The sequence below is a fragment of the Strix aluco genome, chromosome 4, assembly GCF_031877795.1.
Source record: "Strix aluco isolate bStrAlu1 chromosome 4, bStrAlu1.hap1, whole genome shotgun sequence".
Taxonomy (NCBI): Eukaryota; Metazoa; Chordata; class Aves; order Strigiformes; family Strigidae; genus Strix; species Strix aluco.
In genome coordinates this window covers 9216752-9288417 of record NC_133934.1, presented here as the reverse complement: position 1 = coordinate 9288417, position 71666 = coordinate 9216752, and the positions used below count along the sequence as shown (strand labels likewise).

At 45.8% G+C, this 71666-nt stretch overlaps 1 protein-coding gene across 5 annotated transcripts; it reads right to left on the bottom strand.

The window, feature by feature from the left end:
* Positions 1–12671: 12671 nt before the first annotated feature.
* On the bottom strand, positions 12672–70527 carry FGFR3 (fibroblast growth factor receptor 3). 5 transcript variants are annotated; one of them, XM_074821925.1, is made up of 17 exons: positions 69959–70527; positions 47880–48143; positions 43431–43484; positions 37234–37403; positions 32534–32657; positions 31927–32117; positions 28128–28278; positions 24099–24292; positions 23092–23237; positions 22879–23000; positions 21538–21648; positions 21154–21344; positions 19696–19818; positions 17959–18029; positions 16401–16538; positions 15841–15946; positions 12672–15755 (listed from the first exon to the last, which is right to left on the bottom strand). In XM_074821925.1, exons 1-17 carry the CDS (start codon positions 70131–70133, stop codon positions 15591–15593), a joined length of 2496 nt encoding a protein of 831 aa, XP_074678026.1. In that variant the 5' UTR covers positions 70134–70527; the 3' UTR covers positions 12672–15590. The 5 variants fall into 5 exon arrangements, with proteins under 5 accessions (XP_074678026.1, XP_074678027.1, XP_074678028.1 ...); XM_074821926.1 differs by having other exon boundaries at positions 23092–23240; positions 24105–24292; XM_074821927.1 differs by having other exon boundaries at positions 24105–24292.
* Positions 70528–71666: the final 1139 nt, after the last annotated feature.

The window sequence follows — 71666 nt, the reverse complement described above, 5'->3', positions numbered from 1 at the left end:
AAGGAGCAGAGTCTGATGGAAACCAGGGTGCCTCCAGGTCTGGGGAAATGCACAGAGAGGAGGGCCATGCTTGTGAAGGCAGCTGTGGTGAGTGCATGGACTCAGACTGATCTGGTGTCCAAGAAGGCTTTTGTTGTGGGTATGCCTTGCTAGTTAGCTGGAAACCAACTTCCAAGAGCTCCCCAGACAACCTAGAGCTCCCAGCAATGCCCAATTCCATACTTTGAACTTTGCTGGGAGTGTGCAGAGCTCCTGCTGATGCCACTGGCATGGTGCTCTAGTGCTTGTTCCTGTAAGCTGCCATGGCGTAGGACTGCCCCTTCTATGAGGGGTCATATGTACGTCAACACCCACCTACTGGGGTGGGTGTTGACATACATATAACCTCAGAAAGACTTTGATTTATTCAGTGACCACCGAAACTGTTTCCTTTGCTATGGCTTGTCTGTTGTGGGAGACTGCCTTGTGTTGGAAAGTATAATATCTGACATGCCTTAACTAGCATCATGTTAAATGCTGCTTTGCCCAGCTGTCCTTGCTGCTGCCAAAGGCAAAGTAATATTGAATATTGTGGTGGTGTTGATCTAATCATGCTAACGAAATATTTTCTAAGATGAACTTTTCCACTGTAGACATAATCTGTAGTTCCAGACAAATAAAAAGTACATAACTGATTAATCTCTCGTTGGTGTCTGAGCTCATTATAGTTATAATCACCAGCCACTTTTAGAGAACTTTGTTAGAGAGGAGAGCATTCACCCATTTGTCTCAACAACATTGTTAGTGGGAGCAGTAAGGGAATTTAGAGAAAAACTTGCAGGTGGGATGCAAGCATTAAGAAGGTGGTGAAGGCCATTGTGGCCATAAAGTTAGGAGCTGAGAAATGTATGCTCAGCCTCTCATTCCTTGCTTTTCCTGGCCTATCCTTATGCAATGCATACAATTCTAAGAGATTTGGTAAATCTTCTGGCTTGAGTCAGGAAAGTGGGTTTTGAAGATTATTTCGCCAAACTCTTTCCCTAACCAAGGCCAACATGGGTGCAAGGGCCCCTACATGCATTTGCAGCCTGTACCTGGATGGCAGTTACCAGCTGGTCATCCCAGCTCACAGCTGAAATTCCAGTTTTACCATTCTGGTACCAGGGAAACCAGAGAGAGCCATGGATAACCAGTCATTGAATCTTACAGGGGAATTACGCGATTTATGGATGTTATTAAACATGGCAGAGATGGAGCTGGAACCAGGTTCAAACAACTCAGCAACAGTTGTTCAGCATTAACTTTGTCCTACCAGCCAAAATCAGCACATGGCTGCTTATGAGAACCACTTCTGAGAGTCACAGGGGAAAAGTGTGACTGATAAGATGCATGGCTTTGCAGGTGATTTAATAGGGTTTCCCTGCATGCAGAGCTGTTTCAGGGCGGTCGTCGTGATCGCAAAAGGATTTTCACGAGACAGTCTGGAATTTGAGGGAGAAATGCCCTCGCTCAGCTTCTGGCAGCCACCCAGAGCATTTTAGGAGCTGAAGATGATGAAACAGTTAGTGAGGCAGTCCGGCAAGATCTGAGATACCGACATCACTTATGCATGGATGTACTAATTGGTAGGAGACTGGAGGCAAATTTAAATAAAAACGCAATGCACAATTATGAGAGATTAAATCAGGTTGGATTAATTGAAACTGCAGGAGAGAAGGAAAGAAGAGCACTGCTGCAGCTTGAACAGGTTTTACAGAAACTTTGTCCACCAAACCTCTCTGACACGGAGCATCCAACCAGAGGCAACTCTTGAGTAACGAGCTGGCTTGAAGGTAGCTCCTACACATGATCCCTTTTGTTTAACACTCGGACCAGTTGGGTAACTCTGCAAAGTGCTAATTAAAGGGGTTTACTGAAATGTAATTAGAAGGGTCTAGAGGCCAGAGCTGGGCCTTTTGGGTGCTGGAGGGTCTATGCTCTTCGGCGCTGTCTGCAGCCTGGTTTTCTATCTCAGCCCCTGCCAGAGCAGCCGTTTGGAGGGCAGGGGTTGGGTGCCATGCATTTGTGCACTGCCCAATGCCATGAGATCTCAGTCTTGTGGTACTTAAAAAAACCAGTGAGACTAAAACCGAGAAGCCCAGAAAAGGTTTTCTACCCATGTTTGCTCAGACAGAGACTGTTTTTTGCATCCTGATGACAAAAACACACAGAAACTGCAAACTCAAAATGAAGCTCCAAAGAAGAGAGCTGGGTCATCTGAAAGAAGAAGTTCTAGCAACAAATCCAGCACAACTAGCCACAAAATATTAAAGTATTACTCATTTGCTTTCATATGGCTGAAGATCAAGTGTGAAGCACAGGCGTGACTGAAATATGAGCTCTCACAGAGGTTTTAGTGGCCAGTCATCACCACACATCTAAAAGGCTGTTCTACTCCAGGCAATGCCAGTGTTAGAACAAAGGAAAGGGGGGTAAGTGCAGTCAAAATGGAACCATTAGCTAGTTTTGCAAAAGTTACAGATATTTTCATGTCTGAAAATTGCCTTTTAAAAAAAAAATATATAATTTTACACTATCTTAAATGTGAGTGAAAAGCAGAGTTTGTTATATTTGCTTCCTTTCTTTGAAACCTCAGATGCTGGGGTCATGATATTAAATGTTTAGATTTTATAGCTGTGAAGAAAAGCTGTAAATGGCCCTTGGAAATTATCCTTCAAATTAAGCAATAAGAAGTCAAATAAAAGGAGCTCCAACTGGTGACTTAGATTGAAAAGTAATAAGAATTAACAGTCCTGCTTCTTTGGACTGGAATTGCAAATGTGGGGGGTCTATTAGTATAGAAAACTGCTATAAACCCCATACCCTGCATTTGTCCAGCACAGCACAGTGTCTTCTTCCATGCCCACCAGAGCAGGACTCTTGCTCTTCCATGCAAATTCAGTCAGGTATGGATCACCACCAGGGAGCTAAGGACAGAGAGTTGTCCTAGTTGGCCAGAAACCAGCCCCAAATTCACAGCCCATTTCACAGAAACCAAGGTGGAAGCATAGGTAGAAATCCATTCCCCGGTCTCTCACTGAGCATGGATTCACATGAGGGGAGTGTGGTTTCCAGGGTGCTGTACAGCCACCCAGTCACTTAGTCCAGTAGTGACCTGGGTAAATGACCATAAACACTTTTTGAAGCATATTATGGAGAGGGAATGGCAGGTATTTCACCTTAGCTGGCTTAGTTAAACTTCTTTCCTTTTGCAAACGGGTTTCCTAAAGTACAGGAGTACTAGTTTGCTCCTCTTCATTCTGCAGTGAGAATAATTTATGAGGAACTCACTTTCCCTCCCGTTAAATACTTTTTCTTAGCATGTCAAGCGTGTACATTGCTGCTGGCAAAAAACAACCAGACCTGTAGAAAGAGAAATTTCTGAGGAATGTGTGGGGTGTTTGGGTGGAGCATAAATGAGCAGATGTTCCCACAGAACAACAGGGTTTTATGGTGAACGAGCAGAGGTAAAGCCCTGGCTCCAGGGCAGCTGAATGCGTTAGGCGTACTCCAGCATAAGAGTCACAGATGCAGAAGGACTGCAGGAAAAATAACTGCTGGGATGTGCCCGAACCGTTGAAATGCTGCACATGAGGGTTTCCTGCTGAGGGAGCTGGTTGGGGTGGTTGTACATGGGATTACTGGATAATCTATGTCCAGTTTGTAGCCTCCCTCAAATTATAGTGTTTGGCTTTCTGAAGCAAACAGCGAGTAATGTGAGGTTTAATGTCAGGCAGAAAATTGTCTGTAAGAAGAAAAGATGAGAAGTTTCAAACCTGAGCATTTGAAGATGAGCCAGCTAAATCCATGTTAGTTGGCAATAGTAAAATGCCATTTTTTTGGCTTGTAATTCTTATATTTTTTAAGGGAGTGGACAGAAAATATGAAATACCCCTGCCACCTCACCCAGGCAAGGTTGAGGAGCCCAGAAGCTAATCACTGCATGCCAGTGTGATCCCCGTGCCGCAGGTCCTAGGTCTACTGCTGCAAAGTGTTTCATGTGCAGTCAGATAGTTAACGAAAGTATTGCTTTAGTTTGCACCATATTGGGAGCCTGTGCTCTCAGCCCTTGTGAAAATACGTGTCTTAGCTTCAGTGTCTGTGAACTGTGGTAATTAGCTGGAGAAACTCATCTATCAAGTTTGGCAGCTTTGGCACCATCCTAAGAGATTACACAAGAGATCTGAAAAGCCCCTCTTGTGCCCACACTTGTCACTGGACCCTGTCTACTTCTGTGTACCTGGGAGACATGCCACCAACTCACCCCATTCCTTGAGCTTGCATTGGTCTTGCTCGACTAAATTTGCAAAAGTCTTTCTTGCTTCAACACCTTTAAGATGTGAAAATAGAGACGTTGATGATTGATAATTTATTTAGCTGTTTAAGTTCCTACTTTCTGCACATTAGATGTCCCACCTAAAATCTGCTTCATTGGTGTCTGAACTTCAAGGTACCTAAGACGAATGGCGTGGGTTATGTTCCTTGAGTGTTACCGAGAGCTTGGTGATATCTGATTTCCGCTGTCTTGGTTGTATCTTGCTCATGCATGGATTCTGCAGAGAAATTTGACAAACGTGCAGCCAGACTAAATTGAGATGTTTCGCCTCATCTGATATTTAATGCGAACCATTGACTCCTTTGAGGCTGGAATTAAGTATTAGGTTTCAGTCACTGTAATTAGCGGTCGTTTGAAATGATAGTTAAATTCCTTTTCTGAGCCAAACAAATCACTCAGACATTGAGGAAAGAAACATAAACAAAGGTCAGATCAGCGTTAGATTTGATCATTTGGAATTATACGCAAAATAATCTGGAAAGTTTGGAAGGCACAGGGACATGGAAGATCTGTCCCTTTGCAGCCACAGATTCTCATTTCTCAAAGGGAAAAAAAACCCCTCTCATCAGAAACCATGGGACTGTGCTTGCCCTGGCTGTCTTGCACAGCTGAATGCTGACAGATGATGCGGACTTCGTAAAGGAGTATCTGCAGAACCATTTTCAGGTGCTCCTGCATTTGCAGGAAGGGGCAGTTGGCTTGATATGTGTCAGCTATGAGAAGCATGCTAGATCAAGAACCGCAAAACATCTAATTACTGAGTGAGTATGAAAAATCAGGTACTGCAGTGCAGACACAGCTTCCCTAGGAGATGCGGAATAGGAAAGGCTGGTCCTGTGATGCGCTGTGTGCACTGCTGCACAGGCAGTGAAGGACACTCAGCTCCTCAGTGCCCACCTGCAGAGCAGGCAAGAGCTAAAATCAGTGGTGACAGTTTTAGACTCTTATTTGGATGCCGGCATCCAGACTGAAACACTTTGCGGTCAGCTAAGTGGCAGTCTTATTTTAGGCATAATTCTCTGCTGCTGAGAGTGTGAAGTGTCCCCTGCACCAAGGCTCATGCAGACCTGGAGGTCGAGGACAAAGCATGGGGCCATAAGGATGGTGAGATCTCAAATTGAAGTGTTGGTGCTTTTCCCCTGACAGGATAACCACAGGCTGACTTGTCACTGAACAGCCCCAACTATGGTGTATTTCACAGATCTTGCCGATTGCATGAAGTTATATCAATGTGCAAAACCACCATTGCCAACACTTAAATACTGGGAGGCAACATTACAGCTGAGCATTCAACCCTAACGCTGCATTGCTTGACTGCTTCATTTCTCAACTTTAATGTTGCATAAACAACTGTTTTTCTGCCCTGTTCTACATGCTCACACATGCACAGAGGCTTTACTTCTCCAGTCCCTCCCACACAAGCAAACCTCCCCTGGCTTTGCTGGAGATTTTGCCTAACTGAAATGATGACCTTTTACATGGCTTCTTAAGATTGATTTCAATGATGAGGATGAGTGTCTCCTTTTTGGAGAGCAGCCCACTTTCCTTGGACTCATACTGCTTTTACGTACTTTCCTGTTCATAAAATCTATGTGGTACACTGATCTGGACAAGGCAAGTATGAGTTAGTACCACCTACATGAGGACTGTGGCACATTCAGAAAAATTAACTAGCTTTTGGTCAGCCAACCAAAATGATTTTGGATTTTGTAACCTCAGAACCACCCCTTTTGCCAATAATTTCTTGCCCTTTCTCTACCTTGTAAAAATTTCTTAAATTCTATATTTAAGTACAAGGCTGATGGAAAAGTCATGACTTTCTGTGCCAACATAGCGTTGTAATGTTGTAATGAATACAGCACTTACCTTTCTGTTTGCTGAATATCCAATAACAGCCTTGCTTTAGCAAACCTAATTCCTGAAAATGTAATTAAAATCACCCTCAAAGAGTGAAAGCTGATAGTTGGGCCTTGCGTGAAATGACTTGGTATCCAAAGGCTCCCACTGTCTCGGGTTTCTTAACTCCCATTTAGTGTTTAAAAGGAGAAAAAAATATGATCGTCACAAATAAATAACAATTTGGAAGAAAAATGAAATGTGGTGCACATATCTGCTATGGTCTGAGACCTTTTCAATGAAAAATCTCATCACGAGCTAATTAGAGGGGGCATAAGAGGAGGTGGAAGAGGTGTATCCAAAATGTGTCATCCCATCTGAGACTTCCTCCAGTTCCAGGCAGAATTATGATCTTAGTAGTAAATGTCAATAAAGCTGGTAAGCAATATTAAAACCACTCATTTTCCTTGAATATTTACCTAATAGCAGAACTCTTCATAAGCCAAAATTGTAGCTAGCAAACATATAGATATAACTATATTTTAATAACTATGTATTTGTTAACTAGCAGAAAAAAACACTTGCAGAGAAAAGGGGAGTGATGCCCATCTGTCACAGCTCCAGGTACACCAGGCTGCCCTCTCCACAGACATTGATCTTAGCGGAAACACTGTATTTTTTTTGCTATTATTGGGCTGTAGGAGATCCAGAGCTTGGTCAGCTCCACTCACCCACCATAAACATCTTTGCTCAGCCTGTACAAGGAGAGCTGGAAGCTCCTTTGCCTTCCTCACTTACAGACTGGGACCCTCACCCCTGTCTGGATCTTGGTGTTTGTTTAGCCTCACAACGTGTGTTGCATTTATCATCTGCATTTTTTTATCTAGAAGTCACTGTGCAGCTCAGGAGCCACGTATGATGGTTCCAGACCTTGGTGGCTGCCTTGCCAGATGAAAGTCCCTGGTCATCAGGGTATATTGCACAGCCTCTTCTTGTCTCTCCTGGGCTATTTGGAAGGTGATAGTACCTGCAAAGGCATTACCTAATTTTCAGGCATTTCTGTCATTTCTCCAGTTGGAGTATGAATATTTCCTTGGGTCGTTTGTGAAGGGCTGATTGGCAGATGGTTTTTATTATTTGGGTGTTTATACACCCCAGGCTGAGGTGATGAGCGTTATTCTAAGGAATGACTTTTTTGAAGAGGGAGACTCTGCAGGGTTTCATTAAGATGGTCCAATACTGGATTTTCCTGGTGTTCCCCAAGAGTTTGGCCATAAATGCCTTTGGGAGGTATTTGCCGAAGTTTTTCATGTGCAGGCCATAAACCTCCAACAGAAGCGTTAGGTAGGAATGTATATACTGATGAGGGCGTTTCCACAAACACATTTTACAATGCCCAGATCAATCAGTGCTCCTCCATCTCTTATGTAGGTTAGAGTTGGCTGCATGTTTCTGTCCAAGGAAAAATAATCATCAGAAATCTGAATTACTTGTATAACAAGAGCTCTTGAGATGTCATTCAGACCGCCACGATTTTGAAATTCTCATGTGCAAGCTGTAAATGAGTGCCTCTTTCTAACAGCAGCACATTCCCAATGTGTGACCTCATAAGTACCTAGAAAGGTATTGCATCTTTCTTAAGAAACCATCTGGCAGCTTGGTCCTTTCCCTCCTCTTATGAAGATGACTTAGCTTTTGCCACCCATGTGCCCGTCTCTGCTCTTCTCCTTTGGTTTCCATATTACCCTCACCAGCCAAACATCTTCAGTGCCTTTCTGCTGATGTTTTCAGCAGTGCCTATTCAGCTGTTCCCTAAGGGGTCAAGGTCCATGGTCATGTAGTTCTGCCGTAGTTCCCTCGACTGGACCAGGCAATGTGCAGCGGAGGCCAGACTGCTGTCTGCTAAGGCAAGGCAAACTCCTCACTGGCATCAAATGAGAGAAGACATCCCTAGGAGACTGTATTAGGCAAAAACTTAAGACTGGCAGAGAACTAGGAGTCCTCTGAAGACTGAATCAATTAGACACATTCAGGAGCTGATTGTGTCCGGCTGCTCAGCCCTTATGGTGGTGCACAGTGAAGCTGAGGTGGGCGTCATCGATGTAATGTCAGCACTTGAGTGCATGTTCTTCCCATGTGGAAGATGTTTATGTTTCACTCCAGGACAGGAAGATGATTGTTTTGAGACTCTGTAATGGAGGTGTGCAATGAGCCCCTATCAGTGCTCATTGAGTTTATTTATCCCGAATGGCCTCAAGCTCCATCACCTGTGAGTCTGACACCTGCTACAGGACAGAAATGGCTGAGGGAGCTAAATGCTGCAGGGAGGCACAAGAGAATGAAACCAGATCTCTCTCTCCTGAAATAATAAGAGATTACCTGTCAGTACTACTAAAGCAGGTTTAATTCCAGGGTCTCCTTGAAAACAACTTCTGCAAAGTCTAGCTAATTTTTACTTTGGGAGAAAATTGTATTTGTCTGCCTCCTCCATATTACTGTTGTGGAACTGGAAAAATCGACATTGACTGGCTGGAACCAATAAATGGGTTTTCTGCCTTGCTGAGCAGACTAAATAAGTGTCTGATGGAAGGTCGACACAAAGAGTAATTTCCTGAACGTGTTATTTGCTATATCAGGAAAAATGATACCTGTGGTGCGACCCAGGAAAGACATGAAATAATTCCTCTTGAATTTGGTTCACGTTTTTTTTGGTAGGACCAGAGCTATCTCACAGAGCAAACACGGTGGCCCCTGGGAGAGTGGCAAGCTGCTGGCTGGGTCCTGGTTGTTCGGGCAGCCCTTTCAGGTGCGTGTCAGCATGTCAGGAGCACACGACAGCACTTTGCCACAGAGCCTCATGCTATGTCTTGCGCAGGCTGTGATCACTTTGTGTTTGCAAAGTTACTCTCCAAAGTGGCAACTTCAGTGAGAGCTTGTAGGAATTTGGGTTTTTTGCCCAGCTCTACCATGCTGGCAGAGTCTTCAAGGGATGTGCTACATTTTATATTGCCTTTCTCAGCCTTGATTTTCTGCCATCAATACTTCTAGTTTTGCTCTTCTCCTGTCAAGAGGTCTTGAGTCAAAAAGTAACAAGTTTCACCACCCCTGCTTGCAACCTGCTCTTTAATACAGTCTCTAACATCTGAAGTCTCTGATTACCTTAATATCCATGTTGACTTTGGCTCAGGACAGACCCAAATGCAGTGTCTACCTTTGATGTAAGGCAGTGGTACCACCTTCCATCCCTGTCTTAGTCTAGCATGCCTCGAGAGCATGCAGGGGGTGTTAAGGCAGCCCCAGAGACAAGTGTGCATGGCATTTAGCTAAAGGCCAGTAATAAAAGCTAGACAGCATATGTTATCACTGGAGGGGCCGTGTGTTGATTATCCATGATGTTATCTTGTTCTGCCCCGCATCAGTTTTAGTGTGTGCTGCCTGTTTTTCTGGCCAAATGTGTAGGGAACGCATGGAGGTACCTAACTTGGCTGGTGCCAAGCTTCTCCTTGCTTTCACTGCTTGAGTTTGATGCCCAATGACTATTTGAATGTAGCCCTTTGTTGTAAGATGAACCTGACTCTGACCCTTCCCCTTGCTCACCCTTCCCAGCTGGGGTCCTTCCTCCTTGATGGCAAAGCCAGTTTAGTCTGCACTGGTGAGGAACCTGGAGCAAGCCAGCGCTGGTGAGTGATGCCTGAAGACTTTGGTCTTTAGCAGAACCATTCCTGGGCCAATCCCACTCACACATTTGGTGAGATCTCTTTCTTTTGCTTGCATACTTTCCTTTCCCATCCCCTGCTTCTGCATGTTGCCAGACACCCTCAGAAGGGACTGGGACAGGTGCAATGGTTATGGTCCAGTCTTTGGTGGGCACCAGCCAGGAGACCTGATCACAGAGTGGAATCTGTGTGGGCACAAATGTCCCCGCAGAGCTCAGAGCCAACTGTATCACCGCCTGCTAGGACACTGATTTCTTTCCTGGTTTTAGGTAATAATCCTGTTGGGGAAGGGCATGATGCTTCTGCTTGACATGTTACCTACACCCAAGATGCTGTTTGTGAAAAACACCATGATGGTGATGAAACAGAGAAACTACATCAGAGGCATGATAAAGTGAAACCATGCTTAGAGCTAGTGTGGCCTAGAACGTGGAGGAAGAAAAGCATACAGGCAAGAATGACAAATCCCTTCCCTGTCTCTTGGTGAGCCCATGGTCCTGGGCCATGAAGCCCTAGAAAGCACTTCATGTCCTGGCATCTCCTCTGGCCATTCCCTCATGTCATCCCATTGCTAGGAGCTCTGAGGCGTTGAGCAGATCCATCATTCACCGTTTATATTCCTTTTTCATGTCAACAGAACTCATGTCTCCATATTCTGTTTCTGGAGGTTATGTAGCCTCTGGGAGGGATGAACTGGCTTGGAGGAGTCCACCAGCAGGAGACACCTCCTTCAAGAGTTTTAAATGGCACTGGCCACCAGGAAACTTTGCTATTTTAATTCTAGTTGCCATCACTTACTGACACCTGCAGGGCTTCAGCCTTGCCTTCCTTTTGCCAAATCCTCCCTGTCTCACCATGGAGCCATGACCAATGGGCACACATTAAAAAAAAAAAAAAAAAAAAAATCACAATTTTATAATTTGTTTGAATGTTGCTATGAAACAGGTCGTGAGGGCTGGTGCAAGGCCCTATTTGTGTAGTCACCCACTGAGGAAAAAAGACATTTTTTTCTGCTTTGAAAAATATCTCTTTCATGTGGAAAGGGCATATGGTTTGGGTGGAAGGCTGCAGCCACCGAAGGGGAGGATGTGCTGCGGTGGGATGTTCACTCAGTGACCCACCCAGCTGAGCACCTTTGCAAATGTTCCTTAAGATTGTTTTGCACATTGCTCAATGCATATCACACGCTGCAGCCAAATATTCATCCTCAGCTAAGAACTGGCTGCATTGTAGGGCAATTAAAGTAAAATATTCCCCCTCCTCCCTAACCCACAAGCAAACACTGCTGTGGGTGAAGGTCAGCAGAGGAAGGATGACATCATGAAACCCAAGAGGGAAAGCAAACATCACGCCAGCTCCATGAGTGGGTCAGCAACTGTGCCGGGACAGAGACTTGCCTCTTTGAGATTTTGACTTCTGTGCTCTCTATGTGCTTGGAGGACTTGTTTTTGGGCAGCTATAAAACACGGGTATGCTACACACCACTGCTAACTGCCGAATGATCCATCCCTCTCCTGCTTTTCAAGTCCTGGTGGCAAATGGTGCACAACATCCTCACCACCCTGCTACGATGAAGCCATTTGCATGGGAGCCAGCTAAAGCCTGTTTAGCTGCACTTCAACTGCAACCCTGGATGGCCAGGGATCATCCCTTGGCCCACGACGCTCCTGGGGCAGGGTGCAGGGCTGGCCATCAAAGTGTGTCCTTAAAGCATGGAAACAACCCATTCTAGGTAGCAAGACATCTCCTCCCACAATGCAGTGCATCTTAGTAGTGCTAAAAGAATGTTTTTTTCTTACAATGACAAGGAAATGACCTAAAACCCATGTAATTGGGTCTTTTTTTTTTTTTCCCTCAATTCAACTAGGATGCAACAGTGGTGGTGGCAGTCCCAGTGCTGCAGGCATAACCTGCTCAGATGCAGGCCCTCCCGTGCCCATGTCTACAAATGCCTGCTACTGTAGGCAGGTTACGGGTAGGTAGATAAACTTGCATGCAAAAGTTGAGGTGTCTGGGATGCAGTTCAACAGGATCACTTGTAGAACTCCGTTAATACTATATGGAAGTGCTGGTAGGATTGACCCACTCTCTCCCAAGCTGAAACATCCCCCTGCATTGGCTGCTACCAGCAAAGCAAGGATTTACTGAGCTCCCTTGCTCACCCCCACCAAAGCCAAAGCCAAACTTGGGGTCCCCTTGCTCCCTGGGAGATGGGCAGAATGAAGTCCCTCGTGCTCATCCCACTGGGTGCCCGCTCTGGAAACATCCATCTTCCCCCCTTCCGAGTGGTGGGGAAGGTCCTCTTGTGGCCCTTGCATCTCCACCAGCATCTGCAGGGCTGAATGCAACGTCACGAGTGCCACCACGACCACACTGGGAGACGTCCTGGTCTGGATGAAATCCGTAACAGAGGTTTAATGAGCAATTCCTGCCCTTGTGCTACTGCTATATGCTTAATCTGGTATGAGAGCAGGGGTTAAATACCTCTATACCTGCATGCACACAATGGCTTGTGTGGATCTAAATATACCCACTAACAAAGAAATAATACTGTCTTTAAACCAAAATTGTTATAAATTTATTATGAATATAAAACCTGTGCTGGCCAGGACTCACAAAGCAGCACTGTGAAAAATAAACCCTCCTAGCACTACAAATCCCAGAGCCTAGAAGACTTGATTTTGCAAAGGGCTCTCGCAACTGGGAATAAACCCCCAAATTTAACAACATTTTTTTTTTTTTTCCGTAGAAGTAAGTTTGCCATGTTAACAAAAGTAGAATAGTTTTATTTAGTGTTCATCTCACACCTTCGACAGCTGCAGCTGTCAGGCACAGAAATACAGTATTAAAATAAACTGAACAGAGTTGCTCATTGAAAAAATCACGCTATGCAAACCTGTGGATTGTAACATCAACAGTATAAAATGTAACAAAATTGGAATTTTTAATTTTTTTAAGCTTTTCAAGATAATAGTCCAGGCTATAAAACTATATAAGCATTGAATAAGAAATGTTAAAGTCAACAAGTCTACAACAGATACATCTTGTAAAAACTCAATAAATTATATATATATTTATAATATCTAGTAACATTTGAAATCATGCACAGTTTTGTACATTTTCTCTTTTCAGTACAGGAAAACTCAACGCTTCGAGTACTTGGAATGTACACAATTAGCAGACATTTGTAAGAAAATACCAAAAAAATCTTTTTTATTCCAACAAAACAAAACAAAAATCTATAGAAATCTACCTTCTCAAACTTCCATTGAAGTAACCTCAAACTATAAATTATTTATTTTAGGATAAGGATTTTGTGGCTCTAAGAAGAAAAAAAAAATCTTAAAATGAGATGCTGTCATCCTGTTATTCTGAAACATTGATATGTAATATGCACCAGAGAAAAATGGAAAGAAAGAATTTAGGACGCAATTTGCCTTGCCTCTTCGTGGTAGTAAATAAAGTGTTCTGGACAAAAAAAAACCCCACCCACAAAAAACTCCCAGCCCAAATCTCCCCCCTTGTCAGCTTGATCCACGCTAAAATTCCTTAGTTCACTCCTGTGCTTTTAAACAGCTATCTGACATCGAGGAACAAAACAGCACAGCACTTTAAACACAGAAAATCAGGCATCACTGGCATTTTCCAACATGTTAGATGCAAAAGAAATACACAGTCATTGCACCTCTCCTGCAAAGTGTCACTCCTCTTGCTATTTTGCTCACATAGCATTTCTGAAGCCCAAAATACAACGGTACTGGCAAAGGGGGAAAAAAAATATTACCCCGCATCATCCAAAGTCAACATTTTGCTTTGCTGCATACTTGTTATTAAATCGACCACAATGAATACCTTCATTTGAAAATAGAAAAATAAACACCCACGCCCCCTTAATGCACAGTGGTTAAACTGATGGAAGAATTCTTGGCCCTGTTTTTCTGAAATACGTAAAAATCATCTCTCTGCTGCTATTTGTTTGGTTTTAACCACTGCTGATGTATTGAAAAATAAACTTACCTTTGCTCACTGCAATCCAGGATAAACTAATATTTTTTTAATGAATACATATATATATATTTATAACATTAAATGTAATTTGTTAAAGGACTGTACATCTATACATTCTTTCAATATTTCCCATAAACACAAAACAAAAACTTGATTAATATATTTTTTCTCCATTTTTAATAAGTTAAAAAAACCCACCCTTAAGCTCGGTGAAATTTAAAAGTTTACAGTAACGCTACGCTATTTAAACCAATGAACAGATATGTTAATGTCTATAAATAACTTTACAAATATACATGTTAAGGTACAATTTTTAAAACAAAACTGTGAAGATATAAAACAAACAAAAAAAATCTTCTCTTTTGCCCAGATCAGTATATCCTAGATTGCAATGCTCGTATTTTGAGACTCTCTCTCAGTACTGCTTTATGTTGCATTAGTATTATACATTCTTTTTTTTTTTAATATATTTATTTATATATATACAGGATATATTTATAGATATATACACAGATTCTCTGGAATAAACCTTTTTGATATAAGTTAAAGGCTCTTGCCTACAGGTACCCGTAACTTCTTTCTCCGAGTCACTGCACATAGATGGGGCCAAACCGCTGGCGTCGAGGGGGGGATGGAGGAGTTGCTCCCCTCCCACTCACCCTTGGCAAGCAAAACTATGCAAACCCCAAAAAGTGAGATTTTCTTCCCCAAAACAGCTGTTCCCAAAGGTCGGGATGTGGCTTGAGATGCTGCGTGGGCACCCAGGACCCAGGTCTCCCGCTGCTCTTGGATGGGTGACGCTCTCCTCCCCGGGGACCCCCACGGCCACCACCAGGTCTCTGCCCGTCCCTGGGGTCTGCTCCCGCCTTGACACGGTCCCATCGCTCCCAGCCCAGTGCAAGGGCCGGCGGCCGCCGAGCCCGGCCAAAGCGCTGCCATTTCAGATGACTTGACTGTCTATTTTTATCAATTTTTTTTTTTCCTTTCTCCATGACAATTTGCATTTTACTTAATTTTTTATCTTCTTCCAAAAAGGATTCCTTCTATGTAGCTGGGTAGTACGATCATGAAGCTATAAAAACGACGACAACAAAAATATAGATATTTTTATAAATATATGAATCCCTGCAGGCAACGTGGCTTTTCAGCTCCACCAAAAAGGTTCATGTACAGATTGCATAAGCAAAGAATTTCTACATTCTTTACACTTTTTTGTTTGTGTTTTTTTTTGTAAAAAAGTAAGATTTTTTTTCCTCTTCTTCGTATTGCAGGCACAGAACGGCTACTCTGGCACTCGAAACGCAAGCGCGGAGGCTGGGAGGTCAGCACCTCCCAGGTTCAACATTCTGCTTAGTGAAAAAAAGACCCCAAAAAATGAAAAATAAACCAAAAAAAATCATAATGATAAATCATCTTGGCAAGAGATTAGTTCCTTCAGGCCAAACAGTGCTACTTGACTTTTTATACAGCAAACGGGAAAAAAAATAACAAAAAAAAAAAAAGTATTTTTTTTTTTTACCCTGAACAGCTTGACAACAACACAAATCTCTGGGCACCACCACGCAGTTCCACTGGAAGATCCTTCACTACGGTTTCGTCCTCGGCGCCCCACATTCACACCTCTGTGGGCATGCTGCCCGCCCATCCATCTGTTTGTCTGTCCACCCGGGGGGTCCTCACGTCCGGATGACACCGTTGCAGGGGGGGTGCTTGGGCAGGCAGGGCTCATCGGGCAGCAGGTCATGTGCAAAGACCGAGTCGTCCCCTGAGGAGCAGGTGCTGTGGGTGTCCTGGCCGGCCGGTGAGTACTGCTCGAAGGGCACCGAGAGGTCCAGGTACTCCTGCCAGGGCGACAGACCCATCAATGCTGGGTGCCCCCCACAGGGACCGAGCGACCCCTCCCCATGCCCATGTCACCACACTCACGTCGGTGGACGTCACGGTGAGGACCCTGTCCAGGTCTTCCACCAGCTGCTTGAAGGTGGGCCGCTGCGAGGGGACGGCGTGCCAGCACTCCCGCATGATCATGTACCTGCATGAGGAGAGAGGGGACTGTCACCCATGGTGGGACTAAGTGGCGCCTGCCTGCCTGCCCACCCATCCCCAAATTGCCTAGAGAACAGCTATGGCCAACGCAACTTCAGCCACGGTGGCCCTGGCCTGTGGCCAGCTGGGGGGAGGAGGAGGAGGGTTTTGTGGAGCCATGCTCCTTGTTACTGATCATCTCATGCGTGTCCACACTCTCAAAGCAGGAGGAGGACCTGTCCTAACGATGACCCACCAGAGCTACACCCCCAACCGAGGGCAGGTGCGTTAAGTCGTGGGCTGAGCTGAAATGAGTTGGGGTGGGTTAGCCTACCTGGAGATGGCCCACACAGTCTCTCAGTGGGATGCCCCAACAGCCCAAACCACTACCTGGAGTGGTATTTGGCTGCAGAGGGAAGGAGCAGCAGGGCGAGGTTGTCACCCCACCCCCACATACTCACAGATCATGGGTGCAGTTTGCGGGTTTGTCCATCCGATGGCCTTCCTTCAAGAGTTTGAAGAGTTCCTCAACGGGAATTCCTGGGTACGGAGACCCTCCCAAAGTGAAGATCTCCCATAGTAGCACTCCAAAAGACCAGCTGGAAACCAAAGAAAGATCTTTAAAATTCAATGAGTTTTTTTCCAAGCCCCCCCTTATATCCCCTCCCCCCAGCTTGGCTTTATTTCTGTGCAGCCATGCATAGCTAACAAAGTCATCAATAGCATGACTAATTGCCTAGGCCATTTTTACTAGTTACTTGGAGATCTCTGCTGATCCAACTCAATAGCAAAGAAATCCCAGGCACCAAGTCTGAAATTGAAATGAGCATTTAATCAGATAGGTGACAGCCCATCTATCACCCCCAGCTCTTTGTTAGGTCTTCCACCAGCTCCACTGAATGGAACAAATCAAATTATTCATGCACAGCTTCACTGAATTGCAGGCTTGGAACCACAGGCCACTAATTGTGCAAGCTGATACCAAAACTTGCTTGTTACAACACTCATTTCACTGGCCAAGCTCGGAGAAAAATACCCCAACAAAAATCAGCGGAGCACTACTGTTACACACTCCAGTCCCGCAGCTGTGCTCTGGTTAAAAGTCCTCTTTTTCAAAAATATCTTTTGCCTTCTTCATTTTCTTTTGAAAAACAGAGATTATCTGTCTCTGTTTCTCTTTCACGCATGCTCGCTTTCCCGGTCTCTAGCTTTGATTTATCTGTCATGCCTGCTGCAGCATTACCTAAGCATGGAAACTATGATTTAAGATCAATAAAAGCCAAAGTATGTGAAAAATACAGAAATAGAAAGATTCATTTGTCCAATTGCAAGCGATGAGCCTTGAGGAGCAGGCAGGCTGGCTGCTGAATTATTGTAAAAATGCCATTATCAACCAAATACTGAAATAAAAAAGCCAGTGTGCATGCTGAGCTACATCAGCCTTGCGAAGTTCAGGCATGATACAGATTTATATGTAACGTGGGCTCTGCTGTTTGCTTACCATGCAGAGGTACCAAAATGGACAAGACAGGATTAGGAAAAATAAAGGCAAATAAATGAAGTGGCCAAATTAATTCAAGAATATATTTGTGGAATATTCTCTGATCGACTCTACCAACAGCGGAAGAATATTTCAAGCTCATCCCATGCACTCCACTGAAGCGTAACTGTCTGGGGCAAAGCATGGAGGAAGCCAAGGGTAATTTTTTTTGCATGAATTTTTTTGACTTCAGGATTAATCTTCTCATCTATAACCTGGACAATAAATACTTGCACGCCTTCCAGTAATTTCTCAGCAGCTCACTAGACATCCTCGGATGAAAGCAGTTAAATAACGGTTAAAATAAAGCCACGTGTGCAAAGCTGCAGCTTGGAATAGATTCATTTGCTTTTGCATCCCCGGGCGCCCCAGCGGTGAATGAGCCCTGCTTGTGCTCAGCAATACATTTGCCTTTAAGATACTATAGGTGTTGATTTCCCTGTCATTTTACTTTTTTAAAAAAGTGTGGGTATGCTTACACATCGCTCTGGTGAGTATAGACCCGGTCAAACAAGGCTTCTGGAGCCATCCATTTCACAGGCAGCCGACCCTGTAATTAGGAAGACAATGGGAACATCCCATCAGCATATTCCCCCAGCCACAACGGCACCATCTGAATCTTCTTTTCTAATCCAGTTTGAAACATTTTCATTAACAACCACATCTGCCTTCCCAGTCACTGGGCAAAGCAGTAGTGGCCACATATAAACAGATTAGAGCATTTGATCCCTGGATCTTCGCTGACAAGCTTTGCAGTAAATGCTCTCTGTAGAGGACTGTATTTCACTGCCAAGGCAGGTTTAACGTATCAGCGCATCTAAATCTTTGCATGGGAACAGCATCCATTGCTCACAAACGCAGCGAGCTCTGCAGCAGAGCACGGGACAACACTTTCTGTCTCTGGTTGGAAGAAGCAGTTTGACTCCAAGTCCAAACCCGGTTTACACTGAACTTGAAGGGAAACTTTCAAGAGTGAAGGCAAGGGCCAGATCCTCTAAAAAACAAATCCTGATCCTGCTGGAGGCTAAAGGAGGAAGCCTGATTGCAGGTTTCCAGAGGAACATCCTACATTAGGGTCACAAACGTGGGCTGTCACATATGAGAAATATAAGATTAGAAAGACTAATCATAATTCTTTTGGGCTTAGTTTGGCCCCTGGAGGGAGGGAGAAAGGACTGTTTTGTGTTTGAGGCATAATATGGCTATGGGAGGGCTTTGTCGTCTTCTGACCCACTGTCTCACTGGAGGAGACAACCAGAGATGGGACACAGGCAGGATGCACAAATGGGATTACGCTCTCAGCTGTCCAATGCAGCCCAAACAGGGAAAGTCTATCTGATGTACAATTAAAATTCCTAGTAATATTTATTAATTTATGATTAAGAAATCCTGGCAATTAAGAGAGATTTCTGATATGAAATTGGAAAGGATCACTATGATCATGGTAGGCTTTGTAGGACTGCCTGGACATTTGACCCCTTGCAATTGCAAGAGCCTCAGGTTCTCCCATAACCTCAACCTCTTCCACTGCCACCTTCACACCATGTTGTATAGTTGTGGCTTTTGCTTTTTTGCTGAAGAGCACTTGTGACGTGCTTTGTTCTCTGCAGCATCACAGTGATGGGGAGGATGTCTCATGGACTGCTCAGAGCTCAACATCTGCTGCAGGGCTTTGAACCATGACACAGGTTGTCTCTCTAGCCATTAGTTCCTAAATAAATCTGTACAGAAAATATAAAGGGCTCCCGGACTCAGCCCTTGGCTGGGACCATCTTCTCACCCTTGGCAGAGGAGTCAAGGAGCTCAGTTGTAAAAAAGGTAGCTCCAGGAATACAAAAAGTGACATTCCTCTGTCAAGGGTGGGACCAAAGGTTGGCTCCTTGGGAACTTTATGAACGGTAGTGCAGCAGATTGGAAAGGGCTCCATTCCCCTTTGGTAAAACCTTTGGTTTCTCTTAGTCTAAAGCCTCCTGGCCAGAGCTGACACCTCACAACCAGCTGCTAGCAGCAGCAGCATCTGTCAGGAAGAAAACAGATGGTGGGTAGACTCCTGGGACCACACTATCTACAGTCCCTCACTAGCTGAGGCCACTGGCAGATTTCTTCTTCCTAAGCCCCTCTAGAAAGGGAGATGTGGGACAAGGGTCACTTATGCAGGGGTGGCTGAATTCCCTGCCAGAAGGAGAACTGCATGTGCTTGGCAGCTCTATACTTACATTGGTGGTTTTCTTGTAGTAGTCGATGTTGTGAACATCTCTGGCGAGGCCAAAATCAGCTATTTTCATCACATTGTCTTCAGTGACTAACACGTTCCTGGCTGCCAAGTCGCGATGAATGCACTGTGAAAGGTGAGCAAGTCAATAAATAAGGGCTTGTTAGCTGCTCGCGCCTGGAACCAACAGCACCGTGCGGTTTATGAGCTGCTGTTTCATTGACTCCCAAGCTAATAAAGCTGCGGGCACTGCTTAACTCCTCGCTTTCTGTGTCACTGCCCCATGATGCATGCTTGGTGGGAGCCACCTCTTAGCAACACCAAATCATCAGCCTCAGCGCTGACACAGCCACGTGTCTTTTCTCTCCAAAAGGGATGCACAGATGAGAAAGCTAACACTCCTCTTCTGTGGGTGCCTACTGGGATGTGAAGCTGTCTTTCTGCCCTGCTTCCTCCAGGAAGAGTAGTGCAGGCTGAAGTTTGAAGGAGAAAAATCCTCAAATTAAGACATTCCCAATACATCCAAAGTACATCATAGCTGTTAGCTGAGAAAGAAGCTAAATTAGCCTGCACTGTGCAGAAGGGGAGTTTAAAGCCACCATGAACTGTCTGCCCTGAACTGCAGTCACAGGATGAACACATCTGACATCTGAAGCTGAACTTCCTCTTGCCATAGAGCTCCCTGCCCGCAAAAAGAGGTCACACCAGCTGGGGCACAGCTTCGTGAACCCAAAGCCTGAGTCTCCACTTGCTGATGGCATGGTAAATCAGGACTCAACCCAGGGTATGATGTAAGGAAACGCAGCAGCCGTCTCAGTGCCAGCAAAGTGGTCCCCAGGGAGCATCCTGGGCACGGTCATTCATTGAGCCAAATCCACTGCCAGCGCTGCTCCCACCAAGCCTACGTGTGCTGGTCACAGCCACGAACATGTGTGCTACACCCAGGATCTCAGCTTCCTTGTGGGTGCTCTCCATCTTTACCAATCTCAGAGGGGAGATGGCGGAGACAGAGGTGCACTCAGCTTCTGACTGTTGTCCAACGTAACGTCTCCCAGAGCGGAAGCTCACAACCTGGCGTGACGCTCCCCCAACCACTGCTGCCCAAGCCTCAGGATCGTACATCTGAAAGCCAGTTACCTCTGTGAGTGGTAGAGGTTGAATCAGTGAGGACAGGCACCAAGGTCTGGGTTGCTTGTGCTTTTATACGCATTGTGAGGATGCTAACGGGCCTGCAGGCGACAGCTGCACAGTTCATGGATGCAACCAGCATACAGAAACTTTGGCATAAGAATGAAGCCTCCAGCAAAAAACCCAAGACACTTCATATGGAAAAATCTGTTCTCTAAAGGGAGAAGCCTGCAATCCTTTGCCTGAGGTTGTCCTACACACACACAGAGCACTACATGCCTTTGAACACGTGGGTCTGACTGACGCTTCTACCAAATGAGGTTTCTCAACTCACTTTCTGAGATGCCAAGTACTCCATGCCCCGGGCCACCTGGTAGGCACAGGAAACCAGGTCTTTAAAGGTCAACTGCTCCTCGGGCAGCTTGCAGGTGTCGAAGGAATAGTCCATGCCAGGTGGGCGACGTGCCCTGAGGTATTCCCGCAAGTTCCCTTTTGACGCATATTCCACCAACACGTAGAGTGGTCCTGCAAGCAAGAGCACATCAGCATCCAGTGGAGGAACAGATAACCACCGAAATTTCATCTGGGACATTTTGGGCAGCCAGTGAGTAACTACAGAGTAGGGACAGTCACACTTGAGCCTCTCACGGCCCTGCAGTGGACAGTCACACTTGAGCCTCTCACGGCCCTGCAGTCACAGGGCTGCTTTGCCACTTACCATCCTGTGTGCAGGCACCGAGGAGGTTAATAATGTTTTTATGCTTCCCAATCATTTTCATCATTTCCATCTCAGAGACCAGGTCGGAAAGGTCCTTGTCTGTGGCATCATCTGGAGAAAGCAAGAGAGGAAAGCAAAAAAATGTCAGGAAAAAATTAAGTGTTTTGTGAAGTAGTTAATACAACTGCTGTGTAGCCATGCGGGGCTTGGATAGGGAAACAGTACTCAAAATATGGCAGTGTTTGTTTTTATTCTACTTTGGGAAGAAGAATCAAAATAAAACCAAAAAAACCTATCATCTCAAAACAAAGAGAGTATTTGTTCAAGAAGAAAAAACAAATAGATGGAGAGAAATGTTCATATGGAAATCAATAAAACCATTCCTCTTCTGTTTCATCCTGGTAAGTGTTAAAGAAAAAAAGTCAGTTTTGGTACCAAGCACCATTTTCCATTTCTGATTGTTTTCCTCCCTCATCTCCAGGGCCAAAGAGTTAAGGATGGGGGAAAGTCAAAGCTGGGAGAGAGACGTAGAGGAAGGAATGTATTTTTTGCATGGAAAGCTTTCTAAAAAAGTAGAAAAATGGGGGAAAATCTCCCCAGATGAATGTTTTGGTTTGGAAAGATGGAAATGTTCCTGCTTCCAAAAACAACTTCAGAAGGGACTGAAGGAAACGTACATTAAACAAATCCTTTTCTGATAAGAAATATTATTTTTTTAAAGATGTCACTCCAAGCAACCTCAGCCCTGGGCTGCTCACTGTTGGAGCATCTGCCCTCTTGCTCCAGCTGAACTCTTCAGAGTGATTTTTACTGTGTTGTCTGTGGTTACTGTGCACAGGGGAAGGATGGAAAACAGAGACTCATCTGGAGGTGCCCACTGACTCCCCCGTATTTGGCCTCCCTTTAACCTCTCAGGAGTTTGGGATCAAGTTTCTTCAACAAAGAAACTCCTCAAGGAGTTTGTCAACTGAATTTCTGTGAACTCCGCCTGAGCTTGTTGCATAAGCTTTTGCTAGAACAGGCAGCGCTGGTTATGGGAGGAGTGAAGGCTGATTCATGGAGCTAGCTAGAAGTGAAGGGGGTTCCCCTTCTTCTCAGGGATGCTACTACCCCTTGCCAGAGAACTGGGTTAATTCCCAGTCCCTCTTCCTGATGGGATTTGCACTTTTACATACTCTCCAAGGAGACAGCCCTCACCCCCAGGCTATGTGGGTGAAGGGGAAGAAAGGCTGGTTTTGGTTTCTTCTATTGTATGTGTTTATATAGAAGACTTAAAAGAGGGGGGAACAAGAGGGAAGCCCAGTGCAATATGCTGTTCTGCCCTCTGTGGACTCCCCATACCTTTTAACATCTTGACAGCAACTGTGATAGCCTTGTTTGGTTTGTCCTTATCAATCCCAATCGCTTCTGCCATCACCACTTGGCCAAAACACCCCTCGCCAAGCGGCTTCCCCAAGGTCAGGCTGGAAGGAGGAACAAGCAGGCACGTTAGTGGGTACCAGGGTGGTGTCATTCCCGGCAGGCACAGGGACCCCACCTTGTGGGTTGACTGACCGAGAGCGTGCCAATTCCCACTTGGGATCAGGAGGTAGTTCCAGCTCGGAGACATTGGCCAGCATTGGCCCATCGCTAGAGGAGAGTCGCGTGATCCGGACCAGGGGCGTGTTGGAATTCATGGAAGAGTTGGACTCCAACGACACCTGCTTGGGTAGAGCAAATGAAGTGTTATTGCCAACTGTATTCCTAGGGAAGGCAGTGCCCAAGATGGACCACTGAGAGGGTTTGAGCAATCTTTGTCCACTGACACCTTTCTGGTAATTTCTAAACTGCAAATCCCTCCCCCTCCACCTCTCCCCTCATCCTTGCACAAATGCACTGATCTAGGTACCTGTGGTCAGGTTTTTAGCTGGTGGAAAGGAGGGACTGGTCAGCCAGTGCTCTCCAGCAGGCAGGAGGTATTTGTTCTATCTCCATAGCACATACAGGCTATGACTTCTGAGTGACTTCTCCTGTTCTGGAACTGTAAATGCCCACCATGAGCTTGCAGACAAAGCTGTGAAATCCATATCCTTCACTATGTGGTTTTACATGGTGCCTTTTGCTCCTGCCCCTCTGCAATTACATGTTGCAGAGCATCTCTAACTGCACGGAGAAAAAGGACTCTCCCAACTCCATGAGAATTGGTTCAGAACCTCTGTGAAAGCAGGGACAAGCACAACTAAATGTGCTCTTGCTCCCCAAATCTCTGTTTCACCGGGGAGCCTGGACTAAACTGTTCCCCTGCAAGGTGTACTTTCTATGGCATCTACTATGCCAGCCCCTCTTGGACAAGGGCAACAGAAACACGGCTGCTCATGAACCAGAGTCAGCTGCTACCAGCTACTGCTCCACTGGAACAGAAACAAATGAATAAAAGGGGTTAAACTCCTAGACTGCAGCCAACTATGTCCCTCTTGGGCAATGTTTTTCTGGTAGAGCTTCTCACCTAGAGAGAAAATTTCAAGGAGGGGAAAAAAAAGGGGATAACCATAGGAGGGAATAGGAATCTTGTATCTACTTTCTGTTACCTGTCTCTTGAGTGGAAATTTGGAGACTTTCTGTACAGTGGGGGTGTTCATGGCTTTTTTGTTTGGCATTTTCATCCTGCAGACAATCACAACGATCAGCACCAGGACGAAGAGAACAAAGCCAGTGCTGTAACTGAGAATGCCAGTGTACACTGAGCCTGAATCATCCATTTCCATAAGCTCCTCTGCTGCGGGGTGACAAAGAGATGGCAGTCAGGACAGGGCGGGCAGCTGCCCGCATGCAACTACACACATGCAGCACAAGGAATTTGGGGAGGACTAGCTCATCTGTGCCAATCTGCTGAGTGACTTCAGTGAGGGCACTCTCCTAGGCCAGTGGTTTTCAACCTGCTGCTGTAGCTAAAACATTAGTTCAGTTTGCCTTTTTTGGGGTAATTACTGCAACCCTGGAGTTTCTATGAGCCTTCAGCCCACAGGTTGAAAACCACTGCTCTAGGCTGAAGGCATCGTCACGTGTCTGTGCTGTCCCTCTGACCCAGATCTTGCTTTCCCTGCACATCCACACCACGTATCTGGATGCCTCGGATATGCAAAGGCTGCAGGACTGGGGTTTGCTGCACTTCACTGATTCGACTTTCCCAGCAAAGATTTCCACCAGACCAGTGCCTGCCCTGAGGGACCAAGGGGCTCGAAGGGCACCCAGGGATGACGCATCACACAGGGAAAAAGCCTCATGAGAGCAATCTGCATAATTATTTCATGAAAACTTAGTTCTGCTGGAAAGAGGCTGGAAGGTCTGGCCCAGAGAGGTGGCTGAGCTGGGAGGGTGATGGCATGAGCCCATCAGCAGTGGCTACCTGCTAGCAAGACTTTTTTGGGACCAGCAAAGCTCAGCTCTGTTTCTTCCCTTGTTCCTTTCAGGACAGGCACGTAGACCAGAGGAAGGGGCCATGGTGGTACTAATTTTCTGTACCCCAAAGGTGTGCTGGCATCAGAGGAACAGTCAGCAGTGGGAAACTTTATAATGAAGTCATGCTGGCGTGGTTAGCCCACTAACAGCTCGTGTACATCTCTGCTCCTCAAAGAAGCATTTCTGGCAAGCAGCGGGCACTTTCCCCTGGCAGCAGCAGGCTCTGTGTCAGCTCTTCAGTGGCTGTGTCCAGGGGAACATGGGGAAATGGCTGTTGGTGACACGTGAGGCTGCACCAGCCTGTGTGCCAGCTGTGCAGGGCCTGATCCTGCCAAGTGGCCATCTCCTCCTGCGAGGAAGGGTTACCAGATCTCCTGGGATCAGGTGCTAGGGTCGGTGCCACAGCTCTGCTGCCTTGGTTCACACCGTCTTGCCCTCTGCTCCACGTCTCTCCTCCTGTAGTGTGGACAGGGGTTTACAAGCAGAGGTTCCCCAGACAGGCTGTATCCTGCTCCCTCTCTGTGGGTAGCGCTTTGGGGCCTGCTGCTGCATAGATGGCTGTCCTTCACCGTGTCTGACTTCAATATAAAGTTCCACTTCACGTTTTTTGGTGGGTTTTCTCCTGCTTATTCTTTGCTTAAATAAGAGGTATGAGTTCATACACTGTAAAAACAGCGTAACAGTCAGATGAGACAGTATTAGGAGATTCTCAAAATAACAGAGACATTAGTCTTCTAACCAAAGGAAACAATTTCTCATCCAGTGGATGGCAGAAGCAGAAACAGCTATTACAGAGCTGGCAAATAAACAGAGAAAAGACCAGCAGATCCCACCAGCAGCAGGATTGGGCATGGAGGAGACCTTCTTGAGCCCCAGTAAAAGCGATTACATCCAAATCACCCGCACAGATAAAGTCAAGATTAGAAATGCCAAAGTTTCTAGTTCCTAAACACATCCTGAGACAGATGTGTTGCGAAATGGACCCGAATGTGGTCTATGACTGGTTAAGCCAAAGTGGGGTGTATAGGATTTTGAGTGCCCTTTCAGTAAGGATCTACTAAATATACTCAGGCCTGTTCCTGCGCTCTCTGCAAGGCACAGCACCCATGAGATTCAGTATGAAAATTGCTGGTGCTTTCCTGGATCATGCTCAAGCCTGTCCAGTAGCTGGAGGCAGAGTCTGCAGGTGAAGGGACAGCACAGCCTCATTCCCCTCTTTTGGAGAGCAGACCCCTCTGTTGCACATTCTGCGCTGGCTTCATTGTCCGTGAGAGCTTTGCACATGAAAGGACCACAAAATTGAGGTCACTCTGGCCTCAGGTTTCAAGCCCACTTCAGCTTTCATCGATCCCAGCTGGAGCAGGCAGCATGCAAAGCCCCTGGGAGCCAGGACTCCTGGGCTCTGTCTACAGATGACTCTCCTCGACCTTCTGTTTGAGATCGCTATCTTGGCCTCCTCATCCGTGAAGTGGAAATAATGCTACAGGCAGGGAAGTGTATACTCACACCAACCACTTTTGCATCTAATTTTAGGTTAAGATATGAGGTTAGACAGAAAAGTTCCTCCATAAGATGATCTGCAGTCTATGTCCAATTTAGGTGCCCTGGATCATCTGATGAGGAGGTTTCTTTCTCCCACTGGCAGTGTTAGAAGACAAAGATCCTCATTTTGGCACTTGACAGTCTCCTAACAAAGAGGCTGTGAACACCTCCCTGTTATCAAAGAAGATACTGGGCATTTTGTATCATTACTGATATAATAATTTAAGTCTTGAGATTCAATGCATGTGTCAGCTGTGAGTATGCAACAGGGGTCTGGAGCAAATCCCAGAGGAGAGCCCTCCCTTCCAAGCAAGGGGCGAGCTGCAGGAACTTGGCATTTCTAAAGCAAAACGTCAAGGCACCCTGGAGAGGGAAGGAGAGGCCAGCACAGAAGGAAATACCTGGTAGCACCGTCAGCCAAGCAGAGTGATGTGAGAACCCAATAGAATTCCCTGCGAGACAAGTATATTCCCCAGCATCCTCAAAAGTAACATTTCGCAAGTACAGAATCTCTAGCTCCTTATCCGTTGTGTTAACACCTGCCGTCTACAGGGAAAAAAAACACACACATATAGAAAGAGGGAAAACAGAGAATAAGCCACATTCCCAGCAAGTGTGAGGACACCACAGGCAAATTTTCAAAAGCAGATTAAGGTGAGTTTGTTTTTTTTTTTTTCCAGTGGCCCATATTCCACATTTATTTATTCATTCCCCTCTGCAACCTGTAGTCAAAAGCAAAAAAGTTCCCTTCACCAGGTTCTTACTCTGTCCCACTAAAGAAGCATGCAAGCAAAAGCATCCAAATGAAAAATTGCCCCCACAATATGACTGACTTTCGGTTAGTAGGTGAGTACAGGGGTGGGGAAAGAAAGATGGTAAAAGAGGAGAGGGGAGAGAGAAAGAAAGGAGAAAGGAGGGGAGATGTAGTGGGGAAAGATTCAAGTGCTGATCAGAGGAACATCCAAACATTTTGATTTGTTATTTCATCGAAAAATACAGAATTTTGCAATTTTGTCAGAGTGGGCATGTCAAAGCCATATATTGATTACACAGCCCTCGATACTGTAGTGCCTGTAAGGAACTTTCCTGCAGTGGCACTGAGCAACACAGCAGCCAAATCCTCCAAGCTGAAGTCAAACCCCAGAGCCCACGAGATTGCTGCCGCTCTCTATTTAACATGTTTGCTTGCATGAGCCAATGTTGATATTTATTCCTCCATTACTTCTCCAAAGGACAGAACTGATTATATCAGTTTTACAGGTGAAAATCTTGAAACAGCTTGGTTTTCCAGAGCTTTGAACGTCACAGGTCATTAACATGCAATTCTGTTATCAGCACTCAATTGTAAGGAAGGGAAAGGAATAAAAGCGTGAAGAGTTGATAGCAAAATTTGACAGTCATTTTATTGTGGGAATTTTTCCATGGCAATTGCTGTATAGGCGTTACATTCTTGTGAAAAAAAAATTAGCAAGAAAATAAGATAAAGCCATTCAGCGTCAGTTGACAGGGTATAATACAAAATGAATAGTAATTTTAATCACTAGCTTCTTAAAAATGTTATAGCTCATTCTTGCAGTTGCCAGGGCCTTGGGACAGAGTCTGTGGTTTACCTGGTTTTGGTTTGCGAATGTGGAGCCAAAATGGTTTTTCGGCTATGCCTACGAAATTGTTGGCTCTACACAGATATTCTCCTTCATCTTGTTCTGTCACATTGAACAGATTTAGGTTAGCATCGGCTTCAGCGTTTTTACTGATCCAAGACTGCAGGAATAGACAGAAACCTGAACTTCAGTAAACCAAACAATACCTCCATTGCACCTATATTAGCTAGGATTGACTGTTCACAGCTATTTTCTTTTTGGCTGTGGCAACATCCCCAGCTCACCCTGCGGTGAGAGACCTAACCCAGGACTTGGGTGAAGAAGAGAAGTTGCGTTTTGGCCCCCAAACCACATGCAAGTGAACTCCCTTCCCTTCACACACGAGATTTTTTTTTAAAAACAGACCAATTTCCCACTTCTCCATCTGACAGCAGTCAAAGACCCTACAGTTTCTCAGTAACTCTGCAGACAGAAGCACCAGAGAAACGGCTTAAGCAGAGATTTGTGTTTGCAACCCGGCTCAGCAAATACTGTTTCAATTATCAGATTCCAAAATAGAATTTGGAAACAAAATATAAGCAGTGGCGGTCTGAAACTCGCTGCTGACTTTGCCTTTCAGAAATTAGCTGTAATTTTTTCCACTGCTTATAGGAGCCTCTTCTTTACTAAATAAAGTGGTGCATATAAATCAAACAAACTTCAGACTCTTAAGCAGGGGTTTTATTTCTCTTCTTCCACACTGCCACAACAGTACATCATTTTTTTCCCTAAACAGTTGTTTTTATTTTGGTTGAAAATGCAAAACTGTTTTTGGTGGCCTCAGAAGTAGCCTAGGGAAAGTCTAGAAAAAAATCAACTTCAGTCCTGGAAATGAAAATAAAACAACTGTCTTCTCATTTCTGGTCTTACGCTATCCAGCCCAGTCTCAGTGCCTTCAATTTCAAGGCCTGATCCTGCCAATATGACTTGCAGCCCATTAAAATCAACAGGGCTGCCAGATCTGATAGGTTATTAGGAACTGAACTCAGAGGTGGCATCAGAAAGGAGCCCAAATGTCCATGTCTGATGACAAACACCACCGGTTTTGACCTGATCTCATCTCTAAGGCTTACGTGCTGGCAAGTTTGCCTGTCCTGACTAGTGGGTAAACGTGCCTGCCTGCTGTTGCTGCCTTGTTTATAATTAAACCGGGCATGTTTCAATGCAGAACATACCATTTAGCCTTTCACAAAGCTTGGGCACAGTGTTGCCAGCCCCCCCTCTGTAACTGGAATGCATTTAGTGCTCTTCTGCAAAGAAAAAGGGGTTTCCTTTGATCACAAATTAGCCCAGGCTTTCAGGAACTGATGCAGGTGATGGCTTGGTTTTGTCAGGCTGTTTAAAAAATGGGTTGAAAGTACGGCATTCAATTTACCCATCTGGACTGGGGTGGGTTTTGCCCCCCCATTTAGTTGTGAGGGGGAATTTCATGCTCTGGGCACCTCTGTCCCCCTCACTCCTATGGAGACCGGGATGCTCCCCATATATAAACTGCCCCATAGCAGCTTCTACACTCCATAAAATCTCCTGAAGGCAGGAGGGAAGGGCAGGCTGATAAAAAACCCTTATCTCCCTGCAGGCACCACAGCACTGGGCAGGAGAGAGCCTTTTCTAAAGCAACTGTGGGCAGGGAAGGGCTGTTAACAGCACCCTGCTCCAGCAGCACGGCCAGGACACCGGGACAAAGCAACAGCACTGCGTGACATGAGGGGAATGAGTCCATAATGCCAATGGACTGGCCCCAAGATGACATTGAGATCATTTTATCAGATCTTTATTTTTAAAAAACAAGCACACACACATTAACAAAAAAAAAAAATCCCGGCAAAGTTGGGCCTGACACAGCTCCACAGAGGCCCAGTACTGGCGCACAAAAGATGCATCCCAAAATGGAAATGCTCCGTGCCCCAGCGCTGATGCCAGCATTAATACAATTCAAAGCATTCCTGATTAACCAGAAGTAGTAAATAGACGTGTGCTGGTCCTATTCAGCAAAAAAATAAAACCAAACAAAACTCGTGCTTTCAAACGCCTGCCTGCGCTCCCCTTCGAGGAATGCGGAGCCTTTGCTGTCCACAGAAGAGAAGGTATTTGGCAATTCTAATTACCTAGCCACCCCGGTGCTGCTCCAACTTAATTTTAAAACACTATTTATACAGACTATTTATATGTTCTTTGCCACAGCAAAATGGGAGCTTGTGCTTGTGACACAAGGCACTGTTCGCAGCGGCTCTACAAACTTCCAAAAGGTAGCACTTTATCCCACGGGGACCACACACGGAGCTCGGAGACTATACTAGATGGCATGTGACACAGCCAGCTATTCAGAGCTTGGTACTGGGCTGTGAAACCAGGGGAAATTCAAATATGCATAATTCAAACACATTTGGAGACACAGAGAGAAAATAAAAAGTTTTATCAACTCGCGAGAAGAGCATGTTGCCAATCCTGAAGAACTGTCTCCAACCATTTCTTCCAACCAATCTGTTATTTCAATCTGTGTAATTATTTCCAGGGTCTCTGGCTTTTATTATCATGTATCTGGCTGAGTTACAGTTTTGTAGATGCTGTCTGGTAAGTGGGGTTTTTTAAAAACTTCATACAAAGAGAAGAAGGGTGTGTGCAGCAGGATGTGCACAGGGAATGTCCATGCACAGGACAACCTCAGCTTGAAACTGCAGGGGCAAAATCTGCTTTCAGCTGTAACTGCAGAGCCAGAAAAAATCCATTTGGCCCTAGATATTTTAATAAACACTAATGCAGAATACCTTTAATTATTAAAAGAAAAAAAAGGCGGGGATTTTAAAAGTCCAATGTGCTTTTCACTCTCTGTTCTCTACTTTTTATATTCACAGAGGTTGAGGGGAAACCAGACCAACTGGCTTTGTTCTGGCTGTAACCTGGAAGTTCCCTTTCGAAAAAGCAGTTTAGCAAAGTAAAGTCTTACTAAGTGAGCTGTTGCTCAATAAAAAAAAGGCTTTCCTGAGCATGGATAATAGCAATGTTCACAAATGTCAGTGGCTCTCAGGTGCTGGTAGTTCAGCATTATTTAGTATCTGCACACTGCAGTGTGTTTACTTGGAAAAGGAAAGAATGTGTTTTAGTTGGGAGCCTTTCATTTTAATAAGCCCCAAAAATACCTCTATTGAAGCTGTAAAAAATGGTTATTTTTACAGTTTTAGGTCAAATGCAATCTGACAGCTTCTCTTTTATTATGCTGCATTTCTCACAGTTGCCTCAGCTCTTACAACTACTTTGCTTATCTGTGCCACTGCAGTAGTTGTGTTATCTCTGGCAAACAGAAGAGTCTGAAACATCAACTTTAGGACATACCCCCTCCAAAAAGCAGAGTATTCCACTGTGCACACTTAAAGAAAAGAACACTTTCAACAGCTGTCCTTGGCTTATTCTCATGACTTTTTTCTTCTAGACACAGAACATTTACAGAAAATGAGACCTTGAGCTCCCTAAAATCTGATTTAAATAATGATTACCCTTCTAGGAACTGTGGAATTGAACACATTCTGTTGGGAGTTTCTGGTTCACATTGCACTGCTAGTCTAGCGCTTACTTATAAACATGTAAATAAAGTTTATGGCTTCCACTGGTGGTGAGCACCTTTATACTCAGTGCTGATCTCTCTTGACGCTTGTATGGCAGTGGGTTTCTTTGAGGAGCATCCCCACAATGTAGCTGCTGTCTCTGTAACACTGAGACCAAGGCAGAGGAAGGACTGCCCTGAGGGTGAGAAGAAGGAGCATGTACCAACCTTCAGCACTGTGACATAGGGTGTCCCATCTGGTCCATATTTGCTGCCGTTGACTTCCACGTGTTTCAGCCACTGGATGTGAGGCTGGGCATCGCTGTAGACCTTGCAGTGAAACTCCACATTACTCCCTACCACCACGGTCTGGTTGGCAGGAAGTCCTGCTTGCAGAATCGGTCGGTGGGGAGACCTTTCTGAAAAACAGAAAAGAGAGGAAGTCCTAATTTACTTGTACTCTTCCAGCAAGGATTCTCCTCTGAACCCTTCATCTCCTAGCTTTTCAGCAGGAAAGGTGTAAACTGTGATTGTCCCCCAGGTGTCCTGGCCATTGCTCTACTCAGTTCTTCTCAAGGGAAGAGTCACCTAGGAATGGTGGAGGCATCTCAACCCTGCCATTCCTTCGCTGGATCCTCTGTAGACCAGCTAAGTAATTTACTAATCACAGATCTGAGGCTGAATTGTTGGCCAAAAGGCAGCTTGTTGTTGGTTTTAGAAGACACATGATCCAGCACTTTGGGAAAGAAACCAAGCTCCTGCTTCCCATATCCCATCATGTGCCCATTCAACATCACCACAGATCAGCTGTTGAGGGAAAACAGTGAAATCTCACCTAATACATCAAGCTGGTACGTGTGCCTAATATTGCCATATTTGTTCTCCACAACACAGGTGTAATTTCCTCGATCTGACGGCACAACGCTCTCCATCACCAAGCTCCACTGCTGGTGTCGCAACTAGAAGAAGAAATCAAACCATCAAGCTCGTGGTAAAGTACCATCATCACCAGACCATTCAAATCAACGAACAGTGAGCTTCTACACACTTGACCAGCATGAATGGACCCCAGAGTAGGCCTGAACATCACAAGGACCTGTTTCAAGGGTCATTAAAGGTTTAATGTGAACAGGAATTAAGACCAATGCAGGAACAGTGCCACACAACGTAACACATGGAGTCTGCAAGGGGGACTTGTAGATTCTTCCACAATAATAACTATAATGAAACCAGCTGACAGCTGAATGTGGCACCTCTCATTAGAATAATGACTTCAGAAGGCATCAGCTAAGATAACCCTTGATCCACTGGTCCCCTCTGCCAGACCACTCTTGTCCAAAGACTCTGTCAGCTCAAAATACTGTACTCTCATCTGCAGATTTTACCAACTGCTACATATAACCCACAAGATGACTATAATCAATAAAATTCTTCTTACCCCATTTATAACATATTTTACAGATGTGTGCTATGGAGGCAATAGTTCCTGACATCTGTCTGAACAGGCATGGGTGTCTACAACTGAGTTAGTCCCCTAAATTCCCTGTAAAAAACAGGAGAAAACATGCCCAGCCTTAAGTCTGGCCCCTAGGATGCCTGGCCAGCCCTTCTCTTTTGGCACGAAGTTTTATACTAGTTGTTTTTCTGGATGTGGCTCATGTCCAGAGTTGTTGGTTGTTCAGTAGCAGAAGGGAAAGGATAACCCCTGTCTCCACCCTGACCTGCTGCCCTCTGAGCCCTAGAACGTTTCTAATGAGTACAGAGGAAATAACGGATATGGAAAGCAAATCTTGAATTAATATAGAAAGCAACCAACAGTAACAAAGATGACTTCAGGATGCATAGCATGTAAAAGCTCTCCAAATCTCTGGATGTTAATTTGATGCCTTCTGTCGCCCAGAACAGAACATTTAACTTTATTAAACAGTTTGAAGGTGACTCCAAGGACACAGAAGCAGGAGATTACAATAACGCCGTGCTACAGAATGTCAAGGACTGATGGAAAAAACAAGGGCGTAATTGCTCCTGGAGGTTTGTTGCTGCAGCAGGTGAACTGAAATATGAAGTCATTTAACCTCTTTTGCTACACATAAATTGCATCCACATGCTTTCCTTTAAAGGACCGAGTTGCAATTAAAACCAGAATTTTGCAAAGAGAACATTTAAAGTCATAGGACTAGACAGCTTAGTTGCAAGATAAGCAAGCAAAAGTAATTTTAACAAAGCTTTGTAGATCTTTGCATCCCTGAGAACAGCACTGGTGAACACCCCACTTTTCAGAGACTGCTGAATATAACATTTCCTTTCATTTCAGGTTATATAGGTAATAGGAGGCTGTGGTTAAACAACCGTCTGTACAGAAATCTGGGTTGTTGCAGATGTCTGGCCAGGTCTGACTGCACCCTCTGCCCACCCAGGACATCACAGATGGGGCTCAATGCAGAACCAGCATCTCTGCAACAGTGCGGCAATTACAGGGTAAGAGGAGCTCTGAGAACAGACAGCCTGGACCCTGAGCTCACAGCTGAACATACAAGACTGTCAAGGAAGTTTCAATGCAAATTTGTGGCTGCTCAGTGGCTCATTTCCATACTGGCTTGTCTCATAGTTGTGCCTAAAGACTTATTTTAATCCACTTTTCAGCATTGCAAAGCATTTGCGTCTGGAACCCCTAGGAGCTACTCCAAGGAAATGGAGCTCCAGATACATGGACCACTCCTTAGTCTGACCTGTATTATAAAATCAGGCCCAAATTAGGTGTTTTACTTAGGATGCACTTTCAAAGAACATCTCTTTGTCAGGTTTGTGACAGGGGCTTTGGACTCTGAACAAAGAGGAGAACCTGGGGGCACAGACTCATGGAAACTTGCTTGGAAACTCTTCTAGAAGCAACAAGACTTTTCTTTTAGGTTGAATGGCATCTAGATTTAAAGGATAATAAAAAGGGACGTTCCCAAGTTAGAATTGTCTCCGCACTCTATAAAACACTAGAAACATTAAGTGACTTAGTGCAGGCATTAATCAGGTGGGTGAGATACTGGAAATCCCTCTGGTGTTGTCATTCTTGGCTCCTTGTGAAGCAAACATTTGCAGACACGCTTGGAACCTCAGTCCGTGTTTGTCAGACTGGTATGCAAGTCAGCGCAATGGTCTGGGGAAGGGATAATCCTCTATCTCCCCTCCCCCTCAGTCTTCCCTTCTAGGGTCATTTAACACACACAAGCTTACAATATTAGAGATTCCAACAAGGATTTAACCATTAATGCTCTTTGGGAAATTTCATATGATAAGTCATATGAATTTCTTTTCTTTACCAGTTAAGGATGAACTGTAACAAAACTAGGTTAGCCTGCACTTCATGTTTTCAACACTCACCCTTCTCTCTTGCAGGCTTTACACCGGGCAATCACACGGGATCTAAATGTCATTTGCAAGAGGCAGAAGTGGAAGAGTGGTCAGCTTTCATCTGCTGACCACAGACCTTTCACAATCAACATTTAAACTCTTCCACAGACTGAAAACAAATGAGAACATTCCCAGCTCAAGGATTTCTGGGTTAAGACCAGATCTCGAGATGAAGTAAGCCAACCAAACTCTGCCAGATCTGGATCTTGCCCATTCTTTTCAAGCTGCCTAATCCTGTTATGAAGTTAAGTTGTAACAGGGAATTTAAATCTTAAATACATGAGATACTGAGCAGGTTTTCAATCTCTTTTTCTGGTTCAAATCTCAGCTGATATCTATCAGTATATTTATACTGGATGAGATTTATATTAGACTACTTACATCTAATCGCAGCTCAAGAACAAAAGCAAGCAAATAAGGGAAGGAAAATTACAGAGAGAGAAAGATGTCTTTATATCAAGAAAGGGACAAAGAACTACACCTAGACAGATAGAGAGCTTAAACCAATCTTGCTGTAATTGGCCTGACATTGCCTTCAATAGCTCTTTTAAGCATTGGCTTGTTGCTGGAAGGTGCCCCTAGAGAAACAAAGCACAGCGATGCCAAAGACTCACTACCGTGTTGCAGAGGATGAAACATGTCAATTTAAACTCAAGGATAGATTAAAACCACTGGGAAGTGGGTAGGGGAATTGCTTTCAGCTTTAGATTTTATTCTGCAAGCATAATTTAGTGCAGCTGATGTCACATAGTTTTGTAAAAAGCCGTTCGAACAGCGCACGCAAGCCTGAAAACACTTCATGATGATCCTTACAGCCTGCAATTAGTAAAAGATGCTTGTGCTTTGTGAATGTTATCTGCTGAAAAGCTGTTTACCCACAGGAGCTGCTTCCCCACTTCTTTTCCCTCCTTAACTTTTCAGAAGATCCAAACCTGAGCATGTCCTCAGCCTTGTCCAGGCTGGAGCAGGGACAGGACTGAGGAGGGAGCTTCAAAGGCTTCACTGAAGCAATCACAAAAGGCTCTTTCAGGAACGGGTCTGAGCTAACAGGAAAGAAACAGCCCAAAACTGCAGGGAGGGAAGACTTTTTTGAATCCTTTTCTGGTTTCTGGAGCCCGGCACGCTTTGCATACCTAGCCCCCTTTCAAAATGCTACAGATGTGGTAGGCATCAGCACAGAGCTATTCAGAGTACTGATGAAGGTGCCTTCCTAAAAATCACCTTCTCTCCTTAGCAGTAGCCCAGGGATACGCCAGGGCTGGTGGAGTGCAGGCAAAAATTGCCATTCAAGAGTCCTTCCTGCTATGCTGGGTTATAATCAGCTGCTGCCAGTTTTATTCTCCCCAGATAAAACCACAAAGGGTCTGACTGTGACCTTAAGGTGACAAAGGAATAACAACAAAATCAGAACAGCTGATTTTCCTGTTAAAATTCTGCCATAATTCCTCATATACAGAAGCACAGAAACTTCTGGCTAATTAAATAATTTGAGTGCAGTGGGTTTTTGTGTCCCTTAGCTCTTATCTCTGACACAAGCCAGAGCATTTTCCAGAACACCTCATGGTAGAAAGGAAGGAGGGAGAAGAAAGAAGCCAAGAAGCAGATTCTATTACTCTGGCTACAAGGGAATCCAAGACCAAGACCAAGAGTCAGTGATTTATACCACAAGAATGTTAATGACGACCAGCACGATGGTCCAGCTCTTTGGTGAGGTCCTTCCTACACCTTCAAAGGATGCAGAGTCGGTTTTCCTTGAAAGCTGGGAGTAGCTACAGCTCGTTCTAACATGTCTCAACATCCTGAGCTGATCTCCAGAAATTAGGACAGAAGTTTCTGCTCCTGCTTTCTCATCACTGTCCACAATGCAACCATAAACCCAGTCTCATTTTTACCTAGTCCCTGAATGACTGCTATAGACAAACTCAGAGGGAATTAGCTCTCAATCCCAAGGGACAGCAGCCCTTTTTAACACTTCCGTGTCAAGCAATTGCTAAGGCCACCAGAGACACCCCCATTCCCACCCAGTTGGGACTGTGCTCTTACATGTACAAATGTTAATCTGTGAAATACAATTTTCTACAGTCAGTAGAAAACTCCTGATAAAAAGAGAGATTCAAACCAAGGCCTTACCTTGATGCCCCCAATCCTATGCTCTCCCTTGAACTCCTTGCCGTTTTTCAGCCAGTAGATGGAAGGAGTTGGGTTTCCACCTGCCGGACATCGGAACCGAACGGTGTTGGCGGCGGGAACTGCCAGCAGCTTCTTTTCCATTTTATCTGGCCTCGTCCAGAAGGGGACACCTGAGAAAGGAAAGACCAAGTTGAACAGGCCCATTTCTGCCATAGAGGATATCAGCTGGTGAGCAGATGCTTTTGTTGAGGCTTTGGCATGTGCAGAGTGACAGTTAAATTGCTACCTGCTGCAGTTAAGATAGATGACACAGAAATGCTTTCCAGTTATATGACTCTCATAGAAGTAGACAGGGTGTTTGCATTTTAGGTTTGTGATGAAAGGTTCATGACCAGGTTCTTGTCTCGGTAATGCCAGTATAAATCTAGAGTAGCTGCTTTTAAATCAACAGGGAGAATTATCCCAGATCAGGATGAGAACCTGGCCTCAGCATGTAAAAAGATACAGATGTACCTTTGGGACAATAGTAGCCAAGAAGCATGAACAGCAGAAAGATGTTGGAATTGTAAAAAAATGTTGATGGGCCAGCAAGGGAGCAGAGAAAAAGTGTTAGCTGAGTGCACTGGAAAATTTTGCTCCTCAGTGAGCACAAATGTAGTGTAGCCTCCTTAAAGGAAGGAAAGACAAAAAAAAGCCAGTGCCAAACTGGTTTATCGTGTTTATGTTCTTTAAGTACAAGTGATTTTAGTTTTAAAGATTCATGTTACCTTTGAACAGGGATAAGTTTTAAAACACCAGTGCTAGCATGAGATACTTTTTAAAATCTGCCTCAAGTACAGCGATGTTTCTTGGCTGTGTTACAAACATTACATATTAACTCCAAATTAAGGCAGCAGCAGCAGCAAACTCATTATACTGGGAAGGAAGAAAGAAAGAGTTTTTTTAAAAAGCCTCCCAAGCTTTCATTTCAGCTTAAGGAAACTGCAGAGCTGCACGTGGAGTGTTTCCCCTGCCATGCTGGGGGCCACATCCAGCCCCCCAGCCCCGTGCTTCACAGTGAGGCCAAAGGGAAATGGGGGCAGACAGTATTTGGGCTGCAAAATAGCCAAGAGGAGGCCAAGGAGTTTAACCAGCACATCCTCCAGATGGGAAGGAAGGGAAGCACCCACAGACACAGAGTACCCAAACCTACTGGTCGCAAACTTGTGTGCTACTGGCCAAGACAAACTGAAGGTGCTGGTCCTTCAAGAACTGCCTTGGAGAAGATGATGGCCACCAAAGCTGTTGGGAAGGCATTGCTGCTGGCCCCTCCCGCAGCGGTGACAATGCTCAGAAACACAACCCAGCATCACAGCCCCACCTCAGTGCTACTCTCTAGCCTCTGCAATCGTCTTCCCCTTAATGGCAAGGGTGTACAAAGTTTTCTCTCTTGTTGCATCTCTCTGAGATGTATGTGAGCTGCTCCCTGATGTACTTAGCCCTGACGTGTTTGGCTCCACGAGACCCATCCCATTGCAATTTCAGGTAAGTCAGTGATGATCCCGCCTTTGTCTAAGTCCCCAGCGTCCCTCACGCAGGCTGCCTGCTGCATTTCAGCTCTAAGGATTTTGCAGGCAATGTCAATATAGCTCAACCAAAGCAATCCATTCACCCACCAATTTTTAGCACCTGCTAACATTCTCCACATGATTCCTCATCTCCCCATTGCTTCTTGTAAAGCCCACCTGGCCATGAAGAACTGGATGTTCAGGAGCTACATCCAGGAGGCCCTCCATTTGCTGGAGACAGCCCCACCGGGTGCATTTCTCTCATGTCTCATCTGCTTTCATGGCTGGATGTAGATGCCTCAGTAATGCCATCCCAGGGAGGGAAAGCCAGTACCGAGGGCTTGCATCTGCCCTCAGACTGCCTTGCACAACGCACTGTGATGCCTATCAGAGTCAGCTCCACGTATCAGAGGGATCTGGTGCTCACCCATGCCGTGTACGCCTCATTTTTTAAACAATGAAACTGCTTAAGGCCCTTTTCTTGCCCAGATGGCACCAGAACAGGAGTACAGCTGGCGCAAACAAAAGCAAAAGGAGGAATTCCTGCAATTCCTGTGCTCCTGTAAAATCCCAGCTACAAACTTTGCTGTAAACACATAGCACATCCAGGTGAGGCCTCAAATGCTATGCAATAACGTGGGCTAAAGTGGGACATCATGTAGCCATCTACCTTCCAACATCCGAGCTTAGAGAAAACGGTAGAACTACACAAAAAAGGGGAATATTCAAAAAAATGTTAGAAGAGTGGGTGCAACCCCTAAAGGAAGAGCAGGCCTTGATGTTAAAGGAAGATGCTGCTATCACATGCATTGGGAAGGGCAGAAACCAAGCAAAGGCTGGGCAAAAGCCAAGGCAGCAGCAGCAGGGGGTTGAATTTGGAGGAGGACAGTTGGAGTGGTGTTGGGAAGGCTGAAGAGGAGGGAGCTGCAGAAACCATCCTGGGAGACATCTGGTCCTCAGTTTCCAAAGCATGGGATACTTTCTGGCTGAATACTTCCTTTTGGCAATGCACCCTGATTTCCCTGGGACTTTACAGGAGGTTAAAAGGGCTATGGGGGAGAGTTCAGGGAAAGGCCAGGCACGGATGGAAAAGTCCTCCTTCACTGCCACTGAGAAGGGCGGCCGAATAACCTGCTGTTTGTTGTTTGATTAACATATCTGCCTACAATAAATCCCATTTTATGGCGCCGGTGACACTCACCCAGGCACGGGGGGTGTAACTAGATCGCATGGCCTCCTCGCCAGGACCGGGCTCCTCTGTGCACTCTGCTTCTGGGGGATTTTCCCCTTTCCACACGGGCTGCGTGAGCTGCAGAGTGACGTTTCAGCACGTTTTCTCACTCAAAAGATGAAATTGAATCTCACAGGAGACCCATCAACCCACTGGCTGCAAATTTTGCCACTGAAGCCAAGGGGGATTTTGCCATCGGACATCAGAGGGGAGCAAGATGGGGTCCAGGAAAGTTTCCAGCTGGGGATATTCTCCATATGGAGCAAAGGCAGGATCCGCTCCTCCCTCTTGCAATTAGATACGGCTTCTTCCCTGAGTGCCTTCCCTCCATTTAGGTGCTCTTCCATGCTATTTGGGGTTCACCCGGGCTGGGCACTCCTGGATTAACATGCCAAGATTCAAACAACCAGGGCATCGCTCTCAAGTCAAACTGGAACTGGAAGAAAGTGTCTACGCATTGAAAATGGTGCCTTTGTTCTCACTCACAGAAGCAGCGAACAAAACATCACTGCTTTCGGTTTGCTGTGCCCCCAGAGTCCTTTCATTACTGCTTTTTAAGGGGGTGAAAATGTTGCTAACTCTTCTTTTCAAGCAAAGCTTGCAAAACTCCAGAGAGTTTTGGGAGCAAGAAAGGAAGAAGGATGAAAGACAGGAAAAATTTCTAGACCCGCTCTCTCTGAATTAATTACAAGCAATGATTTTGCATGTGCAGGTGTGAAAAAAAAAGGGACCCGCAAACATTATCACTGGTCCTTTCCCATCATCAAACACTAAGCCCGACGGTCCATTTTGTTCGTCAAAGACACTGGCCACCCATCTGACTGGAATGACCAATTAAAAAAAACTGAGAGCAATACTTGGAATAATTAATACAGCCGAGCACTCATTTAGCAATTAGGAGCTGCCACAAAATTCTGCGGCAGACAGAATCAACCCTAATTGTGTAATTTCCCCAGCTGACGCCTCCGAGTACACAGCCAGATTTAATTGGAGATTATAGGGGCTCTTTGAAGGTGCAGGGGCTACGCAGCGGGGGCTCCAAACAAACAGATACAGAGGGGTAGGGAGCATTGGGGCAGAAGAGCAGTGTGTGAAAAGGGAGTTTTGTTTTTGTTTCAGGGCCAGGAAAAACAGCTGTAGAGAACAGAGGTATTGGAAAGCCTCTTTTTGCAAAGGCGGATCGTGATTTGTGACAAGGCTGCAACAAACAGGCCGATGATTTGAAGTTGCTGAAGTTTCTCTTTCTTCTTTTCTGCTGCCCATCCCTAAGGGATGCCCCGTTTCTGTACTGCCCTTTGGAGAGGATGCTTAAAAGAGGGTGAGCAAAGCAGGGCGCTCCACGTGGAGGGCCTGACTCAGTGCTCTCCAGGAGTTTTTGCACCAAACACTCATTTCTTTTAGGACAGATTTCCCCTCATTCTCTTGCTTCGGTATTGCCAGCTCCCATTGTTCAACAATTTTGGGTCAAAACCCCAAAATTAACAAGATTGGCTTCAAACTGATGATGCTATTGGAATCAGCTCTCCAAGCTCTTCTCTATAAATATGAGGACAAGAAACTTTCTTAACAACACAATTAAGCCAGAAAATTAACTTATCATTGCAAGGGGCCAGGAGACAAGGTTTTTATTCAGTGACGTGCAATATGGCAACAGGCAATGAGCCAGTTCTGGATGGATTATCTCCCCCTAAAGATGAATAACTAACGGTTATATTTTTCTTTTGCATGAAAGTGTGTTTATTGCCTTCGCTCCTCTAACTACTGACCATGGCTATGTCTGATGGCCAAGCAGGGGCTCATACACCTTGTTAGTAGGGTATCTTTTTGCCAGAAGAGACGGAGGACACAGGTCTTTGGGCTGTCCATAGGACATGGCACTGGCTACACCCACATATCTGCCTGCCCGGGATGGTCCTGCAGCCTGTCCCTGGTGGGATGTCCCAGTGGTGGTGGTGCCAGGGTTAACAGTATGGCTCCCCAGACTCAAGAGAAGATCTGTGAAGCTCAAGCGGAGGGTCCGATGTCAAACAAAGCAACATAAAGCACATTCACGTCATAACACGCCATGAGGTTCCACTGTGATGACACGTTAAGCTAATCAACTGTTTTTAAAGCAGAAGATAATCCAACTTTGTATAACGACAACTTTAAGCAAAGCCAGTCGTTACCTTCGTGTCTAAAAAAAGAGACAGCCTTGAAGTCAAGAAGACCCAGACTACAGGCTATAAATACATGCGGCAAAATGTGTGCTTTCTTTTTCAGTGAAGAAAAACGTGTCTTTCTGTACCATAAACCAGCTGATGTTTTGTGATACCTGTTGCTAAGAGATGGAGTTTACTACAAACCACATAAAAAAAAAAGTAAAGAACGGTTAATTGTGCTCATCAGAAGCTGCTCTGCAGCAGGAACAAATCCTGACCAAGCCTGACCCACCCTATGCCTCTACCAGGCTTCAGCTGGTATCAGGAGCCCTGAGCACCTCTGCAGAGGTGCCTGTCACCTCACAGGATCTGGCCTTTAATTAGGAGCTATCAGAAAACCACTAACTGCTGCTGATGGATTGCCTGGCACCATAACTCACCATTACTGTCCACATACTGCCCGACACAGCGGTATGAATTTATTACAGTGGGAGACCTGTTTTAAACAGTCCTGCATGTCCAACACTATGGGCAGGAGAAATTTTCCAGTCATGTTGAACTTCTGCCAATGTACATAGCTGATTGGGAGTTCAAATGCAAGACATTTATTTATTAAAAACACATACACACAGGCAGCTTGCTTTGCAGAAATATAAAGAACATAATAAAACACAACACTAACGCCTCTGAAGCATGTAATGATCCTGATTAATGCTATTGCACTTAAAGAAACAAGCACTGGGATTGAAAGAAATTCAGAGTAAAAAGCACTGAGAGGCTCCGTCCTGGGGCTCCCTTCCCCACGTGAATGAAAGAAAAAGCCAGTAAAGCCAAAGGGGTTGCTCCCGCTTACAGCATCAGTCAGTTTGGCCCTTGGCTAGCGTAAATTTTATGCTCTGACTCCAGCCAAGATGCTGGTAAGGACCAGAATCAAAACAGCTGAAAATAAAGCAGGCCAAGGTTTGCACTGGTGTAAAGTCAGTGTAGTAAAAAAAACCTAATTGTGAGTTTGTCTGGATTTACATGCATCATGAATTCAAATTTACAGAATCAAGTCTAAAAAAAAAAAATTACACTACTACAGCTGTAGGATATTATAGCAGTGATACTACTCTGGCAGCTATTTCTACATTTTTAGATAAACAGGATCATGGTCACCGATTTCAACATGGAGAAAGAGCTGCTGTCCGACCAGGCGAACATCCAGATGAGCTGCTCCACTTGGGAGCCACATCTCTTTGAAAGAAAAGGCCTCTGTATTCCAGAAAAACAAATTACCTGTATCTTCTGACTCATCGTCATCATCTTCATCATCACCTGATGAAGGGGAATCTAGGAGGAAAAGGAGAAAGAATTGAAGCAGAAAGAGGATGGCACGTGGGGACATCACATTGGACAAGGCTGTTGGTGCCACAGTGGGCTCCAGTGAGGGAGGACATCCAAGTGATGGGTCACCCTTCCCTGCAGCTTCATCAGCCCATCCCTCCCATGCTGCTGGGCCAGGGACAACTGGCCAGGAGCTTTCTGAACTGGGAGAGAGGTGTCATGAGTTTGCCAGTGCTCTGCCACCAGAGACCGGGGTTCAATGCCAAATACTGTGTAAAGAGCTCTTCTCCTCATAAATACAAAAGCAATTCCAAAGGGGGAAGTTTGTTTTTGCAGAACAAGCTCTCCCCCGCTTCTTTTTCCCTTCTAGCATTCACTCTGAAGACTTTATTTCACCAAGTCTCAAAACAACAGGTCAGCATTTCTAATTCACTTTCCCGGCATTCTTCTTTTAACTCAATACACCCCTGCTACGTCTCCCCTCGTTAACTCCCTGCTCAACCACTCAGACCAAAGCTTTTAAAACTTCCCCTTGCAATCAAACCTCTCTCTCGATCGACATTTTGATGGTTACTCCATAAACCAGTTCCCTTCAGTTATATTCCTCCTGCAGAGGCACCTCAAGGCTGTAACTCAATACAGGTTATCAGGTGGGAATTTTCCATCTGTATCTCTCCAAAACATCCTGAGCTGTTTCTCTTAAAGTGGTCTAACACCTCACTTTCTCCAGGCTGTCCACAATGAAGTCCCTCTTTCCCCCCGAACGACTACTGCAAACGTAAATCCCATGATAAAATAGCAGCTTAGTGTTTGACTTAGTACACACGATTTAGTACAATTCAGTGTCTGGAAGATTTAGCATCACTGACTTCATATAATCTCCAGGAATTTCTTTTTTAAGTAACAGCAAAATGCTAACAACCCAGCAGCCTTTATACTCTGAGACAGCGGTAAAAGAACTTGGCCTTAAATGCTAGAAAACAGGAAACTTTGAGTGTTCAACATGTGGCCAGAAACGTAAAACACTACTTTAGACCAAGCCAGGCAGCACCTCCTTCATTTCAAGATGCACTCGAGTTTTCTGCTGTTCTCTGCAGTGGAGGTAAAAATAAAAAAAATTTTTAAAAAAGGAAAAAAAAAAAGGAGAAAAAAAAACAGGTAGGGGAAAAGTAACAACAAATACTACTTCTCTGCTGAATCTGGCAGGACTTTCCAAACACATTCACCATCTACAGGAGCAAGAAACACAGGAATCATTTCCTTGCTTTAGACTGCAGTGGCACATCATGCTTTGCACCTTCTCTTTGGCAAAGTCTCAAGGAAGACTTCAAGCACGTATCTAATTGAAAATCCACAGTTGAGGTCCCGCTGGCAGCAGAACTAGGGAAATGCCATGGGGCTTGCTGAAAGTGAAGGGGATGTTTAGGTGTTTTGGCTGAACCAGCAGGTTTACTCAAGTCCCAGCGAAGGCAGAAACTGAGCCAAATCCCCACCAGCATCGACAGAGAAACCAGCACATTCTCACCCCTGCACTCTCAGATTTGGCTATCCACATATTAACATGTGATTATAGATTACTCCTGGTTTCCAATGAAACAACTGTGACCAGAGGAGCAGAATCAATTTTTATACCAATTCAAAAACATTTCCACAAGACTGAGGGAAGAGTCTTTGACCTTGCTTATGTTTCAGATGAGAGATGCAGCTTAGGTTTTCAGACCAAATATCCCATGTTCAGAGATACTGTCCTATTCAGGTTACTAGAACATCACTTATTTATTTCAAAAGGTGACTAAAACTTTGTAAGCTATTTGTTAATCATTTACTAAAATAGTAATCCTTTTCAGAAGCTGATGAGTATTGGCATCAGCAAGAACTACTAGATGCTATTCCCAGAAGGACTTTAATTATGAATGGAAATGCATTTAATTTTTTTAGTCACCTGTGTTGAAGAGCTTAGTCTTGGGCATTTTGAAAGCTCTTTTCACAGGTACCAGCCTCCAGTCCATGCTCATCACACTGGTGCTGCTTGGCCACTAAATCCAAAGGCTGTTCTGTGTGTGAAATGGTTGCAGAAATGGAGCTTCTGCCAACAGGGCTGGAGATCAGTTTGGGCATGCAGCCTCTACTTGTGATCCTCTTCAAGTGCTCAGGTTTTATGAGGACAGTGCGTTTCTTTTTGTAACTAGCAAAACACTCAAGCCCGTGTCTGTCAAGAGAGGCATTTTAAAGAGATCAAACCCTGCTATTAATCAACCTGGTTTTCAACCCTGAAATGTCAGCTCCAGCATCTCCTTGCTCTATCTTCAGCACCAAGCATTTCACTGTGCACACTGAGAGTCACTGCAGAAGGGCCAATTTGTTGCAGGCTCAAAACTCATGGCCCCACTAGGAAAATCCTAATATCCTCCTAGAATCTGGAAACATGTCTCAAAACGGGACTTTTTTTGTGAAATACACACAAGTGTGTATCAGCTATTCTGAATACACCTAGCCTAGTTTTTCTCACTTAAGAATACAGATCAGAGCAATTCCAGTTCGTTACTACAGATTTAAACCAGTTTAATGCAGAGAACAACTCCAGACCTAAACATAAGATACCCACATAAACACCTGACCAGATAGCTGAGCTGATCACTGGCATTACCTTTAAAAAGTAGGAACACAAACCACAAATCTCTGATAACAATCTCATCTTCACAGCGCCACGCTGAGTGATCGATACTAATTATGAAGAAATTTCTGAACATACGAGAGGCGCCACTATTGCCACATAAAGCAAGGCTTCAAAGTTTAAAACAAGTGCTGCTGACAGCTAAAATGGAGACTCCCACATTACCAGCACTTTGGTGGTAATGACAGTGGGCTAATAGAATCAAAGACTCATAATGCTGTCAGAAAGCAGGTTCAGGTTACTTGCTTGTTCTTAAGCTGTTATTAGCTATTATTAGCGAAGAGGAAAAACACAGGGGCTTAAACTTTTTAAAAGCAGAGGATTATCAGCCCTTCCACTATTAAAAACAATTTCTCACTTTACGAACTTTTGGGGCTGGCAGCTGTTTCATTTGAGCGTATAACCAGCTGCCCTCTTCTGCCTTCTTGCTGCCCCTTGAACTCAAAAGCATTTTAATGTCACTTAAAAAAAAAAAAAAGAGTAACGTTTCTAACAACCTGCAGTTCCTTGGATAGTTCCAATAATCGTACCTAGTTAAAGAAAGCCTTTCAAGGGCCAAATACTTCTTTAACCATTTAATTGATATGACCTTGAAGCATTCACAGCAATCTCCAGTAACGTTCAATGAAAAGCAGATGTTGGTGAAGGCTTGTTGAAATGAGCTTTTATTCTCATGATGGTTTGATTCTCTCACACAAAATCCTATTCCTGGCAAGAGAAAGCCCTTTATGGAGTAGATGTGATTTACAATCACAAACATCTCTGTGCTTGGTTTTCAGGCAGAGCCCCTTACTTTTTGAGGGAACTCAACTTTTGGAAGCAAGGACCTACTGTTCAGGGATGCTTGAAAAAGCTTCAAAAGCACAAGGCCAAAGGAAAATTTTCAAAACCTTAGATCCACGAGTGGTTAATTCTTCTGAAAACTCAAGCTTTTAATCTGTGTGATCGGGAGGCTTTCTATCTGCTCACAGTGGTGAGTATCCATTTACCAATGCAGCAGCCTGAAATCATGGAGGTGATCTTAATGTTAGCAGTTAGCTATCTGGGAACAACAGATACTTCTGCCACTCTCTGTTTAGTGATACAGGCTTCGACTGCTTGTAGCTGTTCTCTCCCACTGTCCCAATCATGGAAAATACGGCTAAGCAAATGACAGTGTGTGCTTTCCTAACAAAGCACTTGTTTGCAATATGTGAATCCCAATAAGTACCTTTGATGAAGCACATATTTGAGATATATACAATTCACAGGTAAGTTACATCTGAAGTAAACTAGTAATATGTGATAATTGGGATGGACGGAAGAGATTTATCAGCTACAACAGGCAAACAGTTTTCAGGAACTTCCAGCCTTTACATGCAATTTTGCCACTGATATGTCACATAAAGTGGAAAAACTCACTCAACCTCCCTGAGCCACAGTTCACTCACAAAAGACTTCAAAGGCACATGTAGCATTGCATCTATTTGAATGTTAAGGGGGATTTAGGACTAGCACCGTTTCTAAGTCTCTCTCGGTATTAAGCTTTACCATTTGGTATGGACACAGAAGCATTCTTCAATTGGCTTGTTTTGTCAGTCTAATCACTGCCAGGAGTTACAAGGGAGGTAGAGACCTACCAAGTACAGATGAACACTGCAAAGCACCAGCTGTGCTGAACTTGTGAAGGGGCAAAAAGTTAAAAAAAAAAAAAGAAGTCACTGAGACAGCTGTATTTCTGCACGTACCTGTAACTCTGACTGTAAAGTTTCCCAGGACCTCATTGGAATGCCTTGGCTTGCAACTGTACAGCCCCGAGTCATCATATGACACATTGATTATCTTCAACAGTTTTTGTCCAATATGAGTTCTGTTGGTAGGTGCAATCCCGATACCATCTTTAAACCAGAAAACAGACACAGAAGAGCCTTGCGTGTTACAGGAAAGTTCAATAGTATCTCCACTTCCAAACACCAACTCTTCCAAAAAGGCGGTCTCGCTCCTCAAGTATTCTGCAAAGGGAGTAAGAAATGGAAATGAGTAAATAAGAGCAGGTGTTGGAGAATGAAAGAGCATTTAAAAAAAAATGTATCTTATATTTGCCCTACTGATGCTTCCACATGTCCAGAGCTCCTCCTAGCCAGAGGTAAGCCTTGCCTGCCCCAGGCAGGTAGTAATGCAGAAAGACAGCTGTGCACACTACAGTCAGGTCTCTGGCTGATCTACAAGGATGGTTTCAACCCCCTAGTGACCAAAATACGGCCACACCACCAGGTGTGTCACAACAAACAGCACAGACCTCTATGTAGGGTCATTGCAACACCCAATGTTGCATAGGAGGGTGATCTGGCAGAAGTAATCATGTGCTGAAAAGTTCAGTTTAGTCTCTGGATCTCAATTTCTTTATTCCTGTGAGTCTGTCCACAATCCCTGCGAGGCCCAGAAAGGAGGGGGTACAAGGAACGGGAATGTGGATAAACCCAATTTCTCAAGTGGCTCCGGGTGGCCCAAAGGCAACCTCTGTGGGCTGAAGGAAAAAAGGGGGAAGGCTGGACAGAAGATGCAGGCTGGAATAGCTAAAACAAATGAACCCACCACTAGCTCCCTGCTGGAGTTACTCTGCAATAATGTGCAGAACCAAAGACCAAGCATGAAAGTTGAAATCCCTGTTTCTTCATTCTATCTACCAGCTGCAGCAGTTTGTTCCACGAGTGATGACAGTGAACTCTGCCGCAGGCTGGAGAATTTTGTTTTACCATAGAATGACACAAGGAAAGGTTCAAGCTCAGAAGTCTCCCCATGGAGGAACATGGGGCAACGTTGGGTCTGATGGTCCTCAGGCTCATTTTAGTGACACATAAACTCACTCTTGACATTGAATAGTTTATTCATCCTTTACACCAGTTTAATAAAGAAGAATTAGTCCTCTAGAGCTGCCCTCAACGCAGCTAGATCAACAGCAAGGCTGCCATTCTCCCCACCCTGTCTATGCTAACCAACATTTGCACTCGGCATTGCCTATCTCTGTCTTCTGGCTTGCACCAGCTCTGTACGCTCCACCAGGCGTAAGTCTTCTTGGTTTTGTACAGTATGTATCACGGGGGATCCTATTCCATGACGAAGACACTTTGGTGCTATGATTACATAATTAGCAAGTAAAAAGTAATTCAAAACAGATCGGTCTGAACCTAATCCTATGATCCAAATGCAGGTGGCCTGAGTTGATCTCTGATAGTAATCAGATATGGATAGAAATCCTAATTTTGCAGCTTAAGCATATTCATAGATTCCAATTTGACTGCAAAACCAATACAATTACAGCAGCTCAGAATACCTGAGGATGTGGCATTGGCCTCAAGCTGCTCTTCTGCCATTAAGTGAAAGAGTTGGAGCAGGTAAAAAGAGAAAAATGTAATGCCTTTCTCTTCCTGTCATGCAAGTTTTTATTCTTGTGGAAATGTAAAAATTAAAAATATAAGAATGTTTCAGTCAATAGCCTTGCAGGGTAGAAATAAAGAATCCTGCAGGCCTGAAAATGTGGTATTTCATGGGAGGTATCGTCTTGCAGGAGGCAAAGCCCACACTCGTTGGGGTTACAAAGAACCTTTCCTCTGATACCCTGGCAGCAATTCCAACTCAAATATTTTAGGTTTTGGCCAGAATTTTGTGGTATTCATACAGTCAAAGGTTTAGGGTGTTGTTTTTTTTCCCTTTTAATGAAAAGATTTTCCCTGAAAGCATATACTTTTAGTAAAAAGGAAAAGAAGACAGAGCTCCAGCACCTCCTTCCTATCAGACCAGCACCTGTTGCAAAACTGAGTGTTCGCCCATGGTGTCTTCCCAACTGGGATATACCCTTGGGGAAAATATGGTTGAGAAATATTCTGGTTTAACTGTTCCTTTCAGGTTTTTTCCTTCCTTCTTCTAGCCTATAAGGATTTTTTCAATGGTACCAACTTTGGCTTCCAATTAAAAAGCCCTGTATACAGCTTTGCACTTGCAAGACTGGGTACTGATCTTTGTTTGTTGACTCTGATGGAAGTTCTTGCTAATTTAATCTACTGGAAAACAAACCCCACGCAGCTGCACAATCCCTCCATACAAAATACACAGTTTTACCCAAACTGTTTGCCAAATGATCAAGACTTGTATATTTTGGCTTTTGTATCATAAACCTACCAAACAGGAACAAGCCCAGACTAAGCACAAGCCAAACTGTACTGTTTAGCCATTTAAAAGGAAATCACTTTTCTGAAAACTGTAATGAATCTGGACTAATGACAAAGCAACAAACTATATTTATAAAACAAATTTAGAGAATGCTGAAATGAAGAGAAAATTAACTTTAGACTCAGAGCAGAACAACTGGGGTCCAAAGCTTCTTCTGGGGAAAGAAGCATCATCTCTTGTTTCTGACAACTTTATTTTGGCATCTCTGCCCTCAATCTCCCCAGCTGGTCTCCAGCAGATATCATGATGCAAAGTTCAGTCCTAGTGGCTTTATTCCTACTGACTGGGAGTAATATCTAGAAAGATGGAGTGGTGAATTAAAAGGAGAATGTTACTAATGGTTTTAATCTCACTTCTTTAAACAGTTTTTCAAATTTCAGTTTATATGCTTATGACTTAAAAAATAAACAGGACCCAAATTGGAGACCTCCACAAAGTACTTAAATGTGCATTTAAGTGCTTAGGCACTTTGCCCAACTGTGACCTTGGGGAACGAAATTTTACTCTTCTTATTCCTCACATAACTTTCAAATACAATGATAAATCCAAAAGCAGAGAGAGTCTCATTTCCATGCTGAGAACGGCTGGAGTTTAAAGCAGGGAACCAGAGCTCATGTCTCCCACTGGGTGCCCAGAGCCCAGCACCATCTTCCTGCTTTCCAGCTACAAGTGCCTGGTGTTTCCAACACCTCAAAAAGAGACACCAAAACATAAAGGAGACATGAAGTTGCTGCCTCTGAGGCCAAGGATCCAGCCATCAGACTGTCTACCTCTCCAACCACGTGGTGTGAACAAAATGGCAGGAGCTGTGTGTGCAGCCTGCGCTGGGGAAGGGTTTAACACAGATGGGCTGAGCCCTCCTGGGGACCTAGGCGAGGGTTTGGCCACCTTCTTCATCCCGCATCTCCCATTGCTAAATCATAAGGAACCAGTATAGGGGAGCAGACTCTGAGCTCTCCCGACACAGTTGCTTCTTCCATCTGGTCACACACCTCTGAGGCAGTCAGAAAACTTCCTACTGCAAAGCAGCACTGCAGGAAGGCTGGGTTTTGGATTTACTGGAGCTGAACACACGTCTCCTGGACCTCAGCCCCAGGTCCCAAGAAAACAATTCTTACTGCTGGCAAACAGCTATCCCCACACATCCTTCAAAACTCTCCTAAAGCATTTCTATTGCAAGTCAGGTTGCAAAGGTCCCCTCTGCAAAGGTCGCCCACCTGGGATCTAATTGACATTAACAGAATCTTTTTAAAATCCACAGTAGACATAGGTAAAAATTACTGGGGAGTTAACAGGAGCCCACTCTGTCACTTGCCAGCGGAGCAGGGATTAATGCATTTGCAGCTTTAATGGGTTCTTAGAGAGGAGGCAATCTAGGTTGTGGGCTCCCAAGATATGACTAAAGTTCAACCATTTATTAGTTTAGCCAAAGCAGTAATGAGTTGAGAATCACCAAGAGACACTTCTGATGGAGATCAGCACTTGCAGTATCATCACTGCTGCTCATAGCTACAGAGAAAGAGGCAAATTTTAAGCTGTTCAAAGGAGCAAAATGGCAGCAGCTAGCCGGGAAGCACCTTCCACGAGGAGCAGCTGGCCCAGCAATGTTAAAATACTTTTGCATGTATTCACTTATAAGGATAAGATACTTCATCTCCATAGCTGCTTGGCTCATCCCAGCGATAATTCACTTTCTGTGTGGTTCTCAGCTCCAAGTGCTTAAGCGTGTCAGTATTTCCATCAGATGTCTGCTCCTCTTAGACATCAATACTTGTTTCTGGCTGAGCCTGGAAATGTTTTATTTTGGTTTTAACACAGGCAGCTCTCAAGAACTGCAGGAGGATATGCAGTTATTTATTTTCCAGGCATGAAAGGACAAGGATGAGGAGGGTGATGGGGTAGTATTCCTGGGCTGCTTATAGCCCCCCAAAAACCTAGAGCCTGGCTGGTGCCCTCCTTGGTGTCAGGGACTATTTTCAGGAGCTGTGGCAGAAAGCATGGGGGCTGCTCCCCCCGTGGCAAAGGCCCACAGTGCCGGCAGGAGACTTGGTGGGGTGGGAGAGCCTCAGGGCCCTGTGCCACCTCACAGGCTGCTGGGTCCTGGCTCCAGGACACTCCATCTGGTTATTTCTCTTCACGTCTGTTTTTCCTCCTGGAATAGCTTCCCACAATTCTGCTTTTCTAAACATCAAAGTGTTTGGGAGCCTCCCGAGGGACTGCTCAGGTAGGGTACATGCCTCCCCCATCATCATCATCCTCCTTCAGTGAGCATCCCGCAGCTGGGGCACATCCACCACACAGCCGAAACCCCACTGGGACTCTCACCACAGAGGGCTCAAGGCCCATGACCTTCAGTACCACCAGCAAGATATTCCTCACCCCACCCTGAACCCTGGCAATCCTGGAGAGGCTTTTCGAGATTGCTTCACAGTCAGCTGGTGGAATGGACTAAGACTCATTTCTAAGTGGATCATATTTTCCCCTTTTCAGGCTGGACAAACTATTTGGCATGTTAACAAGCAGAAAGATAGCAGCACTCCACACACTTCTCTCTTCAGGTTAATTCAAGAATGTTTCTTGTTCCATGTATTTTATTGCACCAAATCCACTGTGACAGGATATATTACAGGATCACAGAGCAACAACCATGCCAGAGCTTTTTCCTATTGAGTTTGGTATCCCGTTCCCAGGGGGATCATGGTCACAGTCACCGAGTTGGTGTCTAACTGCTGGAGGGATACGGAAACCTCCAGCATCGGTGGGATGAACAAGGCCATGATGGCAAAGAGCATACAGACCATCTCCAGGCTCAGACCCCCAGCCGTCTCCTCTGTGCATGCTTAGCCCTAGTTTACGCTAAATAAGTGTCTCACCTGTGTTAATAAAGGCTCATAGTATTATCCACCCCCCACAACAGTGTTCTTCCCAATACCTGTGTGGCTGCTCATGGCACAGGGCCGCTTCACCACCTCACCTCAGGACTTCTGCTCCAGGAAGAGCAAACCCCGTTGCCCAGAAGGGAAATAAAACACTTTTCTTGCTGAACACTTCATTTGGGACCTACCTTAATTTAAAAAGCAGCCAGGAGGGGTGACGAGCGGCCCTGGTGCAACCTCCCTTCGAGCACCCTGCCATATCCCTGTTCCTTCTATCTCCCCAGAGAGGCAGATGGGCCCCGGGGGGATTTTGCAAACCACCTGACGAGCCCCAAGCCCTGCACCGAGCAGCAGCCCCCATGAGAGGTGGGCACAAGAGAGAAGATCGTGGGATTGCCTGTTTACCCGAGGACCTGCCTTCTCAGGGCAGATAAGATCGAGGGAGCGGCCACAGCAAATCGAGCTCACCTAAAGTCACCGCATACCCTCACTGCACGGCAGGGAGCTGATGGGGTATTTTTTATACATGTATTTTTGGTGGTGTTTTATGCAAGGCAAAGCTTCCTCTCCTTTCTGCAGCAGCCATGAAGGAGCCAGTGGCAGTGCACCCCTGGCTGGCTATGGCCCTGCCATCCCAAAGGGCACATCACCAGCCGAGCACAGCAAAATCTAATATATAAAATACATACATAATATTATATATCTAGTATTTTATGTATATGATACCATATTATATATATTAAATAAAAAGTACTATATAAAATATATATCCTGTCTTCTCTCTTTCCCCCATTTCCTCCCCCTCCAAGGTCAAGACCCCCCTCAGAGCACATGTCCCAGTGTCAGGCTGCAGCCATCCTGGGAAGAAGGGGCTCTTTCTGGCAAACACATGCTTTGCAGAAGCAAAATCATTTCCCAAAGTGGTGTTCAGCTGGGTTATCTCCCCTGCTCAATAGGGCTTACACCTCAGCAAAAATGCAAAAATCTGGTTGCTTCTGTAAAAGCCTAAAACATGATCAAGTAATGTGCCTTTAGGAAACCACGTCTAAAAAGCGTTTGCCTCCATCATTTGAAGGTGCCACTTTATCTTTCACCTAGTGCATGTTTGCTTGGTGGGGGGGCAGTTCTGGAAAAACTTAAAATAGCTTTCCTAATAATAATGCAAGGTAAACTGTTTATACTGTCTTACCACGGCAGTGGCCTATGCAATTGTTACCAGACAATGTTTCTTCCAAAGACGTTAACAAGCGTGCTGCACTGTATTACCACCCAGTGGTTTTTTTTCTGTGTTAGGAGGAAAGCAAACTTTTTTCCTAGAGAATTAGCAGAACAATAATCAGGTTTAGTTCTGTCATATGCGGCTTTTTTTCATAAACAAGAGATTATGGAAAGAAAAAAAATCTCTAGTGTTTAGCTTGGCTATCCCCGACAGCGACTTTGGAAGAGCTTCTAGAATGGAAAAGCAGATGTTGCAAATCTGCCTTATCTACCGAGCAACTGTTGACTCTGTTGTGCAAATCCTAATTTACATCTGCATGAAAGGTTTCAGAGATTAAATGGCATTCAAGGAGGAATATTAGCTTTTCTCCCTCCCTCCAGCCCTCCTTTGAATGGATTTACTACTGGCAATTAGCTTTCTGTTCCACCGGCCAAGTAGAAAACAGGATTCATCAGGACTCCACAGTATCCTCCTTCTAATGGACTGTTTTCTCAGATCACCCAATTCAGATACTGAGATTTAGAAGAAGAAATAAATAGTCACAAAGCTAAAATAGTTACAAAAACACTTTGGCCAGGAGGATTTCCCTGTGGCACTTGGAAGGCCCTGAGGAGGAAAAAACCAAAACCAGAGAACAAACCAAAGGGGTCTCCTGGCTACACCTAACAAAAATGAGAATGTAAACCGCAAGAGACACAAAGCTTTAGTTGCTGCTGAGAGCCCAGTGCCTGTCCCAAGGACAGCCTTCAGCTGGAGCTTTGCTGGCTTAAAGAAACAGGTGGTGATGGTGGGTTTTCTTTAATATCTGGCCAGACTGTGCAAACACTTTCCTTGGTTCCTCACTCAAAACACAAAAGAGAGGAGCAACCACCCTCCATATCTATCTATCTATCTATCTATCTATCTATCTATCCATCCATCCATCTCACAGTTCTGCACTCCTTTTTTTAACAGAAATAAAAGAACTGATATGAAATGTCCTCCACTTCATCAATGATCCCTAAAGACGGGGAGCAGTGGAGCAGGGACCTGACAGCATGGGGATGCTGAGGTCCCCAGGCTATGCTGCTCCATGTGTCCTATGAGAGCTCCTGGCTCGTGCTGAAGCACCTCAAGGACGCCCACGCTGATGGTTCCTGCTCTCCCAGGTGCCAAAGACTTTGTGCTTTACTCAAGAGAAGGGCAGCAATAAGCTGCATCAGATCTCAGCAGCCCACGCTCATGGCGGGGATGACACCAGTCCCAGGCCTGGCATGTGGGCGAGTGCATCCTTGCAGCTGGTTTGCCCACATGTCACACAGCCCACCTCACCCAACCGCGGTGACCAAACGTGGCCAACCCAGACCACTCCCTACTCCACGCAGAGCGGCAGGAGACCCATTGAGCTGATCCCAGATGGAGCACAAGAGACTGTGTCAATAGATTGTCGTCCTTTTGGTGTCTGCCTCTTGTTGCCTCTGAAGAACGGTGACCAACTTGGGCCCAGCTTCTGCACAGCACAGCAGGGGCATCCCGGCTTGATCTCGACAGACAGATCCCATCACAAAATGGCTGATGTTTTACATTTTTTCTCCTCATGCCTGAGGAAGTCTAAAAAAACCTCACTGTTGCAGCAAGGAAACAACCACCACCACACCTTTGCAAAGCCACTCCACTGGAAACTGAGGCACAGACTGAGGCTTCCCAGCATCACAATGGATTAGGCAAAGCTTGTCCCCAGCCTCCACTGGAGCAGGATTAGGTCCTGCTAAACTGTGGAGGCCCTGAGCAAACCTGTGCTCTTGAGCATCAGTGCACCATGCCATCCCTCCTGCTTCGCTGGACCAGGTTACCCGGTGCGGTTTTGTAGGTGACACACACACCAAGCAATTAGCAAAGTTTGCAACAAGAATGACAGATCACACAAACAAGTGCTCCACAAAGCATACAGAAAGGAAAGAAACTGAATCTTTGGAAATATTCTTAAACTTTCTTATAAATCCTTAAAAGAATAAGCACACGTTGCTGCAGAATTCTTTTGAGTTATTTTTTCTGGGCTCCTCCTCCACATGCTCATTTCCTTCCCAAAATCCTTAAAAAATTCATTACTTTTGGAGTTTTGACCTCCAGGGTGCTAGTGAATTCTAACAGAATGTTCACCACCTCTTAAGTGCTCTTGTAGATTAATTTTTAAGTAATACGTAAGGTCACCAGACCCAGAAGTTTAGGTTTATCTCAGAGCAACTTTTTAAAGGATGCAAAGACCCATGGTGCCTTTACAATTCCCAAGCAGGCTTGGCCCTGGCAGTTACTTGCGATGCTTTTTTTGGTACTTGTGATGCTTTTCTGAAGTGGGCTTTGAGATCACATGGCATCAGCAAAAATTTGCCATAAAGCCCCAACCTTTCCCCTTCGGTTCACAGCTATGCAGCTCCTAAATCCCAGCTCCTCTGCATTTCCCTTGCACTTTTACTGTGTGCTCCTCTAATCTTCATTTAATGCAGGCAGCTGGCTGCAAATACCCCCGAACAATGACTTTAATCCTAAGTATCCTGAAGCCCCCCCTTCCTCCCTGCACCAAAACTGAAGAAAAAAAATAAAAAGAACAGCCTCATGACAGCAAGATGGAGAAATCCAAGCTATCCACTGGGCCAAAGGAGCAGAAAGACACAATGAGCTAAATTTTGCCTGGTTCACTAATTAAAAACGGAAGCTACCCCACTCCGGAGCCAAGGCAGGGAGGTGGGGGAGTTTTCATGCTATTCAAAAAATCGGCTTCCAACTGGGACCATATTCACTCCACATTAATTGTCATTCCAACTACGAGTGTCCTAGTTTCAAAATGAAAACTACTCTCTAGTGTAGCTAGTGAAAACTAACACCAGTTTCAAGGCATTAAACAAAATTTATTGATTGCATTTTCCCACCCACTAAAACTTTAATAAGCATTAAACCTCAAACTCCTGGCCCCGTTTCCTCCCTCTACCCTCTCTCTCCATAAAAAGGGTCAGGGTCCTCTATATGGAGATTAGGACTTAATGTTTGGTATTTGTTTATGAGCCTATCAATTGCCTCTATTTCGGGGGGGGAAGCACATCTGAAAAAAAAACCCCTCTTGTACACAGATTAAGAGAGGGCAAAGGTTTAGGGTAGTTTGGGTGGGTTTTTCTCCAACTGATTGTGGGTTTTAGATATATGACAGATCATGTTCACGTGAATAACAATAAGTATATATTCCCCTTTTTGCAAGTTTCCCTTGAGTTACATAAAATGGTATTTTTCAAAGATCCCTATTTCTCAGTAATAAGACACAGAACTTCAAGTCTTCTCTGCTAGCCGTTTTCAGCTGTGTAAAAGGAAAAAATAATAATTTGGGGGCCGCTCTGTCTGCATACTTAGTAAAGAAAACAAAGGTCAAACATTTGAAATGCAAAGGTCGGTAATTAAGCCCAGAAATCCATATCTAGGCATCAAAATGAATAGCCAGATTTTGAGAGTGCTTAAGCGATTTAAATGCAGAGCCTGACCTGGCTCAGCATCTTTCAAAACCAAGCCTGTTATTTCAGTGCCTCAAGCAAGATGTAGGTGCCAGGTACCCAAGTTGGAGAAGTTTAACAGTAATCTCCTTTGGGGAAGGCTGATCCACTTTAATCTAAAATCGTGAATGACAAACAAAAATTTTGTTATTTAGAAAGCATATCTTACTAAAGCTGCACCACTCTGTCCTTGTGCTAAACTCAAGTCTTATCCTTCAGGATTATTAGAAAGAGTTGGGAGAGATGGCAAAGAAAAGTAGATGTCAAAAATTCTTTTATTTCTCCTCTTTAAAGAAGGCTGCTAAAGGGATTAGACAGCTTTGAGTTCACTGCTCTGTTAAATCAACCTTACAATATTTTTTCAGCTTGTTTGACTTGCTGTTTCTGTATACATTTGTGTTTTCACCTTTCTGCATTCAAATCCCACGCTTCACGTTTGTTCTGTGCTTCTCACAGGAAACTTAGTCAGTTCTTTATTTGTATTAAGTCTTCGGAGTTATAGAAAACAGACTTGGAAAACAATCCCTAAATTAGCAGGACTTACCGGCTTCCATGCATACGCGCACACACACAGGGCATCGCATACCATCCGACCCAAACACAGCGGTTTATCATTTCCAGCAGCAGCAGCAGGGCATCAGGTTCACCAGAACGGACCTTTTAAGAGTCTCCTGCAACCGTATCTATTACGGCCCATTTTGGACTGCACGTAATAAATTTAGAGGGAGTTCAAGGAAGTCATGCGTGTCTCAGTTCCCACTCCCTTCAAGCAGTTTTAATGCTCTCAAATAATCATCTTCCACAAACTGTATTATATTAGGCTCTGGTAGTGCCAGAAGCAGGTTAGACACCTCTATACACAGCTGTTTTAATGCTACCGTAAAGAAATGCACACCCTCTGCAGAGGGATGCTGCCAGGGTCCTGCAGCAGGGCATGGCTGGTCCTACCTGCAAGAGCCAGTTACCTTCCACAGACCCTTCTGGATGGATACCTGCCGCATCTTCCACAGTTTGATTTTCCTAGCTTTCCCCTTCCTTTCACCAGAAACACTCCTAAAAGCTCTTCCTTTCTACGAACAAGCACCCAAGTGTCCAAGTGAGATGGACGCTATTGCCACAGCAGGGATGGTCATTGCAACAGGCGAACCAGGGCAGAAAGAAAATGGCCACTTCTCTCCAGCAGACAGAAAACAGAGATGATGACAAAAACCGAGCCCAGCAGCCACCCAAGGGGTGGATTTGTCTGAAAATCAGGCACTGAAGCTAGCTCCCGCCACACTCCCTTAGGTGGGATTGGTGGATGAACTACCACCTTGTACCACCAGGGAAGACAAGAATGAAGCTGGACAACCCCCCCACATATTTATACCTATTTATCCACGTTGATGTATACACCCATAAATGGAGCAAGAGCTGCCCACAGCATTCTGGCCCCTCCACTCGCTTTCTGAGGGTGGGTGGCTAATTCAGGGTTGTCTCCTCTTCCTTCCTGCCCCAAGACCCCACACATTGCTCCTCCAACTGCTTCTTCTCATCCCCGAAACAGCTAGGCTCTAGCACTGGGTAATTGCTCCTGCAAAGACTACACTGTCTGCACCTCATTTGCTATGCACTGGGAAGAGGGGGGCAGAGGGGGAGAAAGTCTCCACTTCAAACGTTTACACATATTTTGAAAGCACCTGAAGAGGTTTCAGGCCCTTTTTTCCCAGGACTAACACATTCCACCCACAAGATGACCTTGTTCAGAGTGCAGATGGCTCCTCGCAGGAAGGATTTACATTGCATGGGGTCACCAGATCCAGGATCAGGTAGGAGCCCAGTTTCTCAGGCAGTGACCCATCACCAAAACCGGAGTGGCGGGTGCAAACCTGTCCCTTTCTGCCCTTGCACCAAGGGAGATGGGGCATAGGAGAACCCCTGCTGTTCCCCTCCCTGACCACCGCTGTGGTTTCCATCCCTCCACAAAGACTCTCCCTGACGGAAAAGCCTGCTGCCTTCTCAAATCCCAAGATGCCAGCATGCCTACAAATAAAAATGAGGCAGAAATCTCACTCCTTCACTAAATAATACACAGGTTGGAGTCCCAGTACAACTCAATAAACACTTTCTAGGAGTGATTTTCCTTTTTGTCTGGGGAGATCGCAAAGCATTTCTGTGGCAGGAGGCTTCAGGTTTGGGTTTCCTTTGCCTCCTTGTCCAAATAATGGCAATACGAATTAAACCACTGGCAAAAAAAAAAATAAGCGTGACCCTTTTGTCCATACTCTGAGGGTTCCCATTTGCTCCTGCAGTTGTCTCTGCTCTACCTGAAACGATGTCAAGAGAAGGTGCTGCTGTCAAGGTGCCCCCCTCCAAGACACCCAAGGCTGAAAGAAAGGTGGAATGTCTGTAAGATAGTATCTACACTGTATTTATTTAAACTCCATAGTATTTACTGTATTTACATTGTATCCCAGCTAGGATGGGAGTTGGGGATGGAGGAGGGTGCCTTTACCCAGTATCTTCAAGACTAATACCAGCACAACTCAATAGCTGCTTATACTCATGTTCCTAAATCAGGAAGTCAGGAGCCTGGGAAGCCTGAAACTTATTTTTATGCTTAATTACAGATTTGAAGTGCCTGACACCAGGCCCTCACTCATTACACTTCTGACACTGATGCCTTTGGGCTGAGCTGGAATAAATGCTTTACATTTGCTCATCACTCACTATGTTCACGAGTGTTTAACTCCGAAGAAGGTGGGTGATGGATTTGTAGCAACTTTTGGCAGGGATGCAGAGCGGACAACATCTGCTATTTCTTACTTTTTTTTTTTTCTTTCCTTTCTGTAATTAATCAGTTCACAAATTGGGAGGCAGAGTTTCTTTGCAGCCTCCTCTTCCAATCACCCCTGGGGAAGCAAAGGCTAAGGACACGTCAGGGCAGCTGCAAGGTCTAAGTGCTGCCCGTGGAGCGTGAAGCAGCATTAGGGCCGGTCAGTGGGAGTGCTGGGCTCCCAGCCCTGGGCTCGTCCCACCCCGGGGCCTCCCGGGGCCCAACCCACTGCATGCTGCAAGAGAGACACTTTCTGCATTTTCCCTGGGAAAAAAAAAAGCTACCACAGAAAGCAGCAAAATCATGCGTAACACACCGGCTGTAAAAATGAATGTACTTTTAATTTTATTTTTTTCCAAATGCATTCACTCACAATTTACCTCTTACGCAGTAAATACCAGCTACTTTATGTACCTCCATTTACCAGTCCCCCCACTTCTTCATGAAACCCCAGCCTATTAACATAACTATTTAAACTGGACATGTTTTCTTAAACATTCTTCTTCTTTCATAAACTGCCAAGTGACAGTTGTTTACTGTCAACAAGCCTGGGTACTCTAAGACAGGGAGAAATATGCCTTTTCAAAAGGCAGACATATCGGCTACCAAAGGAAGATTAAAATCTGGTGGTTTTCTCTTCTCCCTTCCCAAAAATGCTTTATTCATACAGATACACGATACAGATCAGGAGAGATGGTACTATGCCTAATTCCAATCATTCTTTTAATTAAAGAGAGGCTCGTGAAGGATTTATCTGTGGTTGCACATGCTAGTTGTCAGGGCACACTCTTAACTCCCTAATCTTCCCATTGCAACTGGTTTTTCCTCTCCACTTTTAGCTCCGATACCCCCATCTCCCAAAGCACATCTCGGGGAATCAGCATGCTCATCTTGCACAGATCCTGCTACTGGCTAGAAGCAAAACGCTTGCCTGGGGGAATCTATATAGAGAAGTTAAAAAATTTTAAACAAAAATCAAATCACTGGTTAATTCAAGACCTACAGTCTCCAAACAAGCTTCCAAAATATTTCGCTGGGAGGAAATTTCTTCCGCTTGAGTCTTGCACGTGAAAGGGGGGAGGATATGAAAAAAACCCCAAACCCCTGAGAAAACTTTTTTCCCCCATTCTGCCTGCCCGTGAAAGGCAGGGAAAGCTCCTCCACCGGCTCAGCCCCTGCTCGCCTGCGGACCCCCGCAGGGGATTATTAACACTTTCCCCGGTGCATTGTGCGGCTGGAAGATCACGGCACTGGGGGCTAATGCTGGCCGACACTGATACGATGGCAACGAGGATGGGCCATGTGGAGATGGTGGCTGGTGTGGCGGCTGGGCTCCACACAGGACTTGCACCAGAGTCACGGGGGGGCCGGGCGGTGGCTGTCACCGCCTCCGGCGCTCGCGTTTGGGCTGCGATGCTGTCGCTGGCTTGCATCAAAGCTGGAGTTACAAAAACCGAGATGGAAAGCAAGGGTCTGCGTTACAGCAGGTTGAGAGGAACGGGAGGTCACGGAGAGCTGGCTCCAGGGATTGCCCCCATGAAGCAGCACCGGGCGCCTCCCCACCCCCAAACCAGGAAGCCCTTTTACTCGCTGAGTTTCCTCTGCTTGTTAAAATGTTTGGGTCATTAGAAAACTTTCCAAACAATCCCTGCTTATGCTAAATAGCTGCTCCCACCACGATCTGTGAAGGGCTTCAGCCTGCTCCCTTGGAAATCAATGGGGGCTTTTTTGCTTAAGATTCAATAGGCGCAAGATCAGGACCTCATTATTTTTACAAGACTACAAGCAGCAGAGAATGGTGAAACCCCCAAACAAAGCAACAACCCTCCGAACCGGGAGCCAAACTTGCCGTGAAGGATCTTTACAAGCTCTGCCAAGCATCAAAGTAAAATTAAAAATCCAATTCTTGGGAGCTTTTCAGTTTTTTGACAGGGAAAGTGTAAGGTTGATAAAGGCTGGTCTCATCATTTTGATCCAGGAACATCTCCCATAGCTCCCTTTTCCTCAGAAGAAAAGCCTTCACAGATGCGTATTTTGGCTTCCCCAGAGGGAGCAAGTAAGAGGGGATGAGTTGTCAGTGACACATGTTACCCTACCATACCCTGTGAAGCAGAAACACCTTCAGGGCTTCACACGATCTCCTCTGCCCCACACCACTATGAAACCTCCCAGTAAGTCCCCCTGCAGAGCCACCACCAGCAAGAAGACCAGATGGCTCCCGGGACGTGGGTCCTGCTACGGGGACCACGTCTGCACCCCATCTCTGCAGAGGCCAGGTGCTGCCTGCATTGTGTGAGAGGATCCTTAGAGATGCTCTCATCCTTAGCACACTCCTTGGAGCTCTAAGACAGTCAAGTTCTCCACTTCTTGTCTGTTACTTTGCACTGCTCCTCTCTTGGCATCAGTGAGAACTCACCCACGCACCACATAACCACCACAAGGTTTGGCCCCTAAGCAATACCCAGCTGTTTTGCTGACTCCCCTACACCCAACTTGCCTCAGGTCAACTCCAAAATGCTTCAACTCCATTACTTCTGGATACTAGCTCAATCCATATAACCTAGCAGTGATCTGGTCTCCAAAGCTTTGCTGATTTAACTACATCACCTGAAACACTGTACTGAGATTCCTTATGAACAGCATAAGGCAGTTCGATGCCATAAAGGCACAACTACAAAACACTCCACTTTCCAGGGCAAAAGCATTAAATGAAGATAAGCTGACAAATACTTCCATTGGTTATCAAACTGCAGGAGCCACCCTGCGGGTCTCTGGCATGCCACAGTGCCCCATGGTTGCCTGTTATTTCCTTTCCCTAAAAACCTTATACTCAAACTAAGGGATGTAGGGATTGCTTGGCTCCTTGGGTGAAAAGGAAAAGAGGGAAAAAAGCCCCAAACCAACATGCTGCCATGCGGCAGCTTGACATTTGTGGGTAGTCACACAGCTCATAGTCCAAGCCCTGGGTGCAAACACCGACACTGGGGTCCTCGTGCTGCGGCGTTCCGGGGGAAGAGTGCCTCCAGCCCACACCACAGCCTGTGGAGCTTCGCTCGCTTGCAGAGCGCGATCCCAGACTGCGTCCTTTGCTCACCCGAAAACTTGGAACCCTTCTCTCTTCTGAGTCATTAATACTTTTAACCCCTCGCAACCTGCAGAAATGGCACAGGCCCAAAATCTCACAGATGCTAAACGTGTAAGCACATGGTAATTGTTTTGCATACAGTTTTGTGTGATAAAGAAATCTCCTTCCAAGTTTTAATATAACCTTTTTATTTAACCAACTCTTTATCTTCCCCCTGCTTTCTGGATTTGAGAAGCAAGGCCAGCACACAAGATCTACCTCCCCCTCTACAATAAATACCACACCTTTTTTAGATGAATACATCTGAAACCAAAGCAGTTACTGGAGAAATGTTTTCTTACTTGACCATACTGCTATTCTTCAAAAAAAAAAAAACTTTGCTACATTGTGTAACCTGAGTGTCACAGCAAAAAAAACCCAACAAAACAATTTAACTACCTGGCTAGCCCCTATCCACCTGAATGCAACAACCCCCCAGATAGCCTATCAGAATAATAGGGCAGGCTTACGTCTGATTACCTTTCACATTTTAACTACTAAGTTTACCAAAGGTTTTACTCAGCTCATATCTCACAGTTCTTGTTTGCTTTTGATATTACAGAAACTTCCTGGTCATTCAAGCCAAGGAACAGATACTTTAGGGGTAAGCACACCAGGAATACCGCATTCACCGCAGGAATAAAAGCCCTTCTTCACACATCCAGGGCTTTAAATCATATCTGTGGTACCCGGCAACCTGAGCTGTGAGCGTATCAGAAAGGGGGCACCAGGACAGTCAGCTCTACTTCAGAGAAAAAGTCTATTTTTTTTACAAGATCACCAGATAAACAGCCAAAAGAGGGGCAAACAGTAAACCGATAAGCTATGTAGAAGGCCAAGGAAAAAACGTCAGGGTGTAAAAAGGAATTTTAAGGTGCTTTCAGCACTGTACGTGTCTTCAGACATGGTTTTAGCCCAGAGTTTGCATAGGGGGTGCTATCAGATTTACTCCTCCTAACAGCCTGGGCTGCCCACTTCCACATACCATGAAAGGCTTTGCTGAACCACAGTCCCATTTGCTGAAAAAAAAAAAGAAACGAGGTAAGGCAAATTTTTACCAAGCCACCATCCTCTCCAGTATCTAGCCTGGTACATGGAGGAGAATAAAGTTTATTAACTAACCAGTATTAAAAGAGATGAAATGGCAAACACTACTGCAGCTACATAAAACCAGACTATCGAATGGCTTGGAGGGCGCTGAGACAGCAGGCAATTTCAAGCTGGTGTTTTTTGTTTTTGTTTTTTTTTTTTTTTTTGAACGGTCAGAAGAAAAGAAGAAACAGGTATGCAGAGCCAGACAAACCCCCAGGACAGGAAAAGTTACAAGCATGTAGCACACTAGGAAAAGGAGAAAAGTCTTCAAATGGGCAAACAGAATAAAAATAAAAGTCGGTTTAATTGATCGTCTGTGTATCAGGTTCAGCCTAGCTGGGAAAAAGTCACCAAACTGTGGGGAGAATTTCACCTGTATTTTTAGTAGAAATATCTGAATCTGTAGTATTTCTGCTGGGTCTACCCCACATATATTAAAAATTGACAAAAGCGAAACTATGAGGACAATGCAGCCACTTCTCCACCTACTCTGAAGCCTGAGGGCTCACGCCCAGGCTCCTGCATTGGATCCTACACACTTCAATGACCAGCCAGAAAAACCTACCCGCGGGCCATGCCCTAAACTTCACTGAAATTAAGGCTCAGCTAACGCCTTCAGTCACAACTCTGTGTGCCAGCTGACCGATCACCGTCGGGAACATCTTGGTCAAATGGTTTTGTAAACTGGAAATTTTATTAAGTGCTCAGTAACTGGGCCAATTCCCTATCTTTTAGGGTCTCTAAGTGAAATAGCAGATGTACACAGTAAGTTTTCAGGGAGGACAGCTTTCTAAGCATATAGTTGGATATCAAAGTTCACTTTTATTGACATACTTTAAGAGGAAACATTTTGTTTCCCAGACTTATAGAGGGAAAAAAATCCTCCTCCAGCTTCACGCGAAATTTCAGCTTTGTCCAGGCAGCAGACTGGGTGCCAGTGGATGGAAATGGTCCAGATGCAGCAGGGATGCAGCAACCAAGACTTCTTGAGTGTTCACCTAACTAAAAACCACGCTCAGGCAGGCTGTCGGGACAGGTACCTGTTCCCAAACAACGCTGAAGAGTTGTTGGAGGGAGTCATAAAAGTTAACGTGCTGGTGAGAGTGGCTTACTTTAATTGCATCATTTAATTAGCAGATCAACACTTCGCTACACAATTTTCAGATTTACTTTCATCACGTTCCCTACTCAGTGGTTGTTAATAAAGTCTTAATTAAAAGAAAAAAACCCTCAGATTTAATTGGAGTGACCCTTGTCAATACGCACAGAAGACGTGATGTTATACAGCTAGTATCTAATACATTAATGAGTCCATCTCTGCACTGCATTTTCTAGTTTGCTATTTGCTAGGTAAAAAAAATATTTTAAAAAGGAAAAAAAAGCCGTATTTCATCATTCGTTACTCGTGTCCTCTTATTGCTCAGTAATATATACTAGTCTCAACATTAAAGACTTAATGAGCTTTTTAAGTTGCTGCTGTTAATGAGAACAATACTTTTAATCTCAAAACTGTATCACTCATAGCTGATGTCCACTGAAGTAAAGCGTTTCTGGTCTTAGGCACGAAGTAGGAAGCACCATCCATATATAAGAGACTCTTTTTAGAGGGTTTTAATGCATACATTCCGAGGCCAGCTCCAAGAATGATCAGTGCCATTTGGCACTCACTTCAATGCCCTTATAATTTCAGGGTGAACTTTGAAACGTTCAGATACACAAAGCGAAGCGACACGGATCGCTGTACCCTACACCTCGGACCCCTCGCTGGGCACATGCTGAAAGGCTACAGGAGCCTGGTTGCCATCAGCTGCATGAAGAAAACCGTCACAACCAGCGCATCACCAGTTCTTTCTAAGCAGAAAAGTCACAGGAATTGGTGCATGCCCTCCCATTCAACTTAAGCAAAATCCTGAAACCGCCCCTCTTCCGTTCTTTTGGCTGGAAAACTGCCTGTGCAGTAACTCTGGGTGAAAATTTGACTCCAGGGCTGCACAAGGCAGCTTCGGTTCTTGCTTCTGACAGACTGGGAGAGCTCTTCCCTTCCCGCATAAACCTGCTCAAATGTTAGCAGTTTGCTGTACAACTTCTTTCAATGCACGTAGACAGCTTTAGCAGCTAACTAGCGGAATACAAATCCTAAGAAGCCCAGAAATTCCCTTTTTCACGTATACTGTACACAGACAGACACATACACACCAGCTACAGGAGACAAGCTGGTTATCAGAAATTTTTTAAAACCGAAACGCTGCTGTTTCAGTTGGTCTGCTCTCTAAGAAAACAGCCAGCGTTACTTGACATTCACAAATCGTACGAAGTAATATCTTTATCTGAATACTAATGCAAATTGGACGGGCTTTTTTATATTGATGTCTATTCTGTGGCTGCTGAATAGAGTGACCGCATGCTCAAGGCTGCAAAGGAGTTCACTGACCTCCCTAATCATCTCTGTCATAGCCCCTGAATGACATACACATTCAATCCTGCCTCGCCTCTCTACTTTCATTCATAAAAAAAAAAAAAAAAAAAAAGGGGGGGGGGGGGAAATTTGACATTGTTCTTCCTGCAGCAGTCCCGAGAAAGGGAGAGAAGAGAAACTCAGCCCAGATGAGGCCCCTGGTGTTTTTAGTTTAGCTTCTATTCAGCAACAGCCCCGCCATCTGCCTCCTTCCTGCCAACAGCCGAACACCTCCCTGCGGAGATGTTAAAACCTGCACCCCCTCCACCTCCGCTAATAGCGAGTATTCATATTAGCAAACATACACATACCTCGAGAATGCCTCCCTTCAATGTGTGTTTTATGTAGCTGAGTATAGGCACAAAGCAGTAGCTGTTATAGCCTTCACAGCCCCGTGTGGAGAATTAGATCACTGGGGAAAAATCCTTCCAAGCCCCTTTATGGAAAATAAGGCCTTAGACTGTAAATGCAAAGCCCAGCGAACAACAACCCTCAGTAATGAGCCAATACCCCATGGCCCATTTGACTAGGAGAAAGAATTTGCTTTTTACCATTCAATTCAAAAAGACTGAAAAAGTAAAATGTGTTTTTACTTGGCTCTGAAGGTTTATATTCTTTACAGTTTCTTTTGCACAACCTTTTCCCCCCCAGGTCGGACGGGCAGCGGGTGCCCCCACGCTGGCGGGGCCGCTGGCTTCAGCACGGAGCTGGGCGAGCAGCACCGGCTTCACGCTTCCCCGCGCACGTGGTCGGCGGTGGGAGAGCCACCGGCATCGCAAAGCTCCCCCTGCCCTCGCAGCCCCCCGCCCGCAGCAGCCTCCAGCAGCTCGCTGTGACGGGGCAACCCTCGGAGACATTGCTGGGTGTTGGGTCAACGGGAGCCCTCTGCTCAGGGCTGAACCCTGCTCCCAGGGAGAACAGGGGGGGTTTGACAGTGACACTTTGGAGAAAGCTGACAGAGCCGTAAGAGAGCCCGTCCCGAGGATTTCCACCGGAGCCCCTGGAAATCCCAACCCGTCGCTCAGCTCACAGACATCGCTGGAGGGATGTTTCCCTCAGCGTGACCTCTGAGTACACCACTTGCCACAGTTCAAACAGCATCCTAAAGCCTTAACTTGCAATAGTGCCTTAGAGCACGGGAAGGGTTTAGCACCACTTGAACACATCATCAACCCCAAGCTACGGGCTGAAGGTGCGAGTGGAAACCCAGGGGACCACCGAGGCAGCCACCAAGGTTGCTCCCCACCCCCGTGGGTTCAACTGTGCCTGAAGTGACAGCGCCAACACGTACTTCAGGCTCAGCCAGGGAGAACTGGGGACACTTCGCTTGTGCCGCTTCCCACCCCAGTGACCAGCACAGGCTGCTCGCTTCTCCCGCACACCAACCTCATCTGCTCTGACCACGTCGCTGAGATGTTGCCCCATAAATCAATTCTTTTGGCTGTGAAAAATGAGCCAAACGAGTTACACTAAGAATCTGGTGTTTTATTAGGACTTTCTTGAAAACAAAACCAACCCCCGGTGTGATTTATAGCTTTAACCAAAAGGGGTATGAAAGTAATGCCCCCACCCCCCAGCCTCCACGAAGCCCATTTATTCCCCTGTCACTTTTTTGGCAAACAGGCTTCAAACCCTTTCCTGAACAATGGAAACTTTCTGCCGGGTACATGCAATCCCGAAGACGGGGGGCTGCGAGGGGGCTCCCTTCCATTAAAGAGCTTTGAAAAATAAACAGGGACTCAGGTAGCAGCTGAGGCGTATCAGAGAGACACGACGTTTCAAACCCGTCGTATATTATTTAAAAAAAAAAAAAAAAAAGAAAAAAACAAACAAACCAACAGCTTTTGTCCGACGTGTTAAACTTTTTTTCACTTGCAACTGCAGTGGTGCCACTCGAGGGGAGATCTTTACTGCCTTCCCCCGAGATGCTGGTCCCTTCTCAGCACAGCCGCGGTTATTACGCTGCGATCCAGCGTGTGCCTACCCAGAGCTGTCGCAACTCCAGTTTTGCTCCCAAGATGTGGGTACAAATGGCCCTTCCTTACTCTTCCCACCCCGGACACACACTGTGAGAGCGTTTCGGATGTGCGCTCAAGATGCGCGCTCCAATGCGCGGAGGCATCCTTCCCTCCCCAACCGCTGTTATAAACGCAGCCGCGGGTCAAACCCGGGGTGCTGCATGTACTGCCACCGCTGGGAGAGGACTCCAGGGACTCAGGGATCATCTTAAAGACAGTTTTTCCCCTCCTGGCCGCCTCTGCGGCTTGCCCGAGCCGCGGTGAGAGGCGGGTCACGCCGGCACGGCTGCCACCTCCCCGGCCGCCGCTTTTTGGGGACTCCCGCTCCAAAGCCGGCTCCGGCGGTCCTCCAGCCGTCCCCCTCCCACTCCACGAGAACGTGGGGGCTCGTAGCGCTAAACCCGGCCCCCCGCCGCCCGACACCCCCCCTCCCCCAGCCCGGGCCGCAGAGCGGAACACGTGTGCGCGGCCGCGCAGCCTTACCTGCCGGCTGCCCGCCGCTCCTCTCCGCCGCCGCCCCGCCGCCCCGCCGCCCCGCCGGCATCCCGCCGACGGCCGCCGCCAGGCACAGGCACCAGACGGAGCCCCAGGCCGCCCGCATGCCTCCGGCGCGGCGCCGGGGGAGGGCGGCCGCCGCCGCACCGCCCGCCTCAGACATCCCCCGGCCGCATGCTGCCGCCGCTCACCGCTCCGCTCCGCCGCCGCGCTGCCGGGAGAGGGAGAGAGGCGCTCAGGGGGAGGAGGAACCCCCCCGCCCCCGGTGCCGACACGGAGGAGAAGAAGGGAAAATGAAAAAAATAGTAATAATTAAAAAAAGGGAAAATAGTAGTAAAAAGGGGGAAAAAAGTGGTGGGGGCGGTAAAAAAGCGCAAGGGGACGCGCGCAGCCCGGGCGCTGAGCGGCGGCGGGGCGCCTACCTGCGCAAGCCCCGCGGCTGGCCGCGCACCGCGCATGGAGGGAGGTAGCGAGCGCGCCCGCGGGAGCCGCCGCCCGCCCGCTGCCGCGGCGCTCCTGCGTCTGCTCGGCGCAGCGCGGGCGCGGAGCGGGGCGGCCGCGATGTCCCCGCCCGCCGGGCCGGGCCGCCCGCCCCGCCCCGCCCCGCCGCCGCCGCCGCGGGGGGCCGCGCCCGCCGCCCGCCCCGCTCCGCTCCGCTCCGCGCCCGGCCCCCGGGGCTGCGCGGGGGGGGGAAGGTCTCGGCCGGGAGGGGGAAGGGGGCGGCTCTGCCGCTGCGCTCTCCCGCCGAGCCCCTGGGGTGAAGCAGCCACCCTCCTCCCGTGAAGGTGAGATTAAAGTTGGGTGGGAACCCCGCGGCAGCGCGCCCGTCGCGGCTCCGGAGTGGCACCGTGTGCCGCGACACACTCCCGTGTGTTCCCTTTTTCTGGCCCTGTACAGGGCGTTTTCTGAGCAGAGGCGGTGGGAGCGGCCGAAGGGGGATCCGGGGGTCGGGGGCAGCACGGAAACTGCGTGCGGTGCTTGGGCTCGCACAGCAAATGGGCGACGCACCCGCTCCCTTCCCCGGCAGGGTTGCCACGCTGTGCCCCAAAGCGAAGCCACCAGCGCGCAGCCCGCTTCGAGCACCCTGACTTCACCCACCAAACACCCAGAATCGCTGTGTTTTATTGAGGGGAGTAATCACAGCCTCCACGCACTCTGCATGTTTGCTGCCGCTAACTGGACTGGCTACTTCACTAAAATATGATTAAATGTCACTCGTATCTAGTTACGATTGCGATGATCTAGTCACTATCATAGTTATGGTCTGGGATATTGTGGTCATCTCAGAGCCCCCCGATGCGGTCGAGTTGCCCAAGTGACATGTGTCAGTTCCTGCTGACAAGCGATCCGAGCTGCTCCGTACAGAGAAGTCACAGCTCTGTTTTAATCCCCCTTGACGCAGCAGCTCATTCACTGAAAATAGATGCAAGTATTATCGGAGCCGACAATGCTCTGCGTAGGGGGCCCAAAAAACCTAAGCTGCGGAACAGGCAGGCTGAGGTTGTTCAGGTCGGAGAAATGTGCAAAAAAAGCCGGGGCAGTGTGGAGCTTTGGCTTTCAGCGAGGGTGTATGGCGGGGATTGCTCGTGGCTGCCGTGGCAGGCTCGGAGTTCGTGCTGTTGTCTCTGCGACCGGGATCTGTCTTGACACCTTTATCAGGCACGGAGACTCTGACATCTCAATACTGTCGCATTGT

Excerpts from the sequence above, each read along its gene's own strand:
- FGFR3 (XM_074821925.1), bottom strand. The coding sequence starts at position 70,133 with ATGTCTGAGGCGGGCGGTGCGGCGGCGGCCGCCCTCCCCCGGCGCCGC. Across the intron at positions 28,279-31,926 it reads CCTATGTCACAGTGCTGAAG|TCTTGGATCAGTAAAAACGC; the intron begins GTTGGTACATGC and ends CTATTCCTGCAG. Across the intron at positions 21,345-21,537 it reads CGGTGCCTGCACACAGGATG|GACCACTCTACGTGTTGGTG; the intron begins GTAAGTGGCAAA and ends TCTTGCTTGCAG.